Source organism: Pyxicephalus adspersus, chromosome 1, assembly GCF_032062135.1.
Source record: "Pyxicephalus adspersus chromosome 1, UCB_Pads_2.0, whole genome shotgun sequence".
Taxonomy (NCBI): domain Eukaryota; kingdom Metazoa; phylum Chordata; class Amphibia; order Anura; family Pyxicephalidae; genus Pyxicephalus; species Pyxicephalus adspersus.
This window is the reverse complement of record NC_092858.1, coordinates 147,851,355-147,916,180: the sequence shown is the minus strand read 5'-3', so window position 1 is coordinate 147,916,180 and position 64,826 is coordinate 147,851,355. Positions and strand designations below refer to the sequence as shown.

General features: G+C 38.7%; 1 protein-coding gene across 1 annotated transcript; it reads left to right on the top strand.

The window, feature by feature from the left end:
- The first annotated feature begins 25,081 nt into the window (after positions 1 to 25,081).
- Positions 25,082 to 62,451, top strand: NUFIP2 (nuclear FMR1 interacting protein 2). The gene is made up of 4 exons (XM_072430636.1): positions 25,082 to 25,389; positions 44,471 to 46,153; positions 54,350 to 54,382; positions 55,093 to 62,451. Exons 1-4 carry the CDS (start codon positions 25,170 to 25,172, stop codon positions 55,143 to 55,145), a joined length of 1,989 nt encoding a protein of 662 aa, XP_072286737.1. The 5' UTR covers positions 25,082 to 25,169; the 3' UTR covers positions 55,146 to 62,451.
- Positions 62,452 to 64,826: the final 2,375 nt, after the last annotated feature.

Genomic DNA, 64,826 nt, shown 5'->3' with positions numbered 1-64,826 from the left:
GTGTCACCCAATGCTTCCTCCTTCAAGCTACTATGTCATTAACATCATGTTATCTCTATTTATGCTATTCAATCGCTTTCTATTGAATTCTAAGGTACCATAACCTCAGAATGTACAACTGTAACAACTGTTCCCTTGTTTTCGTTTTTATTTAATTTCTAGATATGAGTATTGAGCCAATAAATTATAAAAGAAAGAAGGTTCAGGAAATACTAAGAGTGGTCAGAAGATTTTTTTAATTCTCGTTTGGTGATCTGTCTATTTGAACAATTTCTCTTTATATGTAAAATACAACAGAAAGCCGGTAATATTCTGTAAGTTTTTATTTTACTAAAGTATTCGCCTAGCACAAGGAGTGGAACCTAAAGAAAAAGGCATCATCAGGTAGGTGTACAGAGTACACCACGATGTCCTAATACTGCCAAATCTAATTTACTACTATTTAAAGCAGGGGTCGGCAAACTTTTATGGCCACTAGGCTACTTTATGGGTGGACGGGAGAACACTAGGCCTGAGTCCCGCCCTAATGCAATGCAGAGGAGAGGGATTTAACTTCAGGGGGCTTTCTCTATTCACTGCAGCGGCGGAAGTATCAACGCCAACCGCGGTAAATAGGGGAGCCACAGCAAGGAGGCGGCACTGGAGCTCAAGCGGCTCCGGCTCCAGTAAATCCCATTAGGCCGGATCGGCCAGGGGGCGTTAGGCTGGAACGAACTACCGGCTAGGCCGTATCTCGCCTAAAGGCCGGAGTTTGCCGACCCCTGATGTAAAGGAATCCTAGACAAATGGTGACCTTGGTAGATGTTCTTTGTTTTTTTTTTGCATACTAAGTTCCTACGCTGAAACCCATGCACATGTATTTTCGTTGTGTATACTTGTGGAGATCAGACAGTTCTCCACCTCTGCAAGAGAGGCCAGGAGAGGCAAACAGTGTGACTTACATAAAGCTGTTGTGTAATAGGAACAAGTACTTCTGCAATGTTTGTGCCGTTGCCAGGAAGGCATAGAACTTTTATGTGATTGGAAAAAGTTACCATGCAATGTATTGCAAGTTCCTTTAGCGTACAAAGGATTAGGCCCCAGATTAATTCTGAATCTGAACAGAATACATGTAAAGGTGCACTAAGGTTTAGCATAATTTATTAATTCTAGGCTGGTATCCAAGTCACATGATTTGTCACACATTAATCCCCTCTTCAGTACAGGGGCCTCAGACTTCTTAAAACCTGAACTGGCACACAAGCCAGCACAGCATTGACCAGCAAAGGGCTACATTGCATTGGACTCCTGGCAGTGTCATAACAAATTACTGTCACGTGTAACAAAATGGATTTGTCAGCAGTTTTTCCAGTAAAGAAGAAAAGCTTCACATATATAATAGAGGGTACGAGACTTGCACTGCAGCTTGACCATAGAATAGAGCCTTATGTGGCTTGCATTTCCAAGGGGTTTTTAATGAGTTACAGACTGGGAAAAAGCATGCATACGGTAAAGTTAAAGCTCTGGCATTTGCCAAAAGAGAGTTCAGCTAAGGCTGTTTTATATTAAAGCAGAACTAAGATTTAAAAATATTAACAAAAAAAAAGGTGCCAGCAGACAGGTTCTCTATAGCAAAAAAGACAGGCAATGCCTCTTCCGCAATCAAATAAACTTACCTGCCTGGTCATCTGCCAGTGCTGACATCTTCACATGGTCCTCTTTTGAGTTTGGGATCTTGGATCAACTTAATTGGCCAGGTCTGAATGATATAACGTCCTTTTCTTAGCATCCAGCTATGCCAGGAAAGTGAATTGAGCCACCCATACCCAGTTCATTGTACACTACAAAAAAGATTGTAAACAGGCAGTTAAGATGGTTTAAATGCAAAAGGAACATGTCTGATATGTTTTTTTTTAGTTTAGTTCTGTTTTAGGTTTACTTGGTGGCAGCCATGGCATGGGAAGCCAGGTGTGCCAGGTATTCTGATTTTGGCAGCTTGAGTGAGCGATCAGGCAGGTAAGATTACTTATTGCAGAAGTGACTTCATCATCTGACAAACCAAGAGGGTCATGAGGTACCCAATCTTTCCTGATATGGAAGCATGTGACATTTATTTCCTCCCACAAGTCAATTTTAATGCATATTGAGTAGGGAAATGGTCCTAAATCCTGTGCATACACCAACCATATAAACTGTGAAAGATCAGGCAGACCCAATATTGCAAAAAGAAGAAAAACTACCTGGAATGATCAAATTTCTGGGCGCAGCAGTTAGATTATTTGGTTCAGCAAATCAAGATTCCTGAAAAGCCTGAACTCAAAAACGTTTGGGCAAAGATGTTAGCGTCACAGAGGGAGCAAGGGAAGGGGAGTTTAGTTCATTAGATGAAACTGTTGCTTTGCCTTACCTGGTAGACTGGGCTGTAAGAGCAGGTAAACTAGTGAGAGCAATGCCACATAAAAGTTCACAACTTGGTTTAGGTCAGGAAAATGAATATAGTTACACTATACAGTAATATTTAGTTAATAAGTTCATATACCATTACTCACAAACTAACCCATGTGATCCTCTGCATCTGTGCCAAATATAACAACAGGCATCACATGTGAACCAAAGCTGGTAAGCTGCATACACAAGTCAATTTATGCATGGTCAATGAGCGTCCCACAAAAATACCTATTGACAGTTGGCTTTATAATGATAAAACCCGTGAAAATGTAATATATTGTGGCTCACAGTCTAAAGATATAGAGGCTGCATTTTTTCCACCTGGTGATCCTACAAGTGACACACTTCATGTCCTAGGGTGGCAATGCTCACTCACTGCACTGTATATTTTAAGACAGTGGTCACCAACCTTTTCAGTCCCACGGACCACTAAAATTACTGGCTCTTGACCGTGCATGCGCGGGGAGCCGGGTGTCACTCAAAGGGGGAGAAACCTCCCCCATAGTGACATCACTGTGACATAGCCCCACCCACTCCCCCATCGCAGATCTGAGCCTGCAAAGGTAGAGTGGGCAGGTTGTGTCCAGGGACACAACCCGCCCACCTCCCTGAGCCTAGGAACTGTACGGGGGACGTGGCCTTTTCCTGACCCTGCTCAGGGGGGCACTGACCAGAGCCGCAGACCCCCAACATTTTCTTGCAGGCCACCGATTGGTGACCGCTGTTGGTGACCTTCCTTGTCTCTATTATATAGAGTAAGATGTTCTGTAGTTCACAAAATACAACTTGCCAGAACTGATAACATTGTTTTAACATTTCAGTTTAATGCACAGAAGTAACAAGGACACATGAATTTTTATAGGATCAAAAAGCATTTTTTTGTATTTGTAAACAGGGGAGTTTTAAAAGGAAAAGACAAGCAGCTCAAATGACTTGTAAGCTGCAATATATTACATTTTTGTTTCTGTTTTTAGATATACATTAAAATCAATTTTGAATAAGATATTAAATAATAAAAATGCAGTTGTTCCCTGCAGTTTTTTCTTTTCTGCTACTAGATGCCTTCAATCATCTGTATTAAATTATACCCAGTGCCATTTATCCTGGAAGATGAAGAAGACGACATGCATGAATGAATGAGTGTCATTACCCCACCCCTGAGTGCATTGGGTATCCACAGGATGGAAAAGAAGTGAAAAAAAAGTTTAGAATGGATATACATATAGAGTACCTTGGTGAATCTTAGCTTGGTTGAATATATACCCAAAAATCCCTTTTACAGTAATACATAGTGGCCAAGTACACAATTGCTTGTAATTCAAATGCTTGAATTACATTCTATAAAGAAAGAATTTTCAAATATGCAACATGTTCATAAAACAGTGAATGACATTTACCACTCATTCACAGAAGTTAAATCTTGCTGGAATATTCCTTTTAAATTGCAGTAAAATTTGATGAAAGTCACATTTACTGCTTTAAAAATTAATTTTATGAAACAAGCACCTGTTCAAAATTTATGTCAGATGAAAAGCTTCAGGATTTGAAAAGTGTTATTCTTCTTCATCGTGGATGTATCATAGAGATATGTCTGCTCTTGTGAAGTCGCAGCCACCATAGATTGCAGCCACCACACTTCCATTGAGGAATGAGCACTGTCTGTAACTGTCATTCTGCTTTCTTAGTACTGTGAGGAGGAGGCACACAAATAGCTGTGACACCGCTAAGAATAGCAGCCTGGTAGGAAGGCTGTGACATCAGCCGCCAGATATTGCTTACTCTGCTTGCAGGGCCAAAGCCTAAGTTGGAAAAGAAGGTGACAAGGAAGAATCTGAAAGAGAAAGTGAATGAGAATCTCCATCCATGCAACTGAATTACATGCCACATCCTACTGGGGGTGACCAGATTAGATTATTACTACAATTTTGTGAAAAAAAATTATATATAAAATAATATATTGTTATATATATAATTGAACTACTTACAAAGATAATCTTCATTTAAGTACAGCTGTAAAATCTTCAAATGTGGTTAGAAATAACATCACTCCTAAAATAACTCTGTTGATCCAGGGAACATCTGATTGCCTCATGGAATCAGGAAGGAATTTCTTCCCCTGTTGGAGTAAAATGTACCAGGGGTTATTTTTGCCTTCCTCTGGATCAACTATGTCCATAGGGTTTTATATCTGGGATATGTTTATTTCCCTAGTGGTTGGACTTGATGGTCTTTTTTCCAACCTGACTTGTAAATTTAGTGTGACGCTTGCAGCAGACAGATAGCTCCATGAACTCAGCAAAAAAGTGTTGTGTGCTGTATTTTACATTCTCTGATACATTTCACTGTAAAATATGGTGGCTGTAACATATTCCAAGCTTCCCAACTCTGTACACTTTGGTGCACGTTTTATAATTGACACCTGCTCACTCTGGATGCTATGCTGTATATTATACATTCCATACTGCTAACTATGATAGTACTATCATATATAAACTAATTATACTAGAAGGTAGGTAGAGCACTGGGGCTTCAAAATTTAACCTCATTAAAAAACATACTTTTGCTAGTTAGATTTAAAATCTTACCAATAATAAGCAATGCAGTATGTTTGCAGGTCAAGTGGCAGTGTTAGGTTTTATTATAACATTTCATAATTCATAGTAATACATGATATTACAATGTTTTATTACATGATATTTACAATATGTAAACACCAGTAATACAAATTTTGATGTTCTGTAATCAATAATGCATCCAAATATTATTAATATTAATAACAATAATAATTTATTATTAATAATAATAACAATATTAAACAGTATTTATTTAGCACCGAAATATTACGCAGCACTGTGCTGACATACAGACAGTGACACAGGAGGGGGAAAGGACCATGGACTTTGTAAAGTGCATAATATGGTAGTGCTATATGAATACTCTATAATAATTGTGTGAGAAGAAATTTCCTATTTGTAGAGATTTCCTTTCATTCCTGTGTCTGCCATGAGATGTTGGCAAAAACTCCCTAATAGGACATAAATTAAAAAAGAGTAAGTTTTACTTACTTTATACAGAAAAGTTGGTCTATACGTATGCTTTACCCTCCTGTATGGATACTAGCACTCCAAGCTAGCCCTTAATATGTACCTTCCCCGAGCACTAAGCCCTAATACTATTCAACTCCTATTCTGTGTCCAGGCTTCATCCTGCTATGGGTGCCTCTGTGCTGATATAATGGAGGTCCTGTTCCAAAAGTAGAACACAGGATCGTAATTTACCCGATTGGTTTACTTACCCACCATATGTGCCAAAATATGTATGTGTTGCTAATATATCTAGTAAAAGGAACATTCAATCCAGTGTAAATTTTGTTTATTATAGTTTGCTTTGTCAGAAACATTACATTCATTTGACTTATCAGTACTGTGATATGGACAAACCCTGGTGAATAATGCGATGAGGCTCCACATTAATCTCTTTTCCGCTTCTGCGTCACTAAACAAAGACAGATAGTCAAAGCACAGTTCTATTATTGTAATTAACCTTGAACGGCCAAGCTTGTTTAGGTTGCTAAATTGTCACTGAAAAATGAACTGTATCCTGTATAGAATGTTATATATATATATATATATATATTAACTGGGCAGCAATAAGGTTTATTTCTTTTTATGATATATCTATACCTATATAAGCCCTGTGGAACAAGAAAGGCGATGCACCAACTGAATGGAAGTGGTTGCAGTGGATTGCAGAGAGTTTCCTGAAAGTGGTGGGTCACTTCTGGCTGCGTGGTTAGTTTCCCTAAAAAAAAAATCACACCTCCACCTCACTCATCCTCTCTGAACTGCATGAGAAAGTAATAGTCAAACTCTACAGTTGATAGCATAGTAGATGAAAAGAGGCAGCTGGGAGCTGTTAACAGCTGCGGATTTCAACTGCAACTTGAAAAGGGGCATGAGGATCAATTTTCTGGTTGCAAAGGACAGAACTGTTAGAAGAGCAAGTAAACCTACTCACCTGTATCCATGGTGTCCCTCAAGCACTGGCCAGCCTATGCAATAGTGACATTTTGATCCAGATTTAATAAAGCTCCCCAAGACTGGAGAGGATAGACTTTCATGAGAGAACTTGGGTGGTCCAGCAAACCTGGAATTGATTTAATAAAATAATTTGCTATTATTTGGCAAATGTATTAGTTCTGGACCAAATCCAGGATTTACTTTCTTTTTTAACATTATACTGCTTGTACTAGCTAAGTCCCTAATGCTAAGACGAGCTATTGTGCTGTAATAGACACATGTAAAATGATGGGTATTCTGAACAGGGTGCAACATATTGTGCCAGGTAATGTTATTTCTGCTTGTCTCTAGAGCAGCCATTTTCAACCAGCGCTCCATGGTAGGGATGAGCGAGAATGGCCGCGACATTCTCGCGAAAATTTCCTCGAACTTTCGATGGGTCCGCTAAATTTCGCGAAACCATCGGAAGATGGAGAAAATCATTTCTATCCCCGGCACTAGAGGTTTATTAACCTCTAGTGCCCCAGGATCGCAGTGGATTCTCAGGGCTGAATTTGTTCATGCAGCCCTGGGAATCCTGTGTGCGATCCCCAGCACTAGAGGTTAAATGGTCTAAAGTCTCTCCATTCAAAACCTCTAGTGCTCTCTGATTGGCTCAGCCAATCAAAGAGCACTAGAGGTTTTGAATGGGAAAACTTGTTCCCATTTAACCTCTAGTCCCGGGGATCGCACACTGAGCTGATCAATAAATGCAGCCGGCACTGCATTCATTGATCAGCACAGCCCGTAATCTTTTTTTTTTTAAATTCGATCTTGTGATTTTCTTAAGGTCGATCTTGGTATAGCTGCAGTAGTAATAAGACATTAAGCAGTGATTCTGCATTCTCTTCTTACCTACTAGTTTGAAATGTTTCAGGGGTTTCTGCTAATTTTAGAAAAATGAGATTGCAGAGGGTTAAGATGTGCTCTTAAGGAATATTTGCCTAGTGTGACTAGCCTGCTGTGTTACCATGGAATTATTCTACATTACCAGTAAATGGTTTACTACCGACTGAAATCCCATTGATTTTTCCTAGTACATTTAACTCTTTATCAGCTTCTGTTATAATATCTAAACACATGAATGAATATCACATAAATACTTTATAAAGCCAGTGATTAAGCAAATCAGACTAAATTTATATTTAAAGTATACAATCTTGGTGGACAGACACATTACAAACAAGCAAACTTTCAACTGTGGTGGTCCCTTACCACTTACAACCAACAATCCAATACTTTAAAGAAGGGGTTGGCAAACTCCGGCCTTTAGGCCAGATACGGCCTAGCCGGTAGTTCGTTCCGGCCTAACGCCCTGGCTGATCTGGCCTAATGCCTGCCAGCAACCCGCGGCTCCAGGGGGCGTTAGGAACTACCAGAGCTTCGGATCTGCCAGAGCTCTGGTGCCACCTCCCTGGTGTTGTTCCCCTATTTACCACGGCCAGCGTTGATACTTCTGCCGCTGCGGTAAATAGGGAAAGCTCCCTGAAGGGAAATCCCTCTCTTCCGCAATGCATACAGAGGAGAAGGATTTCACTTCAGGGGGCGTTCCCTGGTGGTGGACGGAGCCCATAGGGCGGGACTCAAAGTCCGGCCTAGAGTGCTCCCGTGCACCCCAGAAATTACCTATTGGCCATGAAAGTTTGCCGACCCCTGATTTAAAGTATACTTTCACATACGAGTATATATCTTCTATAGAACCATATATACCTAGGATATATATGCACCATGATAAGCTGGAAATATACCAACATACCAGCACCTTCTAATAATAATCACTTAACAATCAGACATAGACAAATACAATTATTTTCATTGGGAAATATTGTAAGTTAAAATTGTGCTATAACTTCCCAGCAGGGAAAATTCTGTCAGTTCCAAAGCAATTTACGACTTTTGAGAACTATGACCCATCTGAGTTACTACATAGGTTCCGAAACAAAAAGTGAACAACCTATTTTAAGAAAATGCCTTTTTGAAGAGAGACATCTTTTCAGACCACAGGTGTGTATCTATGACTCTATCTTCTTTATATCCACTTTAAAAACATTTATGCTTTTCTGCCAGACTTTACATTTTTATATACCTGTTTATAAATCAGGGTGGAATATGATGTGAGACTATCACTTTCTTGTGTTTTTAAAAACTCAAAACTGTCAATCGTTTCCTCTTTTATAAAAATGCAAAAAGATCAGACAATTTGCTAAGGCTTTTGTCTGGCTTTTGAAAAATCTTCTGCTGCTATAGAAACTGGAGACAAATCTTCCCATGCATTATTTGTATGGACAGCAGCACTGCCAACTTCACCTACATCTGCAGCATCAAGCTCTCTTTGTGTATTAGAACAGTGCGTTCTGGACTGCCAGTCTGAACTGAATTATTATGCTAAGTGTCTGAGTCTGCTCAGGCCTTAAGTAGTTTCTTGTGTGATTTCAGTTCAGTTTCACAATACCAGCTGCGCTGACGTCGGTCACATTCTATATAATGTCAAATTCTGATGTCTGTATAGTTATTTACAATAGACTGTTAGTGCTATTCAAAAAACTGCTGACAAAACAATTGTAATTCTGCCAGAAAAAAAAAAAAGTTCGTCTGAAAATGGAGGCAAGTCTTACACCAGTGATTCTTTATAGTTACCATGCTATACAATTTTAACTTAAATCCCAAAAATGGATTCAAATAATTGCATGCATTCATTAAAAGAAACCCATTCATATTTTGTACAGATGTTAAGCAAGCTTTAATATATGGACATATTTTGTACAAAGATACTGGTTTGACTCAATGCCTAAACGTACGTTGTAAATGTACTACTGTTGGTTATATTTGAAGTTTGTTTTCTTTTTTGTATGACAATTATTACTTACTAATTACCCCTGTATGTATCAATGTTTACCACTGTTAAACCTCAATAAAAATATTTTACAAAAAAAAAAAAGAAACCCATTCAGACTTTTTTGCATATATGTATAGTATATGTAGTGCTTGCTTTTTGGGGAAGAAATGTCCTTTTACATGAGATATTTCTTTATTTGGGGATTATGATTCAAAAGATGAAAAATTGTAATCTGAACTCCTACCACATAGCTATATGCACCGTTTAATAGTATGCAGAAGAGCTGTTTTACCCGGCAAACGATTTTTAGTTTATCTCAGCCGGCTCTAAGCAATACCTGTCATTATACAGTCACCTCCCTGCCCACAACCTGTGACTGCACTGTTAAGGAGCAGCAATGGACTTATGAGCTCTTACTTCTGTTCTCTCCTCTTGTCAGTGGATTGTTTTGCATGATTCCTTTGCACCTATTGCATGAGGTTACCGTAAAGGTTTCCGTACAAGGTATTACTTAATAACAGTCAATTTATATGCCAGACACACCCTATATGTATCTCCTGGTTTAACCAAGTGACTGCCATATGTCTGACACATATCATGCCCTCAAAAATTTAAAACAAACAGATGTCTTTTTTTTTCTCTTCCTGGCTCTAGGTTTTGTTGTAAAAGTAGCTGTAGAGCCATCCAATCACTTTTACTGGCATTTCCACCCCATATATCAGCTTAATACTTAATTAAAATACAATTTTGTAATATTTACAAAATTAAAATACAATGAACTGAATAATAACGTTTTAAAGATCTCTCAATGCAAACACACATGTGTGTGTAGGGCTGCGCATCTGTGCATATATGTCTCATCACATATGATTGGATGAGAAAAATATTTCTACAGTCATTGGCCCCAATTTATTAAAGCTCTCTAAGGCTGGAGAGAATACACTTTCATCAGTGAAGCTGGGTGAAACAGAAAACCTGGAATGGATTTCCTAAAAGTCATTAGCTATTTGTTGGAAAATGTTTTGAATCCTGGACCAGATCCATACCAGGTTTGCCGGGTCACCCAGCTTCACTGATGAAAGTGTATTCTCTCCAGCCTTGGAGAACTTTAATAAATCAGGGCCTTTATTTGTGGTGAGCTCTAAATCAATGAGTTCTAAAGACTTTAAAACTTCACCTACAAAAATGTTGGGTATTGTTTTATGGTATGACATGTTCGGTTAACTTTTACTAATAAATGGTAATATATTTCCTTGTGTAGACTAAAATAAACAGAGTATTTTTACTGAGGATTTAACTGCCCAAAAATGTAAAAATGGTCTTTTTTTTCCTCTGTTCTATATTTTTTCTCCCTCTTTGCACGTTATATTCTTCTCAATCATGTCAAGGTTCAGAATCCATTGGAAGCAGTCTTATCCAGGCAGGGGGTACTTGGTGTTTGGGTGCTGTAGTTTCGGGAAGGTATGGCTGAGGTGAATAGTCTAAAGAGCTTTGCATGTTCACCAAAGACCCTTAAATGGGAAGATGGGCTATGTTGCGGATGACTCCCTGGTTGCAGCCTGCTGGCACACCAGAAAAGGCAGACATGGAGCAAGGAAACAAAACATCAATCAATCTTATCTTGAAGTCAAGAGCACAACAAGGGTCATGGAGTGCAGCAAAACAGGCTAAAGCTGCGTACACACGGCAAATTTTTGAAGTGTGTACGTAGCTTTAGGCTACGTACACTTGTCCAATGGTTCTTGTCTGATAATCGTCTCAGGGCTGATATTGGACGAGAATCTGGCGTGTGTACAGCGCCGGTCATCCATTGTCCAAACGACCGTCCTGGCGAATCCACAGACGATGGACAACGAACGATACCAATGGAAGTGAAGGGGTGCAGGGTGCTGCTCCGTCTTTCCCCCCCCTCCCCTCTCCATAGAGCAGAACGGTGCTGTATGTACAACACTCGTTCATGCATCGCGCAGTCCTTAGTCGTTGGAAAGGGTGGTTTCCAACTACAATGATTGCACGTGTGTATGAAGCTTAAGGGCCTTTAGATGTCTACACAAAGGAAGCTTTTAAAGAGAAATAACATTAATAAAACTAAGGATCCCCCCCGTGCCCCGTTACTATACCAAATAATAGGTGGCTCTGTCTTTTAAGACATTTGTCCTAAGCACACAAAAAGTCAGTTGGGTTGGAGAAGGGCACTAGTTTTTATGCCAAGCAGTGCAGTGAAAAATAACATTTAGATATGAGTAAGATATTAGATGTATTGTATGACTCATTACTTGTGAAACTGAGCAGAAATGAAACAAATGAAAAGCTTTGGAAACTACAGTAAGAATCTGCCAGTTAAAAAAGAGATTTGCAGCACATGTGTGGAAGTCCTTTGTAAAGTCTAAGCTTAACTGGGTTTATGTAAAGTATTAAGGTCCACTGAATTCAAGGAATCCCATTCATTTTTGAGTTAGGTAAAAATCGTGGGCACAATGAGCTATACAGGGGAAGGTACCCCACCACTGCCATTCACACAACTCGAATACAGTTTGTATTCATTCAGCCTTCAATCTTGCACAGTTGCACAGAAATTACTCTCTCTGATTTTTGTGTCAATCAGCTTTATTGAATTTTCAAAAAAGTAAACAAACTTACATAGCAAACATTAAAACGTAAAACACAGAAATCGTATTAATCCGTAACGGCATTGGCTTCGTATGAGCATAAAATACATATCTTAGATACTGCATATACTCTGATAAACGTAGCAATAATCTGTCAAGGCCTTCATGAATCAGAATAAAGCAAATCAACACAAATATACCAAAATTAACAAAAATACTCATAGAAGCATGAAACATAAATAATGTTCTAACAATCTTATGCCGCCTATATCGCTATATACGTGTGTAAACATCATTTAACAAAAATACAATAATAAAAGAACAATGCAGCCCGGGGGGGGGGGGGGGGGGGGGGGGGGTTGGGAAGGAAAGGGGAAAGGAGAATGTACACCACAAAAGGTTGGAGAAAGTATGAAAAAAACCCCTTATATAGCGCGCTATCGAATATACGAGAACATTAAGATAAATACATTTGGAGTCGGGGAGATTCTTTAAACCAATCCCACGTGGACCAAGCTATTTTGAATTGTTCCATTCTGTCATCATCTTCCGCCACCAGCATTTTCATATGGCGGATTTTTTCAAGTTCGGATACCCAGTCAGCTAAAAAAGGAGCAACAGGCTACCTCCACAATCTCGGGATAAGGACTCTAGCTGCGGTACCTCTTTTAATATTTTTAAGCAAGTCCGGGATCATAGATAAAAGGGCCACATTAGGGGTATTGGGTACTGTAGAACCGGAGCAGTCATTAAATATCTGAATAATCACATCCCAGAAACAATGTATCTTTGAGCATTCCCACCAAATATGAAGCATTGTCCCCCTACGCGACAGGCATCGCCAACAGCAATCCGAGTTTGTGGGAGAGATTCTATGCAGATCCACAGGACAATAATACCACCTAGACAAAATTTTATAGTTAACCTCCTGGGCTTTACAAGTTAATGCCAGCTTGTGTGTGAGGGTAAATGATGTTTCCCAGTCGTCTCCAGTTATGAGACCAGCCAAGTCCCTCTCCCAGTATCTGGTGTATATAGGGGCTATAGGCTCAGAATTTTGTGTGAGTAGCTCATATAGCCTTGAGACAACATGGGGAGGGCGAACAGGTGAGCTAACTAATTGCTCGAATTCCATCAAATTTCTGTGTAGTAAGGATGGATCAGTAAAAGAGGCTATAAAAAACGTTATTGGTTGTACAAAAGCCAGGATAGCAGCTTACTTCTGTATGAGAGGTCTAGGGAGGATAAAGGGGGGACCCGCCCATCATGATCTATATCCTTGAGGTGACGGTGTTCCGCGGCGGACCAGGATAAAAATTTGGACGCCCTCAATGCCGGCGGAAATGCTGGGTTATCGAGCAGTGGTGTCATGGGCCCTGGTCTCGTAGACAATTTGCCCGATCTGAGGAGAATATCCCAAATACGTAATAAATCCATAGAAAGTGGAGGTATGGGGGAGGTCAACTGTAATAATGACTGGTCCACCCGCGGCAGAGACGGAAGACTCGTTGGGGACAAAAGTTCTTCCAGAAGCACCCATTCTTTTGACTCCCGGCTGTGAAACCAGTCATTCATGCGCACTAAGACCGATGCTCTATAGTAGGAGACAATATCAGGGGCCCCCACTCCTCCTCTACATTTGGGTTTAACCAATATGCCGAATGCCAATCTGGGGCGCTTCGTATTCCATAGAAATTTTAAGAACAACCTATGTTTTTTACGCAAATATGCAGATGGTAAGAATATGGGAACCGTTTGGAATATATATAACAATCTGGGGACAATATCCATTTTTAGAGTGTTTATACGAGCGAACCAGGAAAGAGGCAGGGAGTCATATTTCTGAAGGTCGGATTGAATTTTACTATATGCGTGGGAATAATTAAGTGAGAACAAAGCAGAAGGGTCCGATGGTATCATTATACCCAGATACTTAATGGCAGTAGGACAAATCCGAAAGGACATATTTTTGTGTATGGTGGACATACGGGTCGAGGTTAAGGTAACATTTAAAAGTTCGGATTTGGAGTAGTTTACCTTGAAATTGCTGAGTGATCCGAATTTGTCGAATTCCTTCAATAATGAGGGTATCATGACATGAGGGGACGTTATATATAGCAGAAGATCATCTGCATATAAGGAGAATTTATAATGGGTATCGCCTATCTTGATCCCTGTAATATCCGGATTGCGATGCAAGGCTACAGCCAAATGTTCCATAACTAGGGCGTAATGCAATGAGGAGGACACCCTTGTCTTGTACCGTTCTTGATTTGAAAAGAATCAGAGAGGGTGCAGTTAATCTGCACCCGGGCCCTGGGTGAGGAATATAATGTCGCAATTCTGGAGACCATATTGGGGCCCAGGCCTACCTGACGTAACACTGAATACATAAACTCCCAACAAACCCGATCGAAGGCCTTTTCAGTGTCTATGGACAATAGGCACATAGGAGTACCTGTAGACTTAGCAAATTGGGTCAGCAGGATAGTCTTAATAGTGTTGTCTCTAGCCTCCCTTCCATAGATAAACCCAGTTTGATCCAGATGAATTAATGAGGGCATATAAGGAGATAACCTATTGGCAATCAGTTTAGAAAAATTTTTTGCGTCAACGGTAATCAATGATATGGGTCTATAATTAGAGCAAACCGTATGGTCTTTGCCAGGTTTAGGAAGGACCCTAATATGAGCTTCCAAACTCCATGGAGGGAACGGCGTATCGATGGAGATGGAAGAAAACACCTTGGTCATCGAGTTCCCTGTTGAATTAGGACCCCTCGAACCACCGCTTTCATAGCTCCCCATTGTAAAGGTAGGAGAGTAGGGTCTGAAACATGGTCCCCTATAAAATTGGTAATTGCTTCTAAAACCGCCTTTGCACAAATAGAGTCCTTAAACAGGGAATCATTACACTTCCATGTCCATTCTCTAGGGCCCATTAGAGGAATCTGGAGCGAGAGGGATACTGAGGAGTGATCGGACCAGGGACAAGATTCTATAGAAGTAACAGGGTTCCAGTCAAGTACAGAGTGACTCGCCAAAATATAATCTATACGGGAGTACATATTGTGTGGGTTGGAGTAAAAGGTGTAATCTTTGGTGGTGGGATGCAGAGTACGCCACATGTCTGCTAGTTTAAGATCGTGTAGTCTAGAACGATGGGAGTTTAATTTAGAATAGGGTATCGGAGTTTTCCCGGTGGAGGTATCAATCCGACTCTCTCTGATTTTACTGCACACTGTGTGCGTTAGAAGTTGAAGCAAGTCAAAAAGAACTGCCCCTTTTCCTAGATGGAGGTTGTCCAGGATCATCTAATTCTTACTTGGCACGTTTGACTGTCTCTGGCCTGCTCTTTTCATTCATTGGTTTTCATGGAGGCTCAGCATTGCATATGGTGTTACCAAGAATAATTTGCAAACTGCCAAGGAACACTTAGTCTTCTGGAATGACATCCACTCAGCCAGGCATTTTGATATTTGAATACCTTCTCCCAATACCAGTCCACAGCTTGCATCAGGGCTGAGGACTCTTAAGAGCACTACTGGGGTGGGGTACTGTGATGTTTTCAGAAAGCCTACCAGCTATTATTTGCCTTGTGTTTCTCCACTAGGATTCCCCCAGAGGTTGCTAGGGATTTCTTGAGCAATTTTGCCTTTTTCGGTCAATTTAACTGATACCAATGATCATTTAGGCTATCTGTAAGTATGGCATCTTCCCACAGGTCAGTAATGCAGGATGCATTGATCCTAGTGAAAATCACATTAATGTATTGTACTGTGATATCAACACAGAAAAGAAGTTATGCAATAAAAATTGAAAAATTTAAGGAATAAATTTAATTCTAAATTCTGTCACACTAATCTTTACCTATTCCGTTTTTGTCATCCTGCCCCCCCCTAATATTGGTGGCTGGGAGGCTGATTATAAGGGTCAAATGCTGTATAGGGCATTAGAGGTGAGCAGCAAAAGTTCAAAGTGATGTCTTTATTTTTTATAGCAATAGCAACATCAGTCAGATCACTAGCTATTCTTAAATGTTTCTACTGTAGTCCTATATCATTGTAAAACCAATTTTGCTGGAAGCCAATTAACCTAAAAGTATGTATTTAGAATGTGGGGAAAAAAAAAACAAAAAAAAAACAAAGAGAAAGCATACAAACTCTGTGCTAGCCACTGAGCCACCATGCCACCAATACAAATCCCAAAAATTCACAGCAATTTTGTGTTCAAAGGAATGCAATTGCTACCATGTGGTACTTTTACTACACTAGGAAGAGGACAATGAACACACTATGGGATATAAATGTATGCATGTTTTAGCATTTTGTTTTAATCTATAACACCAAGAAACGTGACTTAAACTAGGTACACATGTCCAATGATTCTCGCCAGATAATCGGCTCAGTGCTGGTGTGTGTACAGCGCCCGCCATCCATTGTCCGAACGATCGTCCTGGCGGATCCACGGATGATGAACGACAAACGATCCTAATGCAAGGGAAGGGGGAGAGCGTGCAGCAGGTGCCCCTCCTTCATTCTCCCCCTTCACTCTCCATAGAGCAGAACAGTGCTGTATGTACAGCGCTCATTCATGCATCATGCAGTCCGTTGTCATTGGAAAGCATTGTGAAAGATCCTTTCCGAGGACAATAATTGCACGTGTGTATGCAGCTTAATGCAGTCAATGATACAATCCACAGTTATCCTGTATTATTCTCAGTCTATATTTGATGAGATTATAATCAGGTGTGAAACATGTGATTTCCTGTAATTGTGTGGAATCCGCTTTTGTGAATTCTCAGTCTGCATATTATAAAGTCCCACAGTGTAGAAAGTGCAGTCTTGGAAGAGATACTGCTGACGTTGTTATAAGTGGGAGCAAGCCAAGCCATATAAGAGCTGATAAATAGAAACTTACAAAGAGCTTTGTCTGACCCTGTGCGTGATTCCTCCAAATAAAATTTTATTATGTTGATGCACTGGCATGTAATGTTATTGCTTGGTCACTTGCACAATGATGGTTCCTATTGAACTACACATATTACAGCTGGCGCAATGAGCAGTATTTCAGCTATAGATGTGACTTTCTAGGAGGCATGGGTGGCATTACCATGTTTTACCTCTGGCTAAAGCTGGGTATTCTAGTCTCACAATAATGTGCTCCTGTCAATGACAGGGACTCATTATAGCAGAATTTTAAACTCCTAAATTTCCCTAGAGCCAGTAGTGAGGCTTGGTCGCTCCTCTCATAATTATGTTAGTATTCAAATAGAAGTAAAAATATAGAAATACAAATAGAAGGGGCTGCATAGAAATAACTGGAGATAAAGACCCCAAAACTGAGTGTTGTAATGATGCAGTATAATTTTATTTATATTGAAATACCAACTCATACAATGCAGATCATATTACAGATGATCATATAAAGGAAATGATGGTAAAAGAAAGCATACAAGATGGTAACAACAATCACCTACAGGAGCAACAAAGATTCTCTATTTTAAGAGAGCCTACAAAACATAAAGCGGGAGGATATTGTCAAGAAAAGACACAGGATATGAATGGCAATATTTCAAATTGATTTCATGAAAACACATTACACAATTAATTCCCCCGGCTATTCATTTACAGGACTGAAAAGAAAACCACTAGTGTTACAAAAGCCACAAACAATTAGGGCATTAAAAAAAAAAAAACATTAAACCAAAGGAATACTGACATCATTTGAGGGTTACAAAGAATGCAATAAAAGATGCAAAAAGAAAATCAGGTAGGCAGAAGTTCATGTTGATCAGCAGGTTACAACAGAGAAATATTATTATACAAAAGAGTAACAAAAATGATTTTACATATAAAAATGGTAAAAAAAATAGACATCTGAGCTTGTAGGCTCAAAAAAATATAACTTGGCATAACCACTGGGAACAAAGAGAAAGCAAATCTAATAATGTACTGTATGTGTGAATACAACAATGAATTTCTAAATATCTAACTGAAATCAAAGATATATTTGTTCAATATATACACCACCTACTTTGTAATTAGAAGAGGAGTAAAAAATGTGTTCTAACCTAATACACTTCCTTTCCGAGGGTGACAACATTGCTTTTCCAATGATTCATAAATTCCCCTCAGGATTACCAGATAAATATAAAAGCATAAAAAATTAGTCCAGACACCACATCCATAGACTGAAAAGCTGCAATAGGTGAATTTTATGTTTTTTGAATAAGATACACTTTAATTACTTCTAATTAGCCAAATAAAATAATAAATATGGATACCGCACCTTGAAAAGATATAGCCATAAATTCTCAGAGTTGAGCTAAGTTATTATGAAACCATTGTCACTCATGTATAGACTTCTAATATAGAATTTAACATAAAAAATGAGAAATTGACAGTAGGCAGGCTATTTTTTGCAGAAAGGACATGGCATGTCATTTTTGCAAAGAAAAACATACCTGCCAGTTTGAAATATTTTTTTTATGTACACTGGGCTGCAAATGTGCAGATCAGTGTATAATGCAGTGTATAATGTCTGCCTGATTCTTCAAGATAGCCAAAGATTCTAAACTCAGAAGATAACCGGGTGGAGATGGTGGTGTTCTCAGCAAAACGAGAAGAAGTGATTGTTCTTCAAGAAATTCTGAACAGGCAGGTCGGTTTTATTGCTCAAGAGACCCCGGCTGTTTCATCTGCAATGAAGGACCTGCCTGCTCACATTCTTTTATTATTTCAGTTTAGTTTCTCTTTAATAACAGGCTTGGAACCAAAGGATATTTTCTAGATGGAAGATGTTTCCCTCCTGAACAACGCTCATAGTCGTATCATATACATTTTTTTTTCATTGTCTTCGTGATTTTTTAATTGTAAAGGAAAACATAAAAATCCATGTGCAAAGTCTTCTCTAGCACATCCCGAAGATTCTCAATGGGGTTAAGGTCTGAACTCGGTTGCCTATCCATTTGTGAAAATGATGGCTCATGCGCTCTGAAATACCCATTTACAATAAGTCCAATGAATTCAGGTATTGTCATCTTGAAAAATGCCCATACCTTCATGGAAGAAAAATCCACTAATGGAAAACCCGATCATTTAGTATATTCAGGTAGTCAGATTTTCTTCATTTTTGGGCATGCAATATCTCCAGTACTGACAGTAAAAATGTTCAGCTGTTGCATTCTCCATAACATAAAATAAGCTCAAACTACTCAGCATAATATAATGTTCTACTGTTTAGACCTGTGATCACAGAAACTGTCAGAAAGAAATATGTTAACACCTTTTGTAAAGAAACTATTGCTGGAAGATGTGAAAAGTTGTCTCATGATAAACCATGTCCTTTAGAGACATCCACTGTTCATTATACTCACCAATCAATGTGGCACAGTAAAGCGCTTTTCATTATATGCTTTTTTTATATAGAATATTGTCCCTACTGTGAAAGGTCCATTTGACTCTATTTACCTCCAGATTCAATTCACCCTAGCATTTTTTGATAACCTTATGCAATGTGACATTTATTTCCCTCCAGAGTTGCAATAATTTTTGTATTGATGATGGAAAAGTTGGAGAGCTGTGCAGTCTTCTTTAGCACTTCCCAAGGATTCTCAATGGGGTTAAGGTCTCAACTCTGTGGTTGCCAATCCATTTGTGAAAATGGTGGCTCATGTGCCCAGAAACACTCTTTTACAATTATTCCAATGAATACAGGTATTGTCATCTTCGAATATGCCCATACCTTCATGGAAGAAAAATCCATTGATGGAAAACCTGATCATTTAGCATATTCAGGTAGTCAGATGACCTCATTATTGGGCATGCAATGTTGCTGAACTTAGACTTCACCAGCTGAAGCAACCCTAGATCAGTGGTCACCAACCAGTGGTTTTTTATTAATAAGACAAAAATAATATTCTAATATATTCCTATATTCCTAATGACAATTTTCTCCTTTACATTGCACTAAATTCACGAACTGTACTAGAGACGGAAAAACAAGGGAGGCGCAGCGTCACATCAGTGTAGTCCTAAGTTGTATGGAGCAACCATTGCCAAGCCGTACACTTCAGTATTGTTTCCACCATTACAACAGTCACCCCGCTCCGCCAATACCAATTCTCATCCGTTTTGTTTGTTTATTTCTCAGATGGTATTTTAGGTAAGTATGACCTTAGCTGTGTATTTTCTTTAACTGGTATATTTATTGGCATCAAATTGTTTGATAACTATAATTTCTTGTTTGGTCTTAGATTCGAATGGAATGAACCCAATATGAGTGAGAAAAACCAAACAAATATTTTGTATTTCTTTAGTAATACCAAAGATAATACAACTAATGATAATAGTAACAATTGAATCAGAGCCTCCACAGTCCTTGTCAGGCACCATTAGGAAGATCATTATTTTACAAATGTATTTATCATTTTAAAAAAATTCATATTAATGGTGCATGGAATTTAAAATTATGAATCCATTAGGTCCGAAAATTTGGCGACCGCTGCCCTAGATCATAATACTGCACCCACAGGCTTGAGGTCTTCTTTAGCCATGCAATAAATATAGATTGCATAGGAAAAAGAAGTGGAAATACTTTGAAAGTCACTAGGGCAGAAACTAGCAAGGATGTATTTTTCACAAAAAGAAAGACACAAGTATAAAGAAATTGGAAAGAAATAAAACCCTGACAGAGGATATACTCCTATCTAGCTAAAAGAAGAAAAATAAAATAGATGAAATTCTGCTCTGCTCGAAACAAATATGGGGCAATAAAGTATTGAGACAATGATATAGCTGTATTTGGTTAGCATATGCTTTAAAAAGTTACAGTCTTGTGAACTGTGTTGAATGTATTGTACTGTGTAGCTATTTTGTGGTTTTTATTAAAGCTGCAATCTCCTGCCTCATTCTAAAAATGTAGCTTGGTGAAGTTAAATACCATGAAGTTACTTCAAAAGAATCCTAAACATGTGGGTTTTAATGTGGAGTTGTATGTGTTTAGGTGTACGGTTACATATTTATACATGCCATGGTTTATTTGGTACAGAAATGGTTGGGTTAGGCTAGAAAACTCTTATTTAGCAAGAATAAATTTATGTATAACTCTGCATTTCTGTCTGCAGTGATTTAGTAAATGCTATTATAAACTATTGGTAATATGCTTGTGCAGGATTTTGAAGGAATATATTCAACCTAAATTAAAAAATGATTTGTATATTGTTACAAAACTATAATGTACGGTGGCTAGGCAGCCTGTCTGTTTGGCTCAGTGAATTAATTACTTTCTTTAAAGCAATGCTTATTAACAAAGCACTGGTACATTAATGCGATGCACAGGAACATAGAAGTGTGAATTGGTCCTAATGTATTTCATATTTTCCAGGAGTGTCAGATATCGCAACCCCTTCAACAGTCTGTAGTTTCATCCAGTGACTTCTAAATCACTACAACGCACAGGCCCATTGAAAGGAGCAATTACAAAGCTCCAGGTGTATGGGATGCTAACGATCCTGATTTTCAAGACAGAGGAGATTGGTGGAATAGGCAGTGAACAGGCAAGTAACGATTGCTTTTTAATTTGCTATTAACTTTTATATAAATCGTAGTAGTCATTTTACAAGTCTACTTTGACTGTGTAAATCTTCCTATAATAGTTACCAACCTAATTGTTCTAGTGGTTGGATGTCTATAAATGAACAATTATATAACAAAAGTAATATATAGCCTTTAGTTATTTGCTATTGCTTTTTTCAGCAACATTAAAAGTAAATCTTTCACTTTGACAGATTCTCTTGTTAGCCCCCACTTTATACTCTGTTCACCTGCAAGACTTTAGAGAAATATCCACCATTTTCAGCAATGAGGAGCATGGCTTGTGACCATCACCCCTTCCTCTAAGTATGCAGGGCTACTATATTAGTGGCATACCGTTTGGTTTGTAGAACCACAGTGCCTAGCTGAGGACACCCCATCCAACAGTGCTCAAAGCTGAATATACTTGCTGCCCAACACAAGGGTAAGTACACCCTTTTACAGGGTAGCTTTATTTCATTTTTCCACTGTAGTGACAGGTTCATTTTAGGATTATTAGCAGTCAGTGAGGCCTGGTACACACAGGCCAATGTGTTTGAATGACAGATCACAAAGATTATAATAATACTTTTCTGATCATTTCTTTCCTGAAAAAGTGTTCAGAATCTTGATTTTATTTTTGCACAATACACAAAATTTACTCTGTTTATTGAGGTGTTAAACCTATACATTGGGTTGCTTCACAACCGATCAAAGTCGAATCAAATTAAAATGATTTGGTAGGTAGATTTTTCCTTTGGTGTAACTTCATATCTGATTGTGTTTTTGGAATGGAAATACAGTAAATTAGAAATAAGGAATCTGCCCTTTTGTCAACAGACACATATGTGTCAGTCCTATGGAACCAAACCTTATAGGATCTCCTGAGCTATGACACCCTGATGGATTAGAGGGACACTACAGATCCCAATGTATGTGTATGTACATACACAGTGGTGGATGTGGGCCCCTGTGCAAAACTGACTTAGGGCCCTGACTGGTTTTCCAGTACCTTGCCCTAAGGTCTAATGGAACCAGAGGCCAGAAATGTGGGACGTATATCAAATACCCAGTTGTGCATTCCTGTACAATATTCTGCACGCATAAGATTGTTATAGACCAGTACCTTTGTTACAGAAAGAGCTTTTATACTTGCCAAGTGCAGTACACGTTTACATGCAAATAATATATAGTGGAGTTGTTCTCTAGCTCCGAGCAATACGAAACATTTGAAAGTGCTGACAGCAGTACATATTAGAAAATGAGTGATAATTACCTTTTAGCAGTTGCTGACTTGTTCTACACAGGTGTCATCCAGATTCTGCCTTGACAACCTAGTGAGTCACTAAACAAAAGCCAGTTTTTGGACTTTAATGGCTGCATACCTGTTCCCAGATTGTGATAATTCATGCAGGAAGAGAAGGGCTAGAATGGCAGCTCTGATGCATGCCCCTTTAAAGATGAGTTGGCCATAGCAGCTTCCATATGTTGATCCTCATAAGTTTACTTTAAAGAGAATAGATTCCTGAAAAAAATAGTGTTTGGATTTGCAGAGTTAGTCAATTATGACCAGCATGTTACCACTAGAGCCCATAGGCACATCATTATGATGCCTAAACTGATATACTATGGTATATGTTAGGATTATCCTTTTTGCCCTGAATATTTTTTTTCTTTGGCTGTCCCTTACTAGGCTTAGTATAGTGTGACAGCATGTAATTAAGGGTATGTGAGAGCAAAGCACAATTCTGCAATATATGCACATTTTCCAATGTTTAATCCCTTTAAGGACCCTGCGAATATAGAATAAGACATGCTGATCTGCCAGATCAGCTCCTATGTCCCGTTATGGGTTGAGAACACAAAGTGGTTAAGCCCTGTGCAGTCAGATTTCTGTCACTGGAATATTTTGTGAATATTACCAGTGTTAGGTGAACGAATGAGCACTGTACACACTTTTCTGAAAGAGGAACAGCGGTGCCCTCCTCTATAGAAAAGTAAGACATCTGTCCCCTGATCCACCAGGTTGCATTGATGAACCACAACAATTTACGATAATAAATTGAAAACCAGGCTAATTAGGACAATTAATTGCTAAGGTACACCTTACACAATATGTTATGTCATTTGGTACTATTATCATATAGGATAGGGAAATGCTTGGTTAATCAATGTTAAAGGGAAACACTGTCTCTGTAACCTGCAGGCACAAGTCTAGTGTGTATAATGGTAAATAGTTAATGGTTACAATGTGACATAAATTTCCCTGGGTAAAGCCATGAAAAATATCTGCAGTGTTCAATAGTACAGAAAGAACTTGGTTCAGTGCAGCTTTCTGTTGTAAGGACTCATTAACACCTGCTGAATGCACTACTAATGCAAGTACAGCCAATCATTTCAATAGAGAGGCTGTGTGCTGCACATGCAAACAACTTCCTTAGTAATGTCAGAGATTGATTTGCACATACCTTTTATACAAGTGTTTGCATTGTGCATGGGTTGCAGAATGGTTCCTGAAAGTGACATGTTACCTCTGGCCATGCGTTTGCTTTTCCATCTCTGGAAGAAAAACTGCACTGCAAACGCAAGGCAACGCATGTAAGCACATTACCTTTGCTGTGGTTTGCTGCTTTTGCAGGCAGCAGTTTGCGTTGTGTCTGGGAGAGGCTAACCATGCGGCCTTTTATTGTAAGTTTAAAAGGGGCCTTATTTTTTAAAAATAGAAAATGTAATATAACCCAAACCTACAGCGTACAGAAGCCATGATTTGCCTGAGTTATAACCAGGACTGGCCAAAATAACTTTATTATGAGAGTGCTGAACACATGGGCCATCCATGGACAAGAACTTACTTTTTTTGGAAGAAATCAGTTCACAGATATTCCATACACATGGCCTCCCTACATCTCAATGTGTGAGTGCTCATCACCTGGGCCATCAATGGACAAGATCTTACTTTTTTTGGAAGAAAATCAACTTCAATATGTGAGTGCTCATCACCTGGGCCATCCATGGACAAGATCTTACTTTTTTGGAAATAATCAGTTTACCGATCTTCCATACACATGGCCTCCCTACATCTCAATATGTGAGTGCTCATCACCTGGGCCATCAATGGACAAGATCTTACTTTTTTTTTTTTTTTTTTGAGGAAAATCAACTTCAGTATGTGAATACTCATTACCTGGGCCATCCATGGACAAGATCTTACTTTTTTTGGAAGAAATCAATTCACAGATCTTTTATACACATGGCCTCTCTGCATCTCATGCAATATTATAGGGCAATCAGAATATTCTCCCGGTATTAGTGATGTAAGTTTAGTATTGCAGTGGATGATTTATTATCATTCCCTGATTTGTGTAGAAAGTGCTGTTGCATACAAGTAGTCATAGTGCTGACGTTGAAGCCCAGCCCTGTGAGGTTGCAGAAGTTGTGCAGGGAGGGGTGGAGAGACATGGGGGCGGATGCATGGAGGGTGTAATGGGAGGGATGAGAGGCACTTGGAGACGTCTGATTGCTGGAGAGAGACAGTCAATCGTTTCTAGAAAGTCCCTAAGCCAACCGGCTCGTTCTAGTGAAAGAGTCACATCTGCACTCTCACATCCAGAGAGAGGGGGGCTCTGTGCTCTGGATCCAGCACAGGGGGAGCCCAGACACGTTCAATGGAGGAGCAGCCTGGCCACCACCACCACCATCATCATCATCATCATCACCACAACCACCATCATCACCTCCACTCACCATCTTCACACAGCACCTACTACTACTACACCCCCAGCCTGCAGCATGGAGCAGAGGGCAACGTTAAATATCAGCCAAAGCCGTTAAAACATGACCACAAACACGCCCTACAGCACCAGGAAGCACACCCGAAGAAAACAGGTCCGCTTGTGGAGGGATCACTGGGGGAAAGGGAGGAGGGATGTGCTGCAAGCCATGTACATGTGTTACCGGTGTGTGATCACCCTATGGAGATCATGTCAGGTTGGGTGGGCATTGCTGCTGGATGTGATCACTTGGCATGCTTATGTTTTGCATTGGATCGGTCAGGGTAGATGATCGCCCTATAGATCTCTAGGATATGAGTTATAATGCATTGACAGCCCAGGCTTTGATCTTCGTTCTGATACATTGTAACAATTCAGATTTCCACTAATGGGAGCTCGTGTCTGCTGATACATTCTCATCTTGTGTTCTATAGGAAATGTCAAAGTTCCAGCATGAGAGAAGGGCTCCTATATGGCATTGTGTATAGGTGATCACTGATAGAATGTGCACTCATCTGTAGGACACATAGTGTTCAATAGAAAGTCTAATCTGCATTGATGAGCACTGATTTATAGGAAATATAATGTGTTTTGATGTGTAATGATCTAATTGCTATATAATGTATATTGATAAGCATTGACCTTTATGAAATATAATGCACATGGGTGTGCATTGATCTATAGGCCACAGTGTGCATTGATGAGCACTAAGCCCTATAGGTCATACAGTGTACTTTGACAAGAATAGATCTATCGTCCATATATTGTACATGGATGAGCATTGATCTATAAGTAATATATTGAACACTGATCTATGGGTAATATATTGTATATGGATGAGCACTGATCTTTGGACTCCTTATTTTGCCCTGATCTATAGCTGCATATTGTAAATGAATGAGCATTTATTTATAGGTTATAGAGTGTACATGGATGAGCATTGATCTATAGGGTATATAATGTATGTTGATGAGCACTGGTCTATTGGTTATATATTGTACATGGATAAGTAACTGATCTTTGGACCCCTTTATTTTGCACTGATCCATAGTTGAATAATAAGCACAGACCTAATAGTTTTATATTGATGAGAACTGATCTATAGGTCATATAATGTATATTGATGAGCACTGATCTATGGACCTTTGTTTGCACTGATCTGCCTAATGTACATTGATGAGCATTGAACTCTATAGCTCATACATTGTGCATCTATGAGACCATATAATGTGCATTGCAGGGCATTATATTATATGGGTCATATAGTGAGGGGTGCCGCCTGATTTGTGGCATTGGTACGGGCCTTGGTGTAGACTCCGATGGGTGTTTGCCGTGCAGAAGTCGGTAGACTCCCCAAATGGCGGCGCCCAGTCCCTGATCCAGGCTGACGGTGATCATCAGACACAGGGAAGTCTGTGTTGTTGGCTTGACGTGGAGTTTTGCACAGAGCATACTATAGGAGGCCTCTTGCTGCCGGGGTAATGGAGTCTCCATGCCAACTACGTGCTCTCTCTTCCCAGTCAACTGCTCGGTGCGGCCTGCTGTGCCAGCTGAAGCCGGGGACTCGCCTGACGACCCCCGCACGTCTAGCAGTCAGCCTGTGTGGGTCCGTGTGCGGGGTTGATAGGGTTACACATGGCCTGCTGATGCAACGTGGAGCTCCTTCAGAGCAGACTATGGGTCCCGGTCTGGCTTCAGATGAATATTCTAGAATATGTGTCAGTGTGACACTATTATATAACATGCCATCCTTTCTTTGCATGCATAGTGCTAGGACATGTCAGTCAGAGAGGGGACATTATATCCTTATTGTATATTACACCATTATATCCTTGTTATATTTTACATTATTATATTTTACACCATTATATCCCTTATTATATTTTACACCCTTATTACCTTGTTATATTTTACACTATTATATCCTTAATATATTTTACATTAATTTATTTTACACCATTATACCCTTATTATATTTTACACCCTTATTACCTTGTTATATTTTACACCGTTATACTGCTGAGTAGCAGAAAATAAGTGGGCTGCCATTGCTGACTGCATTCTTGGTGGTCACAAAGCTCCTACAATGTCAGTGACCTGGAATAAGGATGCAGCAAGTTAAGTCAGAGCTGCTGAGTTTTATACCTCACCTCCACCTTCATGTCGTTATAAGTAATGTACATTGATGAGATGTAGTAAGTCTTCATAAAGGGGTGAGGATAATGGAGCAGTATGTGTTTGCATCGCTCTCAGGTTGGTGCCATGGCATAGATTTGTCTAGCAGGCCTCACCAAAATATGAACTAAGCATTAGGCTGGTTTAGCACCTGAAATAAATTGTCAGTCGTGGATTTCTGGTGACAACATCACTAGAGATCAATGTTTCACAACCAGTCCCATGGAACCCAAGGGTTCATCTAGAGGTTTCTAGGGGAGCATTTTGTGCCTCTCGGGTCAGTTTAAGTGACACCAATGATCTTTTTGGCTACCTGTAAGGGTGACATACTTCTCAAAACAATTTAGGAGGAATATTCTCTGTATGTATAGTCTTGCTGACCAAATAAGCAAAGCATCAAGAGATTTTGCAGCATTTCCCTGTAGTGGAAGGAGAATCGCTGTATCTCTTTGCCTTTTCCAGCAATCATATAGCAAGCAAGTTGTCATTAATGTGACAGCATTTCACCCACTAAATTATAAAAATAATTAAAAATGGATTAAATCCAAACATAAAGTATTAAAAGAAACAATAAAAATACATTGGATCATAGCTTCTTGGCGCTTTCTGTTCATGCTGGCTATGCCATTGTCACCAGTTCCTAGTGGGAAAAGTAAACACTCACATTAGAATTCACTTCTGTCCCCGTTAGAAAAAAACAGTTTAGGATTGAAAGTATTAAGGTACACTGCGTGCAGACACTTTATTGCATAAGAAATGGGACCCTTTAATGCAACATGGGCAATGTGGTGCCTGCTGCTGTGGTGTCTTCCTGTAACATTGCATTGAGAAGCCAGTTAAAAATAAACGGTAATGTACCTCTGTTCATGCACTTCCATGCTCTAAATCTTGTTCATAGTACATGGCAAAAAGTGATGCCATAATAAATATCAGAGCCAGGAATCCTAAATAATCCACATTATTTTATGAATTTAAAGGTTGGCATAGCAGATTTTTGACCTTTTGGGGGCACAGAAAGCACATTGAGAAAGGAGAGTAATATGATGCTGACATGCTCAAATATTTTCCTTTTTGTTATAAAGAAAAGTGTTATTTAACTTGTATGGTTTTTTTTTTGTTTTTAATACCTCTTGTAAAATGATGTCACCAGAAAATTTGTCCAAAAGTCCTACCCTTGCTCTACTCTATAGCACCAGTTACACAATGTAGAAGGGCACTGGCAAGGTGAATATAAAGTGTTTAAGGGGGACCCCATACAGAAACCCGTACAACTTATCCCTGCATAGACAAGGTCCCTTTAAAATATGTGCAAAAAAAAATACTCCGTCTGCCTTCATAATGTCAGATTAGGTAACAGTTCTGCATATGTAGGTCCCACCTGACCATGGTATACATTCCTTCCCGAGGTCACAACAGGAGAAAAGTAGATTGTTATATCGCATACCTAGTATGAACATCCCTATGAACAAAATGAAATTGTTCTTTAATCCACAGCTTGTAATTACATACTTGTTAATCACTGGTATAACTTGTTGTGTAATTGTTTTATCTGGAAATAAGGTTACTGAGTGTATAATAGAATAAAAAAAAGTGATCACCACCCTGCTAATCACACATCACACATAAAGGGGCATTGGGAAGCCATTGCTGTTGCACTTTGCTTCTTGTTATGTTAAGAATCTGCAAGCATTTTAGGTTTACCATGTGTTCAGTGAACAATGTTAAAGCGTTCTGTTTTTCCATGGGGTTGGTTATCCGTTTAGTCTTTAATAGGAATGCTTGCATAGACACTTCTGGCATAGTTTCCGAATGCAGAGCTTTAGTATTTCCCAGTGAATACAATAGTTAAGACACTGATTTTTCTCACATTTTTGCTTTTGTTTGATATGTAAATAAAAGTACAGTCAAAGTATATAGCCAAGCATTTTTATTTTTGTAACTGTGGATAAAGCAGGGAAGGATCAGAACATCTATCAAGTTTCAGCCTCCCCAATTGTTCTGGTGACCACTGTTACTGATTCAAAAAGTAATGGGAAATCCACAATTTTACAGTTGTCAGTAATAAAAGCGGCAAGGATAAATCTTCAAATGAGAATATCTGTTCTAGGGAGTTGCTATCAAGGAAAGAAAGAATTCTTCTCACTTCCAATGCATCTCTGGGTCAGGAAGTGAAGGGGATTCTCCACCATGGGACACAAACAGCAAAAAATAAACTGAAGGGTTTTAACCCATCCTAATATATCATTAAAGGGGAAAAAAGTATGGTTATATATTTTATATTTAAATATCAAAGGCATGTGGTTCTATGTGTATCTGTGTCCAATAGACTTAAATATAAAATCTAGGTCATTCTGAAGATTCACTGGGTGTTATTTATCTACAGCCGAATCTGTGTTCCATCTAACCATAAAAAGGCTGTATTTGGGCATTTACAAATTATTATTTTGGCTTACATGAGCCCATTGCATTAGTCTTGGTAACGTTGGGCATGGTAAGCTTTACATAGAAGATGCTGTTGCAAAATATATGCTTAAGGCAAAGTCAAATGTTTGCTTTATTGCCCCACATCTAATTAAACTGACATTATATTTCTTGCTCTTTAGTTTTTATGTTTGAATGTGATCTGCTAAATTAAAACGTCAAGGAAGCAGATTGGATGCATAGGGGCTCATTTATAACTGAAATGGATACCACCGTCTGTTGTCCAAATTATGCTTTGTATATTGCAGCAAATCTCATTTACAAAATGCGGGCCGTGATGTGTAGCTCGCTGCACTTTATTAATGTGCAGCCATACCCCTGGTTTTAAATGACCTTCACTGACAGATCCTATGTAAGATCTGTGCTTTAAGCATGTTAAATGGAAATTGAAGTCATTTATCTCTGTGTGGCTGGAACTTGTTTGGCTCACGTTTTGTGCCATTGTTAATTATTTTTTACTTTGGCAGAAAATGTCCTTGTGACATTATAACGACTGAGCAACAGCCATTTTAATATAGAATGTAGAAGGGTTAGAATTGGGCTTACGATTGTCTGTCTGTGTTCACACTGGGGCGATTACCCTCATTTCGGGCCAGGAATGTGTGGTCATGGATGACATTTGACCTGCCCATGGAACTAAGCCATTCTGCAGGCTTTTTCTTACCTTAGCATTTAGGGTAAAACACCAATCCTATTCATTCACTCCTAAATAAATAAAGTTACTCTGCCTTTTAGGATAAGAAAGAAGCAAAGTATGTGTGTGAAATATATCAAATGTGTGCATTACCCTGTGCATACCATATGTAAATCTTAATGGAAATATTTCTTTAAACAAGCACAGACTTGTATTTACATAATGCACATATGGAAATAAGAAAACAGTAAAAAGTGTATAGTTCCGTATTGTAGGTTGGATTCACACTGTTCCATTTGCCATAAAGCATGTGTGGTAACACACAAAAAGGCGTGAATGGGGTTATGTAGTTTCCCATTCACATACACACTACACTGTATATATTGATGTGAATCAGCCCTGTAGAATTTTACTTCAAATGCATTTTTATGCATCAAATTGCATGGGGTTGGCACAGTGGGGTAGCAAATGTTAAAAGGTGACTGCCTTTTAGAAGCATTGGAAACATGCAAGGGATGCTGTAAGTAGAAAATGAGTGTATTGCTGGAGATGTTTAGATAATGGGGACTGTTTTTGACTTGACATATGGAACAGGTATGAGCTGTAAAGGTATTTAAAGAAGCCATAAAAACCATAATACCTTTTCAAGTTGACTGGTTGGCAAGATCGGCATGAACAATGTGATTGGTTAGATCATCCGTTTGACATAATACAATTGTTACCTTATCCAACCTACTGAGGGATGGGGTATGTTTAAATGAGAATAAAGAAGAGGAGATGGGAGAGGTTAATTCCCTGTAAGCACAGGGAGGAAGGGTTAGGGGATGAAGTGGAGAGTTGTATAATGAGCCGTGGTTGCACAGGCAGTGAAAGACCGCAACTGAGAGTTGGAGGAAACTGTGAAAGGGGAGACCTAGAAAAGGGTTTGGCATATTGGAATAGGCAAGTGACTGGGGCAGACTGGAAGAAAAAGAACCATGGAAGAGAATGACAACTGGCAGCCTGGGATACTATTGAGATGGCTGCTCACCAATATAGCGCCATCTAAGAGTCCCCATTTAAAGTATATGTAAACTTGAAAACTATTTTTCAGTATGTGTGGCATTGTTTCACTTTATACAGTTTTCTTAGCAAATCATTTTTTTGTGAATATGTTGCAAGTTGCTTTGCCTGAGTTCCTGCCATCAATGGCACTTCCCTTTTCAAGCTGGCCATGCTAAGCCATTGCCTTGCAATAAACAGCAGCATTGTTAGTCTGCTTTTAACACTCCAATCTCACTGTCCGTGTGAATTAGTTCTTAATGTACCTTTTAGCCAAAACTTGTAAAGGGTAAATATATACATTTTTTATTATAATAATTCCTCTAGGCAAGTTGAACATTGTGTCCTCCTTATGATATACTGTAAACTTTATTGGCCTTTGCTGTCTTGTTGCTAACAAGCATGTGATTAGAACTGGATTACCTTTTTCAGACTCTGTCTTGAAGGCCAATGTGTATAATAATGCTTTTGTGTACCATGGGTCTGCCTAGTAAGGATCTATACTAGGATACTTTGTAATCAAGGCAAATGGCATTTCAGTTCAGCAATGACTTTCTTCTAGTACATGTGCCCCATAAAACCAATTTGTCTTTATTCTGCTACAATGTTGCCTTTCCATTGTTGGAATAATCAATTTCAAATATTCCCGATTATTTTGAACGATCGTATTGTGCACAATACTGTACATGCTGTAATATACACACTAGATACGATCGTTTGAATGATGCAGGAAGTGACATGTACAGGAGAAAGTGTATCGCAGAACAATCCACGATCATTGAACAACCGTACAGACAATAGATTACCAACGATCGTCGCCCAAACGGATCCGCTGAAACGGTCGTCTGTTTCCAGCGACATTCCTCATTTGTTGGCGTCATTGACCAGACGTTGTGCACTTTTTTTGTTAGTTATCGAACGATCTGTTGTGGATCATTAGTTTCCAACGACAACTATTGCACGTGTGTATGCAGCCTTAAAGAGAAGTCTGGAACTACATTTATATCATGCCAGTGCATTTTAAATCGGTTCTAGTGATGCGCTCAAACTGAAAATTATTTATTACGGTATAAATATATTATTATGGTACATATTATATTATTATTACGGTACATAATAATTATAATATGGAATGGATGTGGTCCTCCTAGTCACCTTAAACATCTTGCACATAAACTGATTCTATAGAGCAGGGGTCGGCAAACTCTGGCCTTTAGGCCAGATACGGCCCAGCCAGTAGTTCGTTCTGGCCTAACCCCCCTGGCCGATCCGGCCTAATGCCGGCCATCAACCCAGGGGGTGTTAGGAACAGTCAGTGCCGCCTCCTTACTGTTGCTCCGCTATTATAGGGAAAGCTCCCTGAATAGCTCCCTGAAAAGCTTCCTTTGCATACGGAGGAGAGGGATTTCACTTCCGGGGGCATTCCCTAGTGGTGAGTGGAGCCATTTGGGCGGGTCCCGCCTGGTGTGCTCATACCCACCCCATAAATGGCCTAGTGGCCAAAAAACTTTGCCGACCCCCTGCTAATATATATATATATATATATAGTGGTCTTATTAGTATATTAGTGGTGTCTCTTGTGTCAAGCTACAAATGTGGACTTCTATTTTGGTTTGTGTCATATTTAGGCACATGTGCTGGAGGAGAAACCCTTTCAACCACCCTGAACAGGCCTGATAGTATAAACTATTAGTTTATTTTACCATCAGTTATGAAGATTCTGCTGGGGGTGGGGTTGTTGGCTGAATTTGCCCTAAATGGGTAAACTTAATATAAAATAGTAGCAGTAATATTAGTTTGAGTGCAATTAAAGCATTATTAGGCTAAATACATGCAAGTTTGTGTGTTGTGATAAGCAGTCCTTTCACTTTTAATGAGCCTAAAGAGGAACTAAACTCTCCTCCTTTTGCTTATAGCATGTCACTGCTGCAAAAAAGCCTGCCCATTTGCAGTTGATTTTTAAGATTACTTCCACTTGTTAAAAAAGTGCTATGTTTTTTAATCTCTGTGTTGTGGCGGCATAAGCTCAGATGCTTCTACAGTATATATACATTGGGGTGTCATTCAGAGCAAATGGCAATACACATTTGCCAACCATAAAAGTTAGAAATTATTCCCTTTGATGCTATTCTATTGCCAACAGTAACATTTGGGATTTCCCATGACTTTATGTGCAAGTTTCAATGGTCATGAGGACAAATGGAGAAGGTAAATATCCTGGATTTACAAAAATCAAATAAAATTGGACAGAAGATCTAACCTCTACTTGCTGTATCAAAAAGCAGAAGTACTTTGTTTTTTATTTTTTATGTAGCCTAATGTCAGATCGCTTTTGGCCACCCAATGCCCTAATAAATGACCATGGAAACAATGCTTTTAGACGCTGTTCTATTTTGAGTCTTCTCTGACCGAGAAACCATAATGCGCCAAAGGAAATTCAGTATTTTTTCTCCTCATATGAGATTGTTAACTGTGTCCCTATATTAAAAATTAAAAGCTTTTCTTGCATTCTTTGTCACACTAACATGAAAAGTCCTGCTGTTTATTCCCCTGAACACAGCATCCTATATGAATTGTGTGTTACAAAGGCTACAAAGGATTTCTTCAGAACTTCTATCTTATTGTGATCTTCTCAAGGTTTTGAGGTTTGAAGCTGCTTGTCATGTGAGTTTGGATGTCTTGCTGATTACAGGTAGAGGGTTTGTTTAGAAGAACACTTTAAACAGCAGTTTCAGACAACTAGTGAAAATAATGAGTAATCTGCAAATGTTATACAGCAAACACTGAAAGTGTGCTTGGCTCAGTGCTTTGTTTTTATGGCCCCCCAGCAGGTTTTAAAACGAGCAAAAAAGAGAGCAGATCATGCTGCAATACTTACCTTCTACGCAAAGGACAATGGCAGTATTTTACCACCACCATGATACTCTATGGGGTTATTAGTGTAGAAGCACATGAAAGCTAAGCTTTAGGTAAAGAAAACCACTTGCAATTTCTTCCAATGAATATTTCTTGACTTCAGGCTAATATGATCACCCGACCACCAGCAGTCAGATGGAGCAGGAAGGGCAGTAGCATTAAGCAGAAATCTCCTGACATAACTACAAGGTTTATTTTGGTGTTTAAAAACTCTCAGTTCATTGGTCTTTGTCTGTTTCTCTATTGCTTTACTGACCACATGGGCCAGGTTCTACATTCAGCTTGTATTGCAGTATAGGTAGTCCCGGAGTTAAGGATATCTGACATACAGACGACTCCTAGATACGAACGGGACTGTCCTGCTTAATCTTGATGCTTGATCAGGGAAAGGGGAGGTTTGCATGATTGGCAGAAGAAGTCTTTTGCTGTTCTTCAGCATCTTGTAACTTTGATATGCAAAAAGAAACAACTGCAGAGTTTTTCTTGGTCATTAAAAAGAACAGCTTGCTCCAGAAGTTAATGAATGTCGAGGCTCCATAATGTGTTTTTTTTTTTTTTTTTTTTTTTTTCTTTGTTTGTGAATAACTCACAGTGAGGATTTTATACAGTAACTGACACCACGCTGCCTAATAACATGTTGACAAACATCTGTCCTAATTGCATTTAATAAAATAATGTACCTGTTCCGACTTGCATACCATAAGTACCATAAGAACAAACCTACAGTCCCAATCTTGTATGTAACCCGGGGGACTACCTGTACTGTGGCATAACTTGCAGAGGTCAGGGGTGCACCATTCAGGCTAAACATTAAATCCACCTTCCTAATCCTGCGTAGGTTTTCCTTTTGCACCCAAACTGCTTTGACCTGTTGAAACATGGACACCAATGAAGGTGACCTGTGGTATCTGGGACTAGGACATTGGTAGCATATCCTTTAATTCACATTGCCACCATTGGTCAGTCTTCTTTCCATAGTGCATCCTGCTACCATCTCTCGCCTAGTTAGAAGGTGCCCAAGGACCCAACCATTCATATGATCTAAAATGAAATATGACCCATAAGACCATACCATTGCTTCAAAGTCCAGTTCTGATGCTTACAACACCATTGTCCTTAGACACTTGTGAGGAGTTCCAAATGGCAAACTATACAGTGAAGGAATCATGAGTTTTTAAAATTTTCTTACTCAAAACCTGTTGCTTTGCCCGGAGTACAAACCTGTGCTTTATATATATATATTAGGAGGTGGACAATTGTTTTGGGTTCACCTTTAGTTCTCAGCAAGGACTGAGTTGATTTTAAACAGAAAAACAAGACCATACATAGCAGTACAATACAGTTTCTGGCATGTGGCATTAATGTTGTCAGAAATTATACTGCTCTGCTTAGTCTGCATAAAAACTTTCCAAACTCCTGGATAGTACAAGGACAATGCAACATGTTGCAGTACCGGGGTTATCCAAGGTTTTGGTATTTCTCCCTTATTTTGTTTACATGTTGCATAGTGAGTGTGTATATTGTTTTTAGAGTTTAGGCATGTGATGTGGTCTGTTTAATCTTTGTAGCATAATCTGGTGGGTAGGCAAGTTGATCCTTTGTCTTGTGAGTGCTTATGATGAGCAAATGCAGGCGACCTTTATTGCTAAATGTTTTTGCTTAGTACATTGTATATTACCATTATTCTGTCTATTGACACTATACAAGACTACCTAAAGCATTACTGCTGTGAACCTTCTGTGAAGATATAATATTGTAGTAACCTTGCAGATTCTTTTCAAATTAAAATGTAATTCTTGTTTTTATGAATGTTTTAGAAAACAGTGTCAAATGTTTATTTCAGTGTTGTTTTGTAAGTAATAGTTGAAAATGTTTATAGGGTTGTGATTTCCAAGTATTTGCTCACGTGGGTATTTAAAATGTGTACAGCCCTAATGCCCTCTGAACTCTTACTGAGAGCAAAAGTTAAGAATACCCTTTAGTTTTCAGAAACTGGAATGTCATTAAAATTCTTCTCAGTTGTCCTTTTCTGCAATGGTACCCATAGAAGTGAGATTTTTTTTTTACCTAAGAAATATTGGAAGGTCACTAGCTCTTATTTGGCAGAAGGAAAGATTGTTTGGCGATCAGATTGTACTTTTAATATTTAACTGCCACTGGATGTCTAGAGCAACTTTAAAGTGTATCTAAAGGCAAAACCAGTAATAGAGTTCGATCCTCTCTCAATTTTTTTAAGAATGGGAGAGAAAGAAATCTTGATGTATTAATTGCTGCAACCATTCTGGAAACCATTCACTACCTTTCTGTACCTGTAAAATCATGGTGGAAATCTTTTTTTTGACTCCTCATCTTTTGGGTACCTGTAGCTTATGCTATTTGTATTATTAAAGTAAGCCTGTATTATTAGGGCTGCCATTATTGATCATCCCTCTTAAAATGCCAGGTGCCATGATCCCCTTTCTTCAGCCAATAAACAATTGGGGCGTTGAAAAAATATGCAGAATATAAACATTGACTTTCTGCATCATTATGTGGAGGTAACCTAAAGTATTCTAGATTGCCAGGCAGTTAACATATTTATTTGTATTCTTTTTGACCGTTATCAGTATTTTATCAGGCATCAGTGGATGAAAATGGGCACCCGTTTCTAATGGCAGCTGGGAAAAACTGAGAGTTCACAAGAGATGGAAAAATTAGCCATTGGTGTTAGCTTGCCAACAGTGGCACAAATCCGAAAAACATTTTACTATTACGGTAGGTCCTACAAACTGGACTCCAGGAACCGGTTAATACAGTGCTGCACTTATTAGAACATCCTAAAATGTGGTTTATTTATTAAAACTAAATGAAACATGTAAATTCAACTGGAGACAATTTTGTTTGTTAGTCTTCAGTAATTAGACAGGAGAGGGATAGCCAGCAATTAGCACATAATTATAAGAGTAATGCATACAAGTCATGACTCAATATTGTGCTGCTTCTCATTCATTTCCCACAGAGTAGGTTAAGGGTTTGTTGTTCAAGAAGTTTTGCCGCCATTATAGTACCTGGCTATCCTATCTTTTAGGATGAGAAAACTGGCTGTATCCTGTCTATATGTTCTACAAATCTTTTGGCAGGTAAAACAGTGCTTTTTTACAACATCTAATGCATACAGCTTTTTGTCTGAAATTCAAGATTGTGGAGGTTGCCTTTGGTGAACTCTTCTTTGGTGAATGCTAGATCCTAGCTGTACTTTACATTCCTTATGACAGAGCCACTTTGAATACTATATTGGTTTAGGTGAATTGAATATTTCTTACTTATGTTGTGCTTTCCCTTCATTCCTATATTTAAATACTATTATACCTTTTGTAGAAACATGGGGACTTTGCTGTTTGTTGTTCTTGGGTCTTGATTGTTTGCTTGGACTGTGTATCACTATATTTTTTCTATGTCTGCTGTTGGTCTTGGTTGATCTGTTTTACTGTGCCAAATAGGGGCTCCCACACACCTGTAAGATTTCTGAACCCTGTATCCATTTACCCAAGAGAACTATTCACTTATATACTTTTTAGGTGTATGCTACTGATATGTTTCTAGAAATAGTGTACAATTTGCCTAGTTGTCCCATGCTTTCAGCTTCCATGGGAGCTATGTGAATCTAATGAACTGTAAAATATATTGTCTATATGGGCATCTTTTATGTATAGAACTGACCTGAGTACAGATTGTGCTATTTGATTTTGACTATCAATTGTGATAATCAGGATTCCCCAAACAAGTGGAATTTTTTTTATATCTTCCATATATAAGCATGGATGGCACTTTTACAGGCATTCATGCCTGTACAAGATGAGCGTATATTTTTACCTTTCCGGATGTTATGTTTCTAAACACATCTGCCCTTTCCCTGAAGTCTGTTGGAAAACCAACATTTCAGAAGTGTAGATCTTCAGCTTTCAGTGATTCTTCCTTCTAACCTCCATGTCATAACCTCACTACAGGACAAAGTAATCTGGAGGAACCATTGAGAGCAGATGGTAACCACAGAAATTGACATTGCCAAAATTGTCTTCAGGGAATCGTTTAGCTTAACCAAACTAGCATTAAGCAATGTGGGCAGTAGGAAGCATTGTGGAATAGTGGCAAGGTTTCCTTTAGATACTTTAGATCAGACTTTCTCACTCCTTTTAAAATGAGGGAACCCTTGAAATAGTTCTCAGGTGTTTAGGGAACTCCTGATTTATCTACAATATCCACAGCTCTCTGTATGCTATCATGGTGATCAATGGGAAGATTTTCTCTTACATTGTTGGCCCGTGGGAAGAATGTCATCCTTACAGGTGGCCAAAACGACCATTGGTGTCACTTAACCTCCCTCGTGGCAACCCTATGCCACACTTAGGGTGAAATTGTAGGGGAATTGTGAAGCCTACCTGGTCCCTTCGAGCCCTCAGTGTCCTCCGCAAGTCTAGAGGACGCAAATGCCGGGGAGGCATGAGACGTGTGAGCGTGCGGCTGGGGACGGGACCTGGCAGGAAATTTAAAATAGTATTTTTAAATGTCAAATGTTCCGCTTTCACATTTAAAAATACTGATACAATCAGACCGCCAGGGAGGTCAAGCTGACCTGAGAGGTACAAATTGCTCATTTCTTAAGGAACCCCAGCAAACTCTGGAACCTGAAGGTTTTTTGGAACCCTGGTTGAGAAACACTGCTTTAGTTTGTTTTAGTGATTATTTAAATTCTTTTAAACCCTGTTTTAAACGTTACCCATAAATTAAAAAGAAAATTGAATCCTAGAATAAATATATAACCTGGGTTGCTAGTTACACATTATGGAACTCACTATCTGTGATGCATGTATAAGTGCCACTGTGCAGTACCACCCCAGCCATCACCCTGTTACTGGTGGTTTCCTGCTGTTATAGCATACTGGTTATGTTGAGTGCTTTGAGGGGAAACAAATGAAGTCAGGGGAAGGTATGGCAGCGAGATATAGGCATCTGACATATCCTGAGCTGTCAAAACATGAAGATTATAAATCATGTGACATATTTGGAAACCAATCCCCCTGTCCTTTGTTTCTCCTCTGTTGTCTTTATCCCTGATGTGATGCACGTAAAAATATGAATGTAAAATCTTCTATTTGGAAACCAATCCCTCTGTCCCTTTTTTTTTCTCCTCTGTTTTTTTTTTTTTTTTTTTGATGCAAAAAATCTGTGGTTTATCCATGAATGTGTTCCTTTACATGGAACCATCTGCTGCATTTTTCTATTTGTTACTTAAAAAAGCCTGAGTATAATGGATAAGTAGTGTTAAAATGCACACTAACCATGCTTTGGGTATTTTTATTTTATGGTCCTTGTCACTGGTGACTTTATAGGAGGGAATGATTTGCTTACATGTTTTACTGAACGGTTTCCCTTTTTCTCAGTTTAGTTGGGTTATAACTGTGCAGCATATCAGAAGAGTACCCAAGTGACTAGCACACTTACCTGTAGGATCCCAGGCTCAACTCTAGGCCAAGACACTATCTGAAAAGTTTATATGTTTTCCCTGTGTTTGCATGGGATTACTTCAGGTACTCCGGTCTCCTACCATATCCAAAAAACATGCAGTTAGGTTAATTGGCGTCCCCCCAAAAAACTACTCTTAGAATGTGTTAGACATATGACTATGGTAGGGACATTAGACTGTGAGCACTTTGAGGGACAGCTAGTGACATGACTGGACTTTGTACAGCGCTTCGTAATATGTTGGTGCTATATAAATACATGAATAATATGTGTATATTGTTATTTTTTCCCTGTTGAACCCGTGCTAGTTAATATTCTGTAGTTGGGTTGGCTAGTTAGATGCTGGAGGTTCAGACCACTTATGTCCTAAGAGTATTACCCCATGCACAGGATTGTGTGTGTCACATGAGCATTATTGCTGGAGCAGAGGTTATGTAGTATGGGTTTGATTTCCCAGGCCTGCATTGGGTTAGGCACACACAAGTCATTCTGCTCGAGCTGCCACGTTAATTACTGTCAGTGGTGTGACACCGCGCATGCGCTCTTTTCAGACACGCGCTCTGACCTTCCGCGTCATCCCGGGAAACCGCGCGTGCGCCCCGTGCCAGCCGAAGACTCGCGATATGTGTAAGTTGTGGTGACGCGAGACTTCCTGGCTCCGGGACGGTTCTGAATGGTGTACGCAGGGGAGCCGGTACCGTGCTGTGGCCGGCAGAGGCGGTGCGGCTCCGAAATGAGAGGGGCGCGGCGGTAGGAGAACGGGCCTCGCCTCTTTACGGTCCTGTCAGTATGGTCGGCTGTGTCCGGTTCAGTACTGAAATGGCGAGCAGCGCTGCCCTGATCCACCCCGCCGCCCTGCTGCAGCTCGGACTGGGGAGCCGGCAGTCAAGGTGACCGATGGGAGTTGTGCGAGGGCTGAGAGCGATCCCACACTGATATGAAGCCGCTCTGTATGCAGTCCGGGGAAGGGCTGACACAGCCATGCTGAGGTGGCATTCCTTACACAGCCATTACTGAGAGGAGGACAGGTGTGTGCTGCTAGTACCCGGCCATGGTCTGCATGGACAGCCCGACATGTGTATGTATGGAGAGACAGCCCGACGTGTGTATGTATGGAGAGACAGCCGACATGTAAATGTATGGAGAGACAGCCGACGTGTGTATGTATGGAGAGACAGCCGACATGTGTATGTATGGAGAGACAGCCCCACGTGTGTATGTATGGAGAGACAGCCCGACATGTGTATGTATGGAGAGACAGCCAAAACGTGCCAGCTATTTTTATTTCTTCTGCGAAAAACCGACCTTCCCCTGGCTGAGCCTTCCACCCCTAACAGTACAGAATGCTAGGCAGAAACTTACATTCCTATCTTCTGGCTGTGATGTCACCGTCATTGCAGGTTGATTTCTGTGAAATCTTGATAGGAAATCCTCCAGTCCATTGTAGAAGCTTGTTGCTGAATTTCACCATAGGGCTTTATCTGAAAGGGCAATAACCTCATCCTTAGGTAGGTTCTTCTGGCAGAGGATGAGGTAAGTATGATTGCAGCAGTCTCATGTATAGGCGATTAGGGAGAGGTCCCAGCCAGGATAAATGAACCTTCAATTTTAGTTATGTGTCTACAGAATGAGAAATCTTTCATTGTGCCTTCAGCTGGATAATTGTACCCCAAGAGCAGGGCTGGGGCGTGGATTTTTGTTTTCCAATATCAGCTGAAGTAAAAAAAAAAATAAAAAACACTTTTTCATACTGGCCCTTGGAACAGGTTAGAAATATAAGAGCTCATAGACATTCCAGAGCACGTTTCTAAAGCAGTGTTATGGCCTTGTGGCAGTAATAGAGTGTTGTCAATAAATTCTCTTTTAGGAAGTAATTGTGAACTGATTTGCAGCTAGAGGCAGGGAAAACACAATGGGTCATCATTAGATGAAGAATGAGTGGTAAAAGGCTGGCACCATGTGGGGTAAAACTTGCAGTACCCAGTAGAGAGTGAATAGTCTTTGTTATAACTGGGTTTGTAGATGGGTTACTGGTATAGGTGATGATCTGATGCTTGTGTGATACCTGTAGATACTGGTACTCATGTAAAGAAATCCATTCCCTTTTTCTGTTGATGCCAGCATAAGTAGTCCCTGAGCTAATGACATCCAACATATGGATGACTTCTAGATACAAACAGGCTTCCCTGCTCGCTCGTGTGCTGGACGGAGACTTGATGGGAGGGGGGCGGTTTGCATGATTGAAGAAGAAGTCTTTTGCTGTTCTGCAAGCTCTTGTAACCATTTTATGACCAAGACAAACACTGCAGTTGTTTCTTTTAGCATATCAAAACAAAGCTTGCTCCAAAAGTTATTGAATGTTTAGGCTCCATAATTTTACATTGAGGATTTTATACAGTAACCCGACACCACTCTGTCAGATATGTCACAATATGTTGAGACAAACATCTGTTCTAAGTGCTTTCAATAAAATAATGTACCTGTTCTGACTTTTAGAATTCAAACTTAAGAACAAACCTACAGTCCCTATCTCGTATGTAACCTGGGTGGGGGGGACTACCTATAAAGCTAGGTTCTACACCATGGTGATAGGGGAGTCTCTGAAACTTCTGGGTAGTGTCAGAGTTTGCTTCTAAGTCCCACTACTCGCATTCTTAATAGCCCATGACTATTCTAGGCTGTCCAACTGGCCAATATAAATGCTTAGCAGGAAGAAAAGGCCAGGCAGACTTCAGTGTTTGGGCAAATGTCATAGCTTTGCTTGGCATTCAGACAAATCCGTGCATCATACTTGCAGCAGTTTTTCTGTTTTTAAAATTGAGACCATCGCTTTTCAGACAAACCTACTATTTCACTGGACTGCAATAAAACGCTCTTGTATTCAAAATAATTTTAGATCTGTACAGAAAGCTCACCAGGGGCTAGGTAGAATTATCACATTAAACCAGTCAGGACAGAACATTCTGATGTGTCTGCTTTTTCTCTTTTCATTGTCCAGTCTTTATGGGGGTGGGGGGAAAATGGTACCCAGTTTGGAGTTGCAAAGGCTTACAGACCATTGTATCATGATGTGTTTTTTTATACGGTTTATTATTATAGTATAATTAATTATTTAATAATATAGTATAAATACTAATATAGTATTATTCCTTACACTTTATTACAAAGAGCTGCACATAGCGCAGGACCAGCTAGCTTACTTTACTGCATTATAATAAAACTAATAATTTGCTCTCCTAGCATTTCTTTGTTTATAATGTATACCATAAATACAACCATATGTAGAACGGAGTTGTCATTTACATGACAGTTAGATTTTATAACTGCTTTTTTTTTTTTTTTTTGGGTACATTGGTCTTGCTGGAGATGACCCATTTCGCCTTGTACAGACTGAATAGTTAATCCTGCAAAACTCATTAATATTAATTATAGCATTAAAACCAATTTAATTAAATTGAGAAACTAGTGTAAAAACAGGAGGAGGACAGTGTGTTCTTAATTAATGCTCGTGACTTTGTGTATTTTTATCCAGTCTTGGATTTCTATAAAGGTGCACATGGAGTGTCATAGCTCCTTCTTTATTAATGCTTCACTTCTAGAACTCAAACCCAAAGCATCAAAAAGAAAGCCAGCAGACTAGCTTTCTCTAAAGAAGAGGTCAGCAAGGGCAGCCTTTATTGTGGCCCTGTAACCATTTGGAGTGAAAAAAGTCAAATTCTATCCCCTCCTCCACTCACCACTATTTGTATGAGAGGCCTTACTGACTGATGCACAAAAGTGAGTGTGCTAAAGCTCAGTTTTCTTCACCAAAGTCAATATTTACATAAATCTTCTGTAATCCTTAACAAATCAGATTGCTTACTTCAGTTGGGTTATTGAACCTTATTGTTAGATTTAGAGAACTGTCAAACGCATTCTTTGGCAAGGTTATTTATGTACGTGTTTTATGCTGCATTATTTAAAAGTCAATCCCTTTGTGGTTACAGTGGTGGTGTCTGATTTTCCTTTTTTTTCTCCTGCTTTGAAACTAGTGGAGTTTCAACAAGTTGAAAGAAAACAAATTTTTATCAAATATTATTGTTTGTTTTTTAAAGTAGGAATACCTAGTTGTATGCATTTTTTAACATACTTTTAAAAAAATACAGATTGTTGTTGTTATTATTATTATTAAAACATACAAAGTAACCCAGTTATAGAAGCACAAGCACCATAGGCTGATGTCGCATAATGGCCTCTTGATAGGCCAGTCTGAAAGAGTTTTGTATTGGTAATGGACAGTGCCGAATTTGTATACCCACCCACCCAACCTCAAAGTCCATGTAATCTTTGGTGTGAAATATTCCGGTTGCTTGAAGCTTTTAGCTGCAGAACATGTTTTGAATGGGGAGCAGCACATGTTGTAGGTTATTTTTTCTGCATAGTAATTCTTGTTTTTATCTTTTCTCAGGACATGGAGAGATAAATGGTACAACAGGAGATCGACACAACCCTATACGGATCCTGGGTTCTGACAAATCTGCAAATCAGACTGCCTCCAGGGTAACGAACGGCAGCCAGCAAATTACTGCCGACCCCAATTCTAGGCACCTAGCCAAGACTATTAATTTTGGCAAAACTAGTAACAAGACTAAAACATTGCTCCAGAAAAACAGTATGGACAAAAAGAATGATAAAACTAATGAAAGCAAACCTAAAGATATCAAATGCACAGACAAAGTAGAGGCTGGGCTCATTCAAAATGGTTTGCTTTCAAATAACTCTGGATATATAACTAATGGATATGTGAGCAAAAGTGCAGAACATGATGGCAGTGGGTCTGAGAGTGGATATGCCACACCCAAAAAAAGAAAAGCCAAGTGTACCAATGCCAAGGCTGCTGAGAACTCCAACCATCTGACTGGCAAAATGTCAGACCCTGAAGTCAAGCTGGATTCTGAAAATTCAAAATCTGATGGTTTTGCAGAGCAGAAAGGAGGAGCTCGGCTGGACAATGGTAAAGCCTCTTGGAAATGTGAGCAAGTACCTACAGGGGCTGGTCGAGGGAAACCGAACTCTGGTGATATACAGAGGAAAAACTCTGATGCCAAACCTATTGCTGGAAAAAAGTTTGATGACCGGCCCAAAGGGAAAGCTTCCCCAGTCACTTCCTCCAAAGAGGACCCTTGGCAACTGTTTAAACCCCCTCCTGTTTTTCCAGTTGACAATAGTAGTGCTAAAATAGTTCCCAAAATAAGTTATGCAAGCAAAGTTAAAGAAAACCTCAACAAAGCAGCCCAGAACAACCCTGTGCTCCCCTCTTCCCTTTCTTTCTCTTCTCAAGCTGGCGAAACCCCAGCTTTGAACTGCGTGTCCCAGGTTCCCATGTCTGCCATGAAGTCTGTATCTACAGTTAACTTTGCCAATGGCCCCCTTTTAGTTGGAGCTGATGGGGGCTTTATGGCTGCTGCTGCTAGTACTGTATCACACACACTGCCTGGGGGAGCAGAGCCTTCATCTATGGAATCCTCTCCTGCCTCTTCAAATCCCCCTGAACAAAAGAAATCTGGCCTTCATACGTTTTCTTCAAATATGCAACATGCCCTGGCTGAAGTGGTGCAGGGAGATTCATCTGGACCGTCAAATCAACACAGCTTGGGAGAAATTTTCCAGAATCAGTGGGGCTTGTCTTTTATAAATGAACCTAGTGCTGGCCCTGAGGCTGGAACAGACAAAACAGAGGTTGGGCCGGTGGTCTGGGAGCACCCTACCCCACAAACTTCACAGGCGGCTGAAATTGTTTCCTCAGGAAATGAGCGCCCAGTTTTCCCCAAGGCCTATGAGCTGGAGAAACGGACTAGCCCTCATGTTCCGGATGGTGCCACGCTGAAAGCAGCTCATGGGTCAGGGGGAGATGGGACTGTGTTACCTTTAGAACCACAGCATTTAGGAGAGCTGCAAAAGCCAGAAGCTGCTAGCCAGGGTTCATTAGTGTTTCAGTCCAAGGTCTTGGAAATAGAAGTGACTCTTCAGACCTCCCTGAAAAACACTTTACAGACCTCCGCCAAAGATAAGAGGTACCACGGAGATCTTGATTGCAAAGATAGCTGGGGTTCTTTTGACCTGAGGGCTGCTATTATCTATCACACTAAAGGTAAAGATTGTGTAAGATGTTTGATTTTGTGTTATCACTGGAAAATGTTACATTTCTTTAGCATATTTACCTTGTGTATTGTTTTTTGAAAAAAAAAAGTACCACCGTGTACAGAAATGGAACATGTAATCTAAAAAAAGGGAGAGCTTTAAAAGTAAATGAATTTTTCTGCTCTGGGAATAAAAAAACCTAAATTCTTTTCTTCTAGGAGTTAAAAGCAGTGTAGGTAACATATGCACTTATAAATCCAATTTAATATATTCTGATCTTCAAAACTAGAATATCTCTGCTTAAGTGCTTTGTGATCACACTTTGATTTTTTTTTTTTATGTATTGCACTTGCAGCACATATCTAGAAATGATCTGTATTTACTTGTTCTCAGGCCTGCTATCAATCAAGAATTACTAATTGGGGTCTGTTATAGTTAATAAACGGTTGATTGCCAGAAAATTGTAACACACACTTCTGTCTCAGGCTGCCTACATTCACTGTACTGTCTCTATGAAGGAGGACTGTAGCCACTCTTGGACAGCAGCACTTTTGGACAGAAAGGATTGTTAGATGGTCTTAACATAAATAACAATTTATAAGTAACTATATAAGTAATATATAAGTAACAAAAGACAAACACCTTTTAGGCATTTACAGTAACATTTTTTTTCCTTTTCTATTAAAAAAACCACCTAAATGAAAAGAAATTGACAATTGTAAGCACCCCTGTCAGGTAATGGTAATCCCTTTCATGTAATGATGTGAAATAAACTTCACTACATCCACCTAACCAGTGAAGATAGCCAGACATCTCAAACCAGGAAAAAGTTCAGGTGAAGATGTCTGCACTAACCAGGGTGTGATGGTAACCAAGTGTAGTTTTGCTTTGTAAAGAATATTTAAACAATGAGTAAAAAATATTTTGCCATGTTTACCAGTTCTTAGTTCAGTTGGTAACATTTATTTTCATTTTGTAAATGAAAGATATTTTCAGCAAATACAGAAAATATTTTCTGAGCTTACTAGAAATGCATCTGTCCTTATCATCCATGGCTCCCTTCATGGATATGATGCAGTAAGTCAGGCTACTTGGACACGTTCAATAATTGTCGTTGGAAAAAAATCTTTCATGATCCCTGCCAACGACAAAGGGCTGAATGAGCGCTGTACATACGTGCCGTTCTGCTCTATGGGTAGAGGGGAGAACAATGGAGCGGCACCCCGCTGTGCACTTTCCCCTTCACTTCCATTACAATCATTCGTGGATCTGCCAGGACAGATTTAAGGACAAGTGCTGTACACGCCAGATTCCTCTCCAGTACTAGCCCTGAGCTGATTATCGGAGGAGAATCCTCTGACGTGTACATCGCCCTAGTGTAAGACACCCAGATACAGAAAGTGTAGTGTTTGCAGAATTAGGAAATGGGGAGGAAAAAGGGGCGAAAATCTTTTTATTCCCCTCAACATGAGGAGCCATTTGTGCAATTTATTGCTGCTGCAGTGAAACACAGCAGTGGTCTGAAGAGCCTATACAGATATCTATAGACATAATCAGATATCTTTTTAAATCGCATGCAGAAGTGAATAGAACCTCATACTGAGTGTATAGTTTTCTGTCATGGTCAGTAACACAAGAATGCAACACACTGTTAAATAATCTATCATTTATTACTTTTTAATCAGTCCTTCGATTTTGAGCCATTTGCACCTTATAGTTGTCAATGCTTTGCTGACTTCCATTATTTTACTGAAGCAGTTTCATAAGCATCTTGTGTAAGGGCTGTTGCAGCAGAGGAGTGTTCCTTTCTATAAGCAGAACAACCTTCTACCGATGCAGCCACAGAATATTCATACAAGAAAACAGGGGCTTTTCTTTCCCCATTACAAAAAATGCTCTTCCTGAAAGCGGCTTATGCACAGGATCCAGAATAAAAATCAACTAAGGAATAAGTGCAGGCAAACATGCAGGGTTGGAAAATATCTAAGCCAAGTCTGCCTATGTTTTGAGCTTTTTCTGGTATTGTCAATGAAGGCAAGTATTCCTTGACTGCATAGGAGTGCATCTAGTGTCCTAGATTGAAATGACTAGCTTGCTTTCTCTGACAGCAGTGTCAGCCCTGAATTTCTCTTACAAGAGTTCTTGAGGGTACTTATAGAAATGTTCAAAGTGAAAATTTGGAACACCTTTCTCCCCCATTTTTTCTAATAATTGACCCCAGCAGGAATGTATCTTCTATTTCTCCCCAAACCTTGTAAATGCTCAAGACAAGCATCTGAATACACAAATGACATCTAGAAGATTTTTACTTGTCTAATGATTTGTATTTCTGCTTACTCTGTCCTGAGATTTATACAAAGTGAAATGACATAACATTGTATCTTGTTACAATGGAGACTTGTCACCTCTTCACCCTAGCTTGTATTGGACTGTGCAGGAGCAGCAGCAGGCTATAGAAGTTATGGGCAGCTTTCTGTTTACATGTAATTGTACTAACCCTTAATAAATACATTTGTAAAATGTTTTCCAATTCAGCTTTTGCAGACAATATGGCCAAATGTAGCTGATCTTTGACCCTGAGCTAGTGATCACATAGCTTAGCTGCCTGTTATTGTACCCATTGCTTTATCTTTTTCTGATCTCAATAACTCAGCCGTGCTTACCTCAGCAGTCTTGTGTCCTTTTATATTTTTATCTTGGATAACAAGTAAAAAGAATATCTTGATGTAAATGTTCTTAGTATTTGATAAAGGTGCTCAACTCAACACAATTACCCTGATCAAAGGCAGTGAAAAAATCCTATCATTCTGTGTATGAGATTGGTTTAGATTTTCACTGGTTTTTATTTCAATTTACAAAAAAAAATTATTAAAGCCTGTATTCCAGCTGTAGGTGTAGGTGCCAATAGACCTTACTTCGAAAAAAATAATTTGAAGTGATAGATTACTTTGTTATTATTATTAAACAGGATTTATATATCCCCCTCCTATTGTGTGTAAATTCCCCACCTACTAGATTGTAAGCTCTTCGGGGCAGGGTCCTCTCCTCCTGTATCACTGTCTGTAATAGTCTGTCATTTGCAACCCCTATTTAATGTACAGCACTGCGTAATATGTTGGCGCTATATAAATCCTGTATAATAATAATAATAGCGCCAACATATTATGCAGCGCTGTACATTAAATAGGCAATTTACTTTCCATTGTATTTGATTCTTAAAGAATCAAAAAAACAAAACAAAAAACAAAAACTTGTTGAAAATCCCTGTATTGCTGACATCCCATTAATTGTAGAATAGAAAGTTGTAGAGACCTAAAAATATGTTCTGAGCTAAGGAGAGCTCTTTGAGTTGCTGATCTGCGAGCATCTTTAACTTTATTTTAATAACCTAAATGAGTAAAGTAATGTTCAGACTGGAGGTGAGGTTGCAGTGCGGTTACTGCTTTCTCATGCCATTGAATCACTGCCCCATACAGAATAAATATTACTGCTCGTTGTCAAATCTGCAATTGCTCTTTAAAAACCATTGATGCAAATAGCTAGCAATTTGCCAGCTGACAGGAGTCCTATGGGAGGCTAGCTTCAGAACTACCTCGGGATCAAGCAATAAGTGAAGTCTTGCGAAAACTTAAAACATAAAAATAATCTTAAAATAGCCACATTTGTTACCAAAACACTAACGTGGTTCTTCTAAATGGGACCTATCGTAAAAGAGATACATGAACCACCATTGTTAATTTTTCTCTGAAAGTTCTAGCTACTTCTAGCTTCTTTGAATCCGTGCTTCTGATAATAATGTAGCAAATGAAATCAGAATTCATACAGTGAACGCGCTAACCCTAATAACAGTTATACTGTGTTCTCTCCAGGCTGTTTTAGCTGGGTGCACTACACAGTGTTTTTGGGTGGTTACTGAGAAGTTGGGAACACTGATTATAGGGCAGAGCCACAAATTATTTAAGGCAGCTTGATAACTTATGATTCTAATTGTCACTGCAGTGGGAAGAGTGAAGAAATTTGACCTGGAATGAACGCAACCCTTGTGATGTTTTTAGCTTTGCCCAGGTATAGACATTTAGAATTGAGTAGTAACTTTAAAAATCTTCCCTAAGGTCCCTAGTTTTTCTCCACAGAATATATTGATATATATTGAATTGATCTATGGAAAGTCTTACACTCGTTTCGACGGCAACGTTTTTGTCTTTTTATGTAAACTAATGGATTGTTTTCCATGAAGAACTGCATTTGTGAGTATGGACAGAAGTTTTGTAGTGGAAGACAGTCCCTGGTAAATGTGGCACATGATGTCCCCCCTAGCGTTCTAATGCTCTCTGTATTTCCATGCAAAAAGTGTTAAATTGTTTTTGAAATATGTCCAATATTTAATAAATGTAATAAACTTTAAACCACAAAAATCTGCTAAAAAAAAAGTGAAACGTGGTTTAACTGTACAGTAACATGTAGTGTATATATGTGTGTGTGTATATATATATATATATATATATATATATATATATATATATAATTTCTTTGTTTTGGACTTAAAGTTACAATATAGCTACTTGCACATATTAGGACCGTTTGAAAAATTCTTTTTCAGGTATAATTTGTTAAATTCACTAGTAGAATGCAAGATAAAAGATTTCTTGGTAATTTTCACATTGAGGTATTGGTTTCCTTCTTCTGAATCTAAATTAGTGTCGGAACAAGTTGTACATACACTTTTCAGCTATCTATATGGTGTTTATCCTCCCTGGTGGTCTAAATATGTCAGTTATATTATGCCAAAAGCTGTACATTGTTTTGCATGGAATTTTTACAATATAGGCCTATATTTCTTAGGCATAACTCACCGAAATAATGTCCAATGTTTAATACACTTAATAACAAACTTTAAAAAATATCATCTGTTAAAACAAGGGTGCATAAAAATACTGAAACCTGTCATTTAACTGTACAGTTGCATGTATAATATATACAGTTAGGTCCATAAATATTTGTACAGAGACATTTTTCTCATTTTGGTTCTCTACATTACCACAATTAATTTTCAATGAAACAACTCCGATGCAGTTGAACTGCAGACTTTTAGCTTTAACTCAGTGGGCTGAACAAAAAGCTTGCATAAAAAAAAGTCAGGAAATAAGCCTTTTTTTTTTTTTTTTTTTTTTACACACTTCTTTCAATGAAACAACTCCGATGCAGTTGAACTGCAGACTTTTAGCTTTAACTCAGTGGGCTGAACAAAAAGCTTGCAATAAAAAAAGTCAGGAAATAAGCCTTTTTTTTTTTTTTTTTTATACAATCACTTCATTTCAGGGGCTCAAAAGGAATTGGACAATTGACCCAAAGGCTATTTCATGGGCTAGATTGGGCAATTCCTTTATGTCATTATCAATTCGGTAGATATGGAGTTGATTTGAGGGGAGGGGGCAGGGGGTGCTTGTATGTGGAAGATTTTGCTGTAAACAAGACAACATGAGGTCAAAGCAGCTCTCCGTGCAGGTGAAACAAGCCATTCTTAAGCTGCAAAAACAGAAAAAAACCCATCGAAGAAATTGCTACAATATTAGGAGGGGCAAAATCTACAGTTACAGCACTGGTTAACTCAGCAACGCCAAAAGACCTGGACGTCCACGGAAGACAACAGTGGTGGATGATCGCAGAATTATTTCCATGGTGAAGAGAAACCCCTTCACAACAGCCAACCAAGTGAACAACACTCTCCAGGAAGAAGGCGTATCGATATCCAACTCTACCATAAAGAGAAGACTGCATGAAAGTAAATACAGAGGGTGCGCTGCAAGGTGCAAGCCACTCCATAAGCCTCAAGAATAGAAAGGCTAGATTCGACTTTGCTAAAAACATGTAAAAAAGCCAGCAAAGTTCTGGAAAAACATTCTTTGGACAGATGAAACCAAGATCAACCTTTACCAGAATGATGGCAAGAAAAAAGTATGGAGCCTATAGGCGTGGAACAGCTCATGATCCAAAGCATACCGCATCATCTGTAAAACATGGCGGAGGCAGTGTGATGGCTTGGGCGTGCATGGCTGCCAGTGGCACTGGGACACTAGTGTTTATCCATGATGTGACACAGGACAGAAGCAGCCGAATGAATTCTGAGGTGTTCAGAGACATACTGTCTGCTCAAATCCAGCTAAATGCAGTCATATTGATTGGGAGGCGTTTCATAATACAGATGGACAATGACCCAAAACATACAGCCAAAGCAACGCAAGAATTTATTAAAGCAAAGAAGTGAAATATTCTTGAATGGGCAAGTCAGTCACCTGATCTGAACCCAATTGAGCATGCATTTCACTTGTTGAAGACTAAATTTCGGACGGAAAGGCTCACAAACAAACAGCAACTGAAAGCCGCTGCAGTAAAGGCCTGGCAGAGCATTAAAAAGGAGGAAACCCAGCATCTGGTGATGTCCATGAGTTCTAGACTACAGGCTGTCATTGCCAGCAAAGGGTTTTCAACCAAGTATTAGAAATGAACATTTTTTCAGCTTTTTATTTTGTCCAATTACTTTTTAGCCCCTGAAATGAAGCGATTGTGTTAAAAAAGGCTTCAGTTCCTCACACTTCTATGCAATCTTTTTTTTGTTCAACCCACTGAATTAAAGCTGAATATCTGCAGTTCAACTGCATCTAAGTTGTTTCATTTAAAAAAAAAATTGTGGTATTAACAGAACCAAAATTAGAAACAAGGTGTCTCTGTCCAAAATTTATGGTCCTAACTGTATATATAATATAATGATTACTTTGAATTAGATTCAATAGTTATTTTGTATTGAATCCAATACAAAATATGAATTTCCCACATGCACCGATGTCACCCGGAACTCCCGGGAACGTCAGTGCACTCCCCGGGGAAAGTTCGGAGGAGGAGGGCGCTGCCTGAGGATTGGATCCAACAGGCAGCACCCAGATTGGACCAAGTAAGTGTGTTTTTTTTTTTTTTTTTTTTTTTGTCATAAAAATATGGGTGTATATTTTTTTTTAAACTCCCTGAAGCTGTGGGCAGGTAGTCAAACAGTGTGCTGGGTAACATAGTGTTCCCAATTTTTTCCAAAACCCCTCTAAATATCAACTTTCTACCACCTTCTATATTATGTTCCAACTTTAAAATGCCCACACCCTTAGTATGTCCCATTTTTACATTGTCTTTGTATTAAACGCCTATATTGCAACCCAATTTTTCGGTAACCACTTGGCTGTTTTTAGATGGTTACTGGAACGTTTGATCATAGGTGTTGCGCCCATCTAAAAGTGGCTGGAGGCAACACTGAATTAGGGTTGTGCTTTTTAACATATAACCAGTCAATAGGGTGGTAACTACAAAGCTTTGCATTTTTGAGTCAAGGAGTGTCATGTTCTACCATTTTCCTAAGGTACCCAGAATTTTTTCCTGGTTCCAGAAGAGGAGCTCAGGAGTAGCAACTACAGGTAGTTTCCCAAGTTACATACAAGAACAAGGGACTGTAGTTTTGTTCTTAAGTTGAGTTTGTATGTAAGTCGGAACATGTACATTATTTAAATAAATGCAATTAGGACAAATGTTTGTCTAAACATATTAGGCAGCGTGGTGTCAGTTACTGGAAAAATCCTCACTGTCAGTTAATCACAAAGCAAACAAAACTTTATGGAGCTTCTTTTAGACATTCATTACCTTCTGGAGCAAGCTGTGCTCTGATCGTATCTAGGAGTTGTCTGTATGTCCGATGTCCTTAACTCGGGGACTACCTGTAATTGTTCCATGGGTCATTTCAGTAATGTGAACATGTTATTTCATGTATACATTATGCTACAAGGAAATATGGACACTCCCTTGCTATCCTGTGTATATGTTTCTATTTATAGAATGTTACCAGTTCCTACCCCAAATTCATGTGATTATCTTTTGTGTCATTATGAAATTATCTTTTGTGTTTATTTTAATGGTGTACATCTTTCTAGCAAGCGTAAAGAAAACCTCTTCATAAAAGATTTTTGATAAGGAGCATTTGTATTCTGATAACACAATCTTTCTTCCGCCTATGATGGGAATATGTTACCTTTTGCCACATATTACTTTGCAGTTAGACATGAAGAGGAAATCATTGTCAGAAGGAATGTCCTTCCTTAGTATTTTTTTTTTTTTTTTTAACTTCCCTATTCCAGTATTCTGACCTCTTCATTTGTTTTTCTTTTTACAGAAATGGAATCTATTTTGAACTTGCAAAAACAAGGTAAGAACTGTTGTTAAATCTTCACTTTAAAAAAATTTTCCTAGGATAGCTTTGTTTCTAATTTCATGTATGTGTGTATACAGTAGAACTGTGGAATGGCCGATTTCCGGTTAATTTCATTTTTTTTCTCACCCAATCAGCTTGGAGTTGAATTGGGAGACTTATCCCTATTCACCTCTAGTGTCATCAGAGTTTCCCTTTTTTCAGCCAATCATGAAGCTATGCTCTGCTCCCCTGACGGCTCCGCTCTCCTGATTGCTCCTGCAGCCCTAGCAGAGCTGTGGTATGTAATCTTGGATGCAGAACACATGCCACAGCTCTGTTAGGGCTGCAGGAGCAATCAAGAAAGCGGAACTATTGGGTGCCGGATAACCGGGGTTCTACTGTGTAAATATATGTACAATGCACAAGCTGCTGGTTACTGCTCAAAAAAGGAACCCTTTTTTTTTCTTTTTTTTTGAGCAGTAACTAGCAGCTTGTGCATTAGATGTTAATAATGACAGCTTCAGAGGAAAATGTAATTTACAACACCATTGATATTTGTAAAATGGAATAAGCCCCTGGTCTGCTTTCCCATGGTTCTATTGTTTTGCACTGCTCAACACTGCTTAATCAGCAAGTCATTGGTTTATATATGGAAGTTTATTCTTGACAGGCATTACTAATTTCTTACAAAAGAAAGCTGAATGTATTTTCTGTTTCTTTTACAGATCCCAGTAGGATAATCACTTATAACGAAGCCATGGACCACCCTGATCTCTGAGACTACTGCCTTGGAATTGCTGGCTTTTCATCAGTCATTTCATCAGTGCATGAGAGACAGTATCTGGCTATCATGCCCCTTTCTTTATTGTTGTGCTTAATCGCAAGGGAGAGAAAACAAACAGAAAAGGAACCTACGTAGAATCAGGACATTGGATATATAATTATATAAAAAAAATATATAAATATATATATACATACAAATATATATATATATATTTTGTTTAGATAACTATGTATACGAAATTCTATATATATATTAAAAACAAATATATAGTTATTTAAACAAATTTAAAAAGTAGCAATGTTATTCGAAAATCTTTTATCCAGTCAGGAAGGAAAACCTTTTCCCGGGGGAAAAAATAATTTAATACCTGGTACATGTTTTTTTTTCCTTTCTTTAAACCATATTTTATTTTAATTTCATTTTGTTTTTTTTTATCATCTTCAAAGATATCTAAGTGAATAAAGTTGACAAGTATCTTGAAAGACATTCTCTTGCAATTGGAAATACTTGTGCGGAGTCTCTTGAAGAAGGAAAAAAAAAATTGCTTATCTTCTTAATTTGCCAACAACCAGAAAGAGCACATCGTGTTTGAGGAATATTCCAGCCACAGTCTTATACTTCACTTTTGTGTTACTTGCTTCTACATACAACACTTATCCCTGCTCAAAAATATTGAGAAAAAGGAAAAAAAAAAAAGACACATTTTTAGGTTTGAAAATACCAGTTTATATAATTTTTTTAATTACTGCTTTTCTGTTTTCTTCTGAGACTTCAAAAGTAACGACTATAAAAGGAAAAAAAAAAGCTGTCTTGAAAACAATTTTTCACTATTTTTTGGAACTGGAGACGCACTTTTTGAATTCTGGAAAAAAAAAATTTGGACACGCAGGTTTCTTAAGTTTGATCATGGGAACTTGTCCCATCTATTGAGGACTAGTAAACAGAAATGCTTTAAACGTGAAGAACAAAAGAAAAAAAATAGATTTAAAAAAAATAGCGAACGCAAAATAAAGTAATCTATTTAGGCTTTTAATATATTTAAAAGATATATAAAGATTAAAATTTGTTCCCTGTTCGATGTCATTGTATAAAAGGGGAGCAAGTTGGGTGAGGCAGCTCTGCACTCTGACTGCTTTATCCCACTGTGTGTTGATAATATCTATGTTTGATTTAGTTTTCTGCTTTTTTGTTTCCCTGGGTTTAATGGATATCCACCAATGGCATTTAAACATCAACTTTGCAACATTTGTGGCTTCAACAGGGATTTTCATTTATATTCTCTTCAAATATCTGTTTTTTTTTTTTTTTCTAAAAAAAGTTGGCAGTAACCCCCCCCCCCCACCCCCCCCTGTCACATAAGGAACAATTCTGAAAGCAGGACTTAAGCAATAAAGGTATTGATCCTTTCTTTTAGAGTGGCCTGCAGTGCATTGGTTACTTAAAAGGTGTAACAACATTGGTGCAGGTTTTTGGAGCTTTTTTTTCTTTTCCCTATTTCATTTGCCTCTTAAGTCAGTTTCACATTAGAACTGTTGTGTTTTTTGTCCTCCCTTGCTGTTTGCTTTGTTACTTTGATTAGCCTTGCAGAGCACCCTGGGATTGCACAGAGCTGGGCTTCTATGCAACCAATAGTTGAGTGCCTCTGCAAATAAAACAATGTTTTTTGGAGTTGAATGGTGCTATATACATAGAATATTTCTCATGTTGAGGGCCCCTCCAATTTTCGAAGGGGTTTTTCTCTTGGTTGCAAGAAGTCCCCTAATACTATTTGTGATAATGCTGTGTACCAGTTTATTGTTGGGTTGATCTAAAGATGAGCTCTGCCTCTTTTGCACTTTTTTTTTTTTTTTTAAACAAGACGGTGGAATAGTAACAGCAGTTAATTATATTCTTATATAGACTGCAAGTATCCATTTTGCCCAATTGGAAGTGATTTCAAATTATTCCAGTAGCCATGTTGTCTGCAGCAGTCTGTACTTAATACGAAGCAGACATTTTTGTTTTAGAATAATGAAATAAATACATATTCTTGACAAATAGTAAATAAACTTACTGATCTTTATAGCTCCAGGCACTGTGTAGCAATTCATCCTTAAAATTTTACAACTGAGGGTCTGTAATTACGGCTGATCTCTGCTTCTTTGCTTTGCCAGTCCTTAATGTGAACAAAAAGACGGTGCTGTTAGCTGAGCTTTGGAGTCTTATTTGTGTGTTGAGGATGAAATGTTCCATGGGACCTGTGACTACAGAAGTCAGTGAGGGCCTATTTTAAAGTTCATTTTTATGGTGTGTTATAAGTATATAAATGTACTTTGTCCAAGGACAGGGTCACTTTTTCATGATTCAATCAATCGCGATTGTCAATACTAATCCCTGCCTTTTTTGTTTGTTCTTACTTGTTCCTGCTATCAGGGTTTCATTTAGTCTAGAGGGGTGTGTTCAGATTTAGTCTGTAGCAATGTTATGAAAGTTTAGCAACCTTCACTTACAAGGAAGTTACTAAGTAACATAAAAGCTTGCTATTAATGCAGACTTCCTGTTATTTGCTTGGTTGTCCTGCTTTCATTCATTTACTTGTTAATGCAGAATTGGCATTGCAGATGAGGGCTTTTTTGACCTTCCTTTTTTTTCATATTTGATCCAGAGACTTGGGAGATATTGGAGCCACAGAGTCTGTATAACAGCAGGCAATAAACATTTGTTCAAGTATGATCCGGCATCAACTGCTGATGCACTGAGATGCCATTTTAGAGATGATATAGCAGTGTCAATCCTGGTGCAGCAGTTTCTCATCCTATGACTTGTTACAGTGTTTGGGTATAAACGACTAAGGAAGTGTTTCCTCCAGTCTGAAGAAAACTGAATTTTTATTTTCAGCCTGGGCAAAAATCATTAGGAGTACCAAATTCACTTCCCCTTACTCCCTTGGGTAGTACAGACATCTCCATCTAGTCCTTTTCCATGTTCTGGATCTTCAGCCAGCCTGTGCATGCACATAGACGTTTATTCATTCCAACACCAAGGTATGGTGAGAATGGGCACTGATCAATGTGTGTGTAGTACATTCTAAAAGATTTTGAATAGGCAGGTGTTTGTTTTTTTGCAGAAGTTTTTTTATTAATATTTGAGTTAGGGTCTGCTTTGTAAAATACCTGCAACTGAAAAAATAGGGGGGAAGGGCTATATTTGGCTAATACTGGATGGTTTATAAGACATTGCAATCCTTCCAGCAAGATTCTCGAAACAATGAATGCTGTCTTCTGGCAAGTTTTGGAATCCTCGTTGTTCCCAGAATCTTTATTAACGAATCGTGTAATTTATTTTTTTTTGTCCCCCTCCTTTAGTATTTGCTTTACTTTCTCATGTCTCAATTTGTATATTGTTAGGGGTATGAGCAGACCTTTGCTTTTTAGTGTAAAGTCTGCATAAGAGGTAGAGCTTTTTTGTTGATAATGGTGCTCTTTGTGACACGTCAGAAAATTATTCATGAAGATTTGTAAAGTTATTAAAAGGCCTAATTTAACAGCAATGGGGTAAAGGAATCAAATGGTTATATAATACAATTTACTACTGGCCTGCCTTGTTCTATACAATTTGTCAACAATCTGATATAAGATGGCATTACACTAAAAAGAGAAAAAAGTTTACTGCCACAGCTGCACGTTTGTCACTAAGAAACATTTCATTGTAGATGTTCTTTAATTCCCCTCCAACATGTTGTTTTAGAAGCCTAGTTTAATGCATATCACCAAATTCTAGTTTTTCAATTATTTATTTTAGCACAGGAAACATACACAGAACCTTAGTGTTTTATGACAGTACTGTACCTGTGCCTTGTGTCCTCCGCTTTATTTTAGTATTTTAACTAATGGTTTAGTAGAAACCTTCAATTTATGCAACAAGTCTAAAGTTGGGTGGGTGACATCCAAAGAATCTGTTCAGCAATTAAAATATTTTAGGTTGCCTATATATTTAATATTTTTTTTTCTTAGTCCTATGAAGTGGGACAAAATCTTAGTGCTCAGAAACACAGTGCCTGTAAATGGCAACAAATGTTTATCAATGTTTCTTTTTTTGGCAATATACTAATGCTAGTTTTAGCTCTGCCATACGAAACAATTACATTTTATTTTGTCTTGTCTGTATATTTATGGTCTCATACATCATATTGAAATTTTTGAATCCAACATATGTCAGCCACTAAACCTATAATACATGTATAACAAACACGTCTAAATAAAATAATTCCAGGTAAAATGGGTGGATGATGGGTGCATAGGGGCTGAGAAGCAAATGTTACCTCTTCTGCCAGTCCAGTAAGGTGCTCCTCGAAAAGGTCCCATACATCATATTTCAGCACCCATCACCTGATCCTTTTTTAATACTGTGAAGAAGTTTTTGGATGCTGTGTGCGTAAAATGTTGTCATTGGTTCCTGCAGGGTCAAGAGGTGAAAATGGCAGACATTTCTAATAAACTGATCTCTACAATAGGGTCCGCATCCTAATAATTTATTTTAGCATTTTACTTAAAATAAATTTTGGTAACTAAAGAATAGTGTTGTTTGACCTGAGGGCAATTTACTCAGCGTGGTCACGTGTGCCAGTGCACATTACTTGTGCTGTTGCAAAGCAGTTCTAAAAATTTAAAAAAAACAAGAAAACGCACCATTCCTGCAGACATGCAATGCTTTTCCAAACATGTTATGTGCACTTTTTTTGGTGTCTTAGTCCGTTCAAATAAATTGGCTGCCTTGCAACTCATGGCATAATGTGCCTCCACGAACCGCATCGGTGTGAATATGCCCTTGGTACCATCTACCCTGCAATTTTGCCTAATGTTTGCTGTGGTAGAGACATGCAGCGTCTGGCAGTCATATCTCATCGTCTGAGCCCAGACTTTACTATTTTCTCCATTGAACTACAGCCAAAAAGCTTAATAGATTGTGGAAATACCTATATGTGAATGTTTGTAGTTCTGTTCAGGCAGTTAAAAGATACACACCTACATCATACCTGACTTGTATTTGGATAAAGTAGTGTCATGCTTATTTTATTACCCTAAGCCACGGACACGTCAGGTTATGGTCACACTAGATAAATGGTTATTATTTTCTCGGGCGAAAATCTGACAGCAGACTCCATGTCTTTTATCAATCAACTGTGGTGAATTGGTGAACAACCAATCGGGAATGGCTTCTGTGAATTCCTATGCTGCCTGTTCATTCTCTCCTCTTCCCTCTTCTTAGAACAGGATGGCACTGTGTGTACAGAGATGGATCGATTCAATCTTTTGTGATAGTTTCCAGTGGCAGATGAATGATCGATCTCCGTACACACAGTGCCATCCTGTTCTATGGAGGGGGAAGAGAATATCAAACTGACAAAATATTCTAGCTAAACAACTTGAAATTTTAAGAAGTGGAGAATAGCATTGCAGCCATTTTTCTCATGACAGGTTCTCATAAATCCGTTATTTCTTAATAATTTAATCTTGATTTGGGTTTGTGCATATACATTTTAGGGTTAACCGCTTACTGTGGGTAACTAAACATTGCCTGTCTGAGTGAAGCCCATGCAGGCTAAATCCCTATTCTTCTCTCTACATTTCTTTTCACTGTCACCATGGGATGCAATGATATATACCCAAGCTGTATTCCTTCTGTAACCATGCTGATTGGCAACTCCAGTGCAGACACAATACTTTTAGACTCTTTAACCTCCATCTGCCCTGCCGTCAAGCTTTCAAACCTTGATATTCGGGATGTCTATTAAGGTGGCAGTGGTTGTCTACAGTACAAAAAAATCCCTGTTCTGTTTTATGGGGAGTGCAGATGGCTGTATACATATAGCACAGTTCTGCACTGGACATTGGTGACAGAACTAACATCTGCGCCTGAATCTTCCTTCATAGGATGTGTATAACGGGCATCAATTGTACGTCTTATATTGCACTTTTGGTCCAACTGCTGCTGAGTTCTGGAGTAACTTGCAAAAATAAATCTGTTTTTTAAATCTTCACAACAATGAAAGTAAATGAAAATTCTTCACTTGCCTGTATGACTGTATTCTTGGTTTAGTGGTTCATTTAAAGGCCCCTAATGCAAACTTGTTCAACTGGCAATCAAATAAAACATAAGTCCTTATTTTTGGTTCTTTTACATGTGTAGATTTTTGTTTTTTTAATCAGGGAAATGAAATTTAGTGGAGGATAGTTTAGCAGTTCAATTCTTTTGTCACTGTACTATGTTTTATTTGATAAGAGGTTAGTGTTCCCTGTTTTGTTGTTACTGGGCCTTTAATGCAGGAAATGTTTTATTGTCTGTGCAATTTAAAAATTCTGATGTACAGTGGGGTCACTCCGCTGCAAAGCAGGATGGAGACCTCTGTAGTTTTTTTTGGTTGAAATAAGGCATGTACGTCACTGTTTCTACATACTGTTCAGTATTATGTTCCAAATCAATAACTTGTTAATAAAACATTTCTCTGCAGCAGGTTCAATATTGTTTTCCATATTGTGGCTACAAATTTGACGAGTTTTATCTTTTATGATTTTCTGTATTCCATAGCATGTCTTCCACAGAGGATTTGGCTTTGAGTACACATTTATGACAATTTTTTATTGAGAACCCACAAACTACACATTTAAAAGTCCAACATATCAGAATGCACCACTTATCTCCAGTCCTTTTGTTGGTTGGCAAAAATGTTTATAATAAAATCCTCTAAAAAATGAATTGGATCTAGCAAAAGAATATACCTGGTATAAGTTGGTGTGCAATAAATGTAACATACAGCAAGTGTACCTACCTGTACTGCTGTACTTTATGAAGGTTTGCCAAGTCTGGATGCAGCGTGCAGTAGGTTTTATTAATGTGTTTAAAATTCCCGCTGTCTTTGAATTTAGAAAATTAAAATATTCACATGTTAACTTTAATGCTTAAACTGATTGTGGACACCCGCTCTGTTCCTAGTTTTAAAGCAGATTTCCAGCCAGAAAAAAAGAAAAATTTCAATAAAACAGTTATGTATTCAATAAAACAAATTGAATCTACCTAAATGTGTATATACCTGTATTTTACATTGTATCAGTCTCTTCTTACCTCCTGAACAGAAGAACTCAGAAGACATGGATAGGGGGCGGGCAGCTGAGGAAACCAATGAGCTGTATGTGGATTATCTATAAGTCAGCTGCTGCTTATTTATATTGTCTAGTCAAAGATGTGGGGGCAAGAAGAGGCTATGACTGTATTACTTAATGATTCCATAATAAAAATTGTCTGGTTCCCAGCGAATCTTTCAGGGCTGTGTGTGGGCAAATTTTCTCTTTTTTAAAATAGCAGAACAATGAAAAGTTTTTTATGGCTTTCTCAATCAATATATAACTCGGCTCCAAAAGTTGAGAGATCCTATAAAAGCACATTGTTATATAATATGTGTGTTCTCTCTTTCAGATATTGGACCACATTGTTGCCATGCTACAGCGATGCATATTTTATTTCTGTAAAATTGAGGATTTAAAGATGTACTCCTATCTAATTTTCTATATTTTTTTTTGTCCTGTTGACCCTTGCACATCAAGCTTTATTGCCTTATATAACTTGTTTTAGAAGACAAAATATAAGCAAATTATACTTCCCCTGTAAGCAGTGATGCCTGCTCCCTCGTCCATCCTTGCTTTAGTCATTTGCTCTGCCTGGTGATGTAGAGTTTTATTGAGAGCAAAGTTAGGCTTATTAAACTGCTGGCCTACTCATGCATACTCCTTAGCCTTTTCCTCACCATTATGTAGTAGAATCCTGCACTGCCACCAACACACCAGCTCCATTCTGCATTGTGATCTTATTCAAGCAGTAGCTGTAGGAGTGGAACAAGTGTGTTGTAAAATAGGATAAAAAGACAGTCATTTGCGAAACAAGTGCATTTGCTGGTCACAGCATAGGCATTTACAATTCAAGAACAATTCCTGTATTCCTCATGGAAATGGTAAATACATATTAAATATCGTACATAATCCATGGGCCACCCTACTTTATTGAACACTAACAATGAACCAATGACCTATTTTCTAATACAATAGTATGTCATGTGAATATAATTGTATAAATGATTGTGATTATTTAGCTGTATCTAACATCTGACATATTTGTTAAACAGTTGCTATAGTTATTCAAGGCTGGGCCTTAAACCTAGCGCAGCTCTTATCTCAAGGGTTATCATTATTGTCTTGCAAACAGTGAACATAGTGTGAGAATAAATTTGATGTTAGATAAACTTCCCATGCTTGCCAACTAAGGTAGCTCTCTGACTTGTCAAAAAAAGTAAGTTGCATCAACAGATGGTCACTTTGTTAATGAAAGCTTTATTTTCCTTCAGTTACAGAACTGGGTTACATAACCTGGCAGTATTTGCAGCAAATTTTACAGCTCTGCAAAGTGTTGTCCTTTTTGAGCAAGATGCAAACTCTGTTAGTTGAGACAAGCCTAGCATGCTCTCCCTGCAGTACTGCTTTACTGGAGCCCAGGGTTACTGCTCTAGAAGGTAATTTGAAAGCAAGAGGTACCTTGAAAGCATTTAAGGTGGCAGACTGATGGGGGTGCAGCATGGAGGTTGGGATAATTAGCCTTATGATTCCTGGGGTCCTGCGCAGGCATAGTCCATCCAAGGTCTTTTCCCTGAGGTGGGTTTTACATATCTTGAAAAGGTGAAGAAAGGATCAAACAGCAGCAACTCCACCATAAGGCAGGGTTGTGATCTCATAGATGTGTGCAAAGGCTTTTTTTTTTTTTTTTTGTCCAGGAGACATAGTCCAGCAAAAATCACCATTATCAGACAAAGCTGGCATTTCTTTTGTCTAAAATAAACTACTGGAACCTGTGAATGCCTGCAAATTTTTGTTTTTACTGCCAGGTTCTGCTATACCAAAAAACCATGTTATTATGGTGTTCCTGCCTGCCCACCTGGTTACTGGTATTTGTTAAAAAATGTTTCTTAAGCCGGTAAAGGCTGGACATTCAGAGGGGATACACCATTATTATTTGTGTTTCAGACCAGTAAAGTTTTCTCTAACACTTGGAGTCAATGATAGAAGGAGCCCATTTTACTGGTGGTTGCTTTCAGAAGGACCACCTTACAATGGTGTTTACTGGTAGAAGGCACCTGTGTTTCCTTATAGACAACAGGGCGTTATGTAAAATCTAATATTTTCCAAAATTGTTCTGGTTCTTCCTTGTTTTCATAAAGTTGTCTCAGTTTACCTCATCCCTAGTCCAACATATCAGAATGCACCACTTTTCTCCTTTGTTGGTTGTCAATTTTTATAATAAAATCCTCATTAAAATGAATAGGACATGTGTACCTACCTTTACTGCTGTACTTTATGAAGGTTTGCCCAGTCTTATTTTGCAAAAAATGTTCTGATTCTTCATTGTAGTTTCATAAAGTTATAAGTCTCAGTATAACTCATCCCTAGTCATGGAAAAACTCAGTTTCAAGAAGTGCTGTGCCCATTTGGCAGACTTGGCATCCTCAGGCTGCTGGGAAAAACTGTCACAATGTAATTCTCTAGCGACAAATAAAACAATTTTTTACTTCACCTTCTCTCCTACACCCTGATATTTTCTTTTTTTTATTAGGTGATATCGGTAGTTTGTCTCACACCTCCAGGTTTTGGAGCT

Coding starts and splice junctions, on each gene's coding strand:
- NUFIP2 (XM_072430636.1), top strand. CDS start 25,170: ATGGAGGAGCAGCCTGGCCACCACCACCACCATCATCATCATCATCAT. Junction 46,154..54,349: donor TATTATCTATCACACTAAAG/GTAAAGATTGTG, acceptor TTCTTTTTACAG/AAATGGAATCTATTTTGAAC. Junction 54,383..55,092: donor TTTGAACTTGCAAAAACAAG/GTAAGAACTGTT, acceptor TTTCTTTTACAG/ATCCCAGTAGGATAATCACT.